At 41.9% G+C, this 72,089-nt stretch overlaps 1 non-coding gene across 1 annotated transcript; it reads left to right on the top strand.

The window, feature by feature from the left end:
- Positions 1 to 51,423: 51,423 nt before the first annotated feature.
- TRNAK-CUU (transfer RNA lysine (anticodon CUU)) lies at positions 51,424 to 51,496 on the top strand. Its single transcript has one exon. It is a non-coding gene; the product is annotated as a tRNA-Lys (tRNA).
- The last annotated feature ends 20,593 nt before the right edge of the window (positions 51,497 to 72,089 follow it).

The raw sequence follows: 72,089 nt of genomic DNA, 5'->3' as shown, positions 1-72,089 counted from the left end.
TGCACTCAGAATAAACACAGATTCACATATATTCATAACATAATAATATGTGCATAGATAAAACAGTTATATTAACCATATAAAAGCCAGATCCGCGATAATTCATATTTAACATAGAATTTTAGAAGCAACTTATCTTTATTCAATTTATTCACAAATACATCTAGATCCGCCCTATGCACTCAGCTACAGGGGTTCGCATACACAGATGTAGAGCCTCTATCTACTGCCCAATCCCTCAACTCAGACTTATAGACACTTCAAGACTTTTCTCCTCAAAATCCCATTACATTTCAGATCCAAGATCATACCAAAAAACTAGTTACCTCTACCCATAGAGCCTCGCTCTATTTATACCTTTCCATGGACCGCGACCCATGGGTGGGCTGACTCAACTTATATTTCTTTACATTATTTTTGGGCAGACTACCCTTTAACTCAACTTATTACAAATTGCACTATGCACATCCCGCAGAGTCTTTACCCTATCTTTACCCAAAATTTCGGGCTTTGTGCCCCATGACCATTGCGCGGGGCTTCTGCTACCCAATAGTCCCCACCACAATCATCGTGACTCATCCTGAGTCACTCGGATGGTGCGGAAATCTTCATGTGGAGGTTGGTCATCAACTTCTGCATATCGCTTGTCCCTGCAACAAATTCGGCTGCAAGCCTATGTACCTTCTCCATGTGAGCCGATGATGCATCCTTATCACTTGTAGTTGCTTGCTCGATATCACACACTGCCTGCATATGCGCTAACTTGCCTTCAATAGTTGTAGAGACGCTAAAAGCTTCATGGAGCCAAGGCTAGATACGTTCTTTAAGTACTGCCTCATGTTGCCGAACCACATCAACTTGCACCTTAAGAGCCTGGGCCTCCTTCGTTTTGGCCAACTACTGCATGATAGTGACTGTCTGTGCAGCCCCATGAGCAGTGTCATAGGCCTGCTGTAACTCACACGCCTCGGTTTCCACTTGCTGTATGGTTGGGTCCTCCTAGAGGGATGTGAGTATACCAAGAGACTTACCTAGTAGTCCTCAGCATTTGCGAACAACGCTCCTCATTGTTTCCAATTCGGCTCGAATTCCGCCGCAGCACCGTTCCCATTCAGCTGGAGGTGTGGGTGGTTGTGCCTTGAGGTGGAGCTCTGCAATTTGTAATGTTAGTTCCTCTTGGTCTCTTGCAGCTTCCTCTTGGGCAGTGCGAAATCCAGCTACCATGTGCTGAATCTTGGTAGCCATTGGGAGGTCTCTGGGGATGGCTAGCTCTAGTACCACACTACATGCCTCCTTCATAGCTTCTTCTACTTCCCGGTATCATGCGGCCAAGTCATCGTGCTGAAGAGTGACTTGTTCTAACCTTGCTTGCTGCACTTTCAAGTTATGGAAGGTGCAACCTTCCCTGTCACAAAGCTCATTAGTTACCATCTCTTGCAGTTGGTATAGTATTTCTTTGGATAGGGTGGCTAGATTTAATCCCCAACTACGTTCTTCACCTGCGGCTTTGGCGAGGATAGCATCTGCCAGCAACGGTGTTATCACTCAGGTTCTCCTTAAGCTCCAGAAAGGATACGGCCGAGGTAACCACAAACCAACTTTGGACTGCAGGTTCTAGCCCACCTGCAGTCAGAGAGGGCTCTCTCTTTCTGATTTAGCTTTGTTGATGATGATTTTAGGCTAGCTATTGAGTTCATGGGTTTTTGTTTGTGTTTTGTTTGTGTTTTGGTGGGAAGATTGATGTTTTTCAGATAAAGAGGCAGGTGTAGTGTGAAAATTTCAAACCATTGGGCGTGGAGTCAAGGAGTAAAACTGCTGGTGCGTTTTCTTGGTCACAAGAGGAATAAGGAGCAAGGTAGCTGCACATGGAACAATGTTTCAGGTTTAAAGGATGGAAAGAATGCTAAGTAAGGAGAGGCAATTAAGAATCTCTCAATCAGCTTAACAGAGAAGGATGAATGAGCTCTATTTAGGGGCAGTAAAGAATCCCTAGATAACTGTCAAACACATGTGAATTAGGGTAAATATGAGCCAGGGGGAATTCATATTCATGTCCAATTCAGTTCAGATGAAAACATAAAGAAATAGCAGAAATTGAGCCTAGAGTGCAGTTAAACAAGTTCTAAGCTAATCTTTCTTTTTGCTATTTAGATGGTGAAAATGAAACAGAGGTAAGAAGCACTTATTGAGTCATGCTGCAGCACAAGAATTCCATCATTCAGTTCCCAGAGACCATTAACAACACATCAGACAGTCATTCCTCCAACCTCTTCAGCAATCTTTGATTAAAGAAAAGTATCAGACATACAGTGCGAGTCTCTAGTGAAAAGTTATCAATCGACCAACCCTTAAAACAGTACAGAGGGTGGTATATATAGGGAAAAATCTCCTAATTTCCTTTATTACAACCTGACCTAAACAGGTCTGAGAAATGATTACTTTTAACCTAATCCTATCCAGAAATAAATGCAAGAAAATATCTTGAGCTGCGCTGAGGGAAGCCGTATCAAATAGAGTAAATGTGTTGTCCTCGGTGGCTTGGTGCAGTGTTTCTGTAATAACTGTGCATGGGCTTCTGCTCCATTGTAATTCAGTGGCTTTAAATGCTTTAACTGTGATTTGAGAGCTAGGATGGGTTTGCACAACTTGATTTGACTTTGTTGGCTGCCATTCAATGTAACCTGCTTTGGGAACTGAAGGTTTCCATTAAACAATTTAACTGGTACACTTTGCTGCTTCATCTCTCCTCTAATACTCTTTGACAAATGAATTGGGTTGCGTCTCTCCTTCGCTGTGGGTCAAATCACAAATTAATGGCCGATGTTCAGCCCTCTATTTCATTTAGAACTGTCTTTTGATCCTTTCTGCATGCTTCGCGAAGAAAACGGGTCATTCGACGCCTTTCGGGCTTGCTGGGGGCTGCGCAATGAGGGGTTTTCCATTTTGGCTCATTTCCCGTAGCCATGCGCGATTAGCGCTAGGCGCTAATCGCGCATGAAAAACTGCATCAAAAACTGAATCCGGGCTTCCTAAGCACGATTTTCGCCTTTCGCTCCAAAAACTGATGATGACGTAAGCGGGCGGGACCTGGTACGGCAGATGATGTCAGAATGATGACATCAGCATGATGAAGTTAGCGAGATGACGTCACCATGTACGGTGGATGACGTCGCAGGGACATGGTGGCAGTGACGTGGCAAGGGTGACTCGGCAGGAGGACGACGTGTGCAGATGATGTGGCGAGGTCCTGGCGCAGTCGTCAGGGGGGCGAACAGGTGGTTTATGGTTTTTGTCAGACCGCCTTTGGTACGAGGGCGGTTTCTGTCATAGCGGCTCCGACGCAATAGAAAGCAGACGTGCGTCCTCCTGTACGGGGAGAAAACCGCTACAATATCGGAGGCTAACGTCCGGACGCAAGGGGCACTCCGAAATCGGCGAGAGCCGTTGGATGGGGAGGGGGCAGATCGGAGGGCTGTCGGGACGGTTATCTGGTGGGTGGTTAAAGGACGGGGCCCGCCCAAATATTTAATGAAGAATGCAATGCGGCGGGGGGTTTGAACTTAGGAAAGTGGGTTTTGGGGTTTTTTATATAAGGCTCAGGCAGGGTAAATGCTTTTTAAATAATGTTTAATAAAACTTTTAAACATTAATTTTTAAGAAATGATTGCGGAGGGGAAAGATAGAAGGTTTTGAGGGGTGAAGGGGTGAATGAGGAAGGTTATTAGCCTAACCAAATGTTAGGCTAATCCCAGGACACGGAAGGCTAATGCTGGGTTCCGGATGAACTCAGCATTTCCAAGACTTTGATAAATATGGCTATAATGCCAAGGGATGGGAATATATACATAGGGGAGTTATATAGTGCTTTTAGTAAGGGAAGGGGAAATGATGTAGGGAGTTAAATAATATAGTTAGTAATTAATATGGAGGTGACCAGAAAGCGCTAAGGTAGGGAACCTTAGGCCATTTTGGGGGATAGAACTTTGTAAAAGAAGAATGAAAATACTTGAGTGAAGCAGATCTTCACCAAGGGCAATGTTATGGAACATGATGAAACTAAGAGGAATCAAGCAGATCTTGACCTCTTTTGGGGAGTTGGTAAGTGATTTGGGGAGAGAAGAAGGGGAGTTAGTAATGTCCGGCTTGAGTTCCTCCAGGTGAAAAACTGCATCATGACTCTGATCTGAAAAGGTATACCACTTTAAAACACATAATTGATCATGAATCATCATTCTGCAACCTCAAAAACTACCTACCCAGTCTACTTTGCCTAACATTTTTTCTTCTTTTTGGTTTGGGTGCACTTAGACTTGCAGACCCAGCTTTACAATTTTTTCTTTTTTCTGTTCTCCTATCTAAGTCTACACTTATTTCTGCCAAGGATCCAGATTAAGCAGTTGGGCTCCTTTGATTCTCTACCTATCTACAACTCTGCCAAGATTAAATTGTTTGGACAGATATCATTCTCTATATTCTACAACAGGAAATTGAAACCTAGGGAGGCCAAGATTAAACTGTTTGGCCTTCCCTTAGCTGAAAGAAATCTTCAAAAATGGAACAACTCATCAAAAATGGAATACAACAGTAGCATTTGGACTAGCACATTTCATGGCATCTTGTGGAAATATGGAACACTGCAACCTGCAAAGTATGAAATATTTGGCATGTAAAAATGTCAATCATGAAAAATGAACACCTGTTGCAACAGGAGGCTAACAGTGGCTCCACTTGGGGATGGCTTTTCCTTGTAAAAAGCCAAGAACAGTAGGTCAGAATGCCTTGATCTTTTGTTGTTGTTGTGGATTGAAGGAATTTCTTTGTGCTGGTTATTAGATAATTGAAACCTTGTAATATGAACAACCTCCTCCTCAACTGAAATATTGTGAAATGCATAGCACTACCTGCTTTCTTCTGCGTGCTTGCTATTTATGTGGAATGTTGCTTGAGCATTGTATCTTTGAAACATTCTCAAAACATGGATCAAAACTGATGTGTTTTGCTTTACTTTTTCTTTGACCAAGGGTGCTGATATGAACTGAAAATACTGCTCTGTTTTGCTACCTTTGACTGAAGACCGCAAACAGCTTCCCTTTTTATCGTGAATTTCTTGAGATATGACAGTGCTACTTTCACTGTTTTGTTGAGACTAGTTTAAAGACAGAGCTCTCAAAACTGGAATACTTGCATTGGTTGTGCCTTCTAAAATTTTACTGCTGATCCTTAAACAATCGGCCTGCTTATACCAAAATAAAAAACGGAGTGCTGATATATACAAATAAGACTGTACAAAGATATATACGAAGCTTTCATTGTGTCCCTTAAAATGGGTCATGGTAAAGTTTCAGCATACGGCCATTGACAGGGCCTTCTTCAATGGAACTATCCTCTACAGATCTGAGGAAATAAGTGTTATTTCCCTGAATAGCATAAATAACGAATGGTCCTTTCCATAAAAAATCAAACTTGGCATGTTTGCCCTTGTCTTCTTTTCTTGAGTCCCACCTTAGAACTTTGTCACCAATGTAGAAATCCTCAACCTTAACTCTCTTATCAAACATCTTTTTGAGTTTTTCTTGCAAAATTTGAGCTCTGTCATAAACTTGTTCTCTGGTTTGTTGGAGATGAATGGTCTGATTAATTCTTTTTTGAATGTCATTTGGTTCAGCCTGAATTTCCTGTAACAGTCTGATAGTAGGGATGCCCAAGGATGAAGGAAATCTAGCCTCCATGCCATATACTAGCTCATAAGGGCTCATCCCAATGGATCTCTTGCTTGAAAGTCTATCTGCCCATAGGGCATTTACCAGCTTTTTGTGCCAGTTCTTCTTGTTCTCTTCCAAAACTTTCTTTATGATGTTGATGAGGCTTTTGTTAGATAATTCAGCCAAGCCATTACCTTGAGGGTAATAGGCTGTAGAGTGGCCCAAGGTAATCTGAAATTGGTGGCAAAAATTGATCATCTTTTTGGACTTAAAGGCAGCGGCATTGTCAGTAATGATTTTCTCAGGGCAGCCAAATCTAGAAAGGATATTGCACTCAAGGAATTGGATAATGATGGTGTCATTGGCTTGCCTACAGGGAATGGATTCAACCCACTTAGTCAAATAGTCGGTGGCTGTTAGGATCCATTTGTGTTGGCCTGAGGAAGAGGGATGGATTTCTCCAATGAAGTCAAGACCCCATTGTTGAAAAGGTTTTTCGGTTGAGATGGGTTTCAGGGGAAAAGGTAACAGCTTTCTCTTGCCCTCAAAGATTTGGCACTTGTGACATGACATGGCAAACTTCTTTACATCTGCAAAAAGAGAGGGCCAATAGAAACCGGCCCTTAAGATTTTATCAGCAGTGGACTTCCAATATAGATTCCCTCCACAGTCACCTGCATGGAATTCTTTCGTGACTTTGTTAGTTTCATTTATGGTTAAACATTTAAGCAATATACCTTCATGATTTCTCCAAAATAATGCACCATCTATTACACAAAACTTTAAAGCTTTCATTTTCAAAAATCTTTTCTTGGTTCTGGACAATCCTGGGGGAGCAAACAGGTTTAATAGTACAAAACATATATCAGCGTACCATGGGGATTGCAAAAAGATTTCACTGATCTGTGGAGTCGCCAGCTCCGGTTCATTGTCCAGCTGGTTAATGTCTAGGGCCTGAAAGTTTGTTTCGGACATCAGTTTGGCTAAACCTTGTCCCTTTATCAGCTTGGTTGGTTTTATTTCTATGTCATACTCAAGGATGTTTGCTATCCACTTGCCTCTTTTTCCTTCTAATCCCTCTTGGGTCAATATGTCTTTTACAGCAGCGTGTGGAACATAGGCAATCACATGTGAATATAAAATGTACACTCTGAAATCCTTGATAGCCTTAACAAGTGCATAGGCCTGCTTTTCCATGATTGGGTACTTCAAAGGGGCATCTCTTAAGGCTCGGCTAAAAAATGCAATTGGCTTTTCAGCTCCCTGTTCATCCTTTTGCAAAAGGACAGCTGCTATAGTATGATCAGATGCAAACAAAAATATGATAAAATCTTTGTCAAATTGTGGGCTGGTGAGGACAGGGGTTTGGGTTAAGGCCATTTTGATACTCTCAAATGCTTGCTTGGTTTCAAGAGACCATTTTACCTTGGCATCCTTCTTTAACATGTTGCTTAACAGTCGTATCAGTTCAGCTAGATTTGGAATAAATCTTCTTAGGAAGTTGATTTTCCCAAGGAATGCTTGTAGCTCTTTTATGTTTCTTGGATATGGGATTTGGAGGATGGCTTGGATTCTTTCAGGATCAATTCTAATCCCATCTTTTGATATGATGTGGCCGAGTAGTTTTCCTTCCTCAAGGCCAAAGAGAGACTTCTTGGGGTTCAATGAAATGCCATATCTCCTACATGTCATGAATATTTGCCTAAGGTGCTTGAGGTTCTCTTCATCAGATTTGGAAAATGGGGTTAGGTCATCAAGATAGACAACTAGGAAATCATGTATTTCTTTGGCAAAAGCATTATCCATTGCTCGTTGAAAGGTTGCACCAGCGTTTTTAAGTCTGAATGGCATCTTAACGTACTTAAATGTTCCCCATGGTGTGGTGAAGGCTGTCTTGTCTTGCTCATCCGGGTGAACAAGTATTTGATTGAAACCTGAAAAACCATCTAGAAAAGAGATTCTAGATGACCCCACTACTCTTTGTAGGATGTGGTCCATTTTGGGCAAAGGATAGTGGTCTTTTAGGGAGACTTGGTTTAAGTTTCTCAGATCTACACAAATTCTAATTTCACCTGTCTTTTTTCTTGTAGGAACGAGATTGGATACCCATTCAGAAAATCTGATGGGTGCTATTATGCCTGCTTCAAACATCCTCTTTACTTCCTTCTCAATCATGGGAAGAAGCATAGGGTTAATTCTTCTAAGTTTCTGTTTGAAGGGTTTCTGGTTTGGTTTTAAGGGAATTGTGTGTTGGATCACCGAGGTGTCATAGGATTTCAAATCCTCATAGCTCCAAGCAAATACATCTTGGAATTCTTTGAACAAATCAATATACTTGGGCTTTTGATCAGGTGGTAAATTTTTGGATAGCTTGATCATTTTTGGCTTATCTGCTGTCCCAATGTTGTGTTCTTCTATAGCAGCATTCAACGGTTGTAATTTTGGCTTTCTGGGAACATCATTAGCGTCAAACATGTATTCTAATGGGGTTAGGCCAGCAGGCAGAAAATTGTCTTTCAAGTCAATGATTTCTGCCTTTGTTTTGGCAATTTCTTCCGAATGCATTCGTTTCAGCTGTTCTATGTTCGTTTTCTCAAAAACAGTCGGGTTTAAGATTTGTTTGGTTGTTGCAGCTGTTACAACCTACTGATTTTCTTGCTGGTTTTCAGTTGTTTGCTGTTGGGAGTCGTTCATAGCATCCATGTCAATGTTGATTTTAGAGAACTCATGCTCAAGAGTAAGGAAATTATTAATCTGGACATCGTTTTCGAACACTTGCCATTTTTTCACGTTATTTGGGACAGTGGGCCTATGTTTTATTTCAGCTGTGAAGTGATGATTTGGGAAAAAAGGAAGCTTGCATGTACTAGCAAAGGTGGCTAGGCTGTGTGCATGAATATTATGCTCTCTTGAAATCTTGTCAAGCTTGGATTCAGCGAATGTATTGAGTATGTTAGTGGCAGCAGTCCTATAGGCCCTCATTCTATTGTCATTGGTTACAAAATTACCTTTCATCTGTTGTATAATTAAATCAGAGTCACCTAAAATAGACACCTTTGCAGCTCCTAAAGCTTTGAGTAGTTTAAGGCCTAAAAGCAGAGCGTCATACTCTACCATGTTGTTGGTGCATTTGAAATTCAGTCTGTAGGCATGACCTTCTGCGTGATTATTATGTGTATTGTGAATCCAGACACCTGCCCCTGCTCCTAACTTGTTGACAGAGCCATCAAACTCTAAATACCAAGTGTTTTCTTGCTTATGGTTAGTACTAGGAGTTTCAGTCAATCTTACAGCGGGTAGATTTAAAATTTTTGTTAGGGGAGGTTCTTCTAGCATGCTAGTTGCATTAATTGTTGTGACAGTCTCAAGAGTATGTGCAACCGATTATTCATTGATGGTTTCTTGTGGTTCTAGAGCCGAAGACTCATCATCAGTTGGAGAATTTGTATCATCATTAAACAAAATAAAAGAATCCATATCAGAATGGATTGAGTAAATGGGAAAATTTTCAGGCTTGCTCTCACTACTTACCACATATTTCATAAGTGTTTCTCTGTACAGTCTCTTTGGTTGCCCAAAGACTGAAATCGTAGCATAGGAGAGGTCTAGTTGAAGGGATCCTTGGAGCTTTTCTCCCCATGATCTTGACATGAGCATACCATATTTTGGTGGGATGTCAGCCACCACCACATCCATAAGGATGGTCTTATTGGGATATTGGACTAGGGAGACACACAAGTCTTTGATGAGGCCTAAACACTTGACTTGACTTGAGTCAAATGAGTACAAATCTTTGTAGGGTCTTGTAATATCAAGGTTCAGCTTTTCCATAACTACTTTGGGCATAAGATTGTGCGATGCTCCTAAATCAAACATAGCGTTGTGCAAAACTTTGTCATGTATATGCAAACTGACATAAAAGGGTGGAATAGGTCCATACGTTGATTTTCCATTAACTTCTGGGCCAAACAATAGTTCAGGGGTATCATCCAGGACATTTACATCGTCCTTATTCTCTGGGATTTGAAGTGATCTTTGAATTTGTTGCCTATATATATCGTGCTTGGCAAGTTCTGAGAGGGGGATGGATATCTTCAACTTAGCTATTTCTGCCTCTAAATTAAATGGCTTTTCCAATGGAGTCTTGGTGTTGATAATGGCAGTTTTTTCTGTTCCTTTGAATTATCTGTTATTTTCTCTTGTTTATCAGCGTTATGGGAATTGATTGCTTGCAGTTTTTTAATTTCAGGAGGGTTTTTCGGAACATTGGTCGAATTTTGCTCTGAGGAAGAAGGTGGCAAAAGCTTATCTACAGGAGGCTACGCTTCTGTAATGTCCTCTACAGTCACATGATGCGGATTTGGGACAGGTATATCAGCTGGTTCTGTCATGACAGCCTTACTCTTAATCTTGTTGGGTGGTTTGCCATCCTTTGTTTTTCTAGGTTCAGGAATGTCAATGATCGTAGTTCTCAACTTATATTGTTTGTGTACTTCATACACAGCAGTATCATAACCTTGTTTAAAATCAAAAGACTCACCAGACTTAGTGTGAAACTGATTATAGTTATGCTCATCTTGGTCTTCTTGGCTCAGAAAAGTTTGTTGTTCACCCTTTAGATCCATCAGGTTCATATGAGTATCTTATAAGGGTTCAATAGAAGTAGATCCTTCAACATAGTTATCTTGAAAAGGAGGTCTTATGTCATGGTCTGGGCTAGACCTGCCAGCATTTGTGTTTTGCGTTTTCCTAAAATTTGGGTTCCTTATGGTATTGGGCTGATGTCCTTCCCATGATGCTTTTCTCTCAACATTTTCTACTCTTTCTCCCAACCTTTGTAGGCCATTGATAATAGCATCAAGCTTTTGATCAAAGGCTGAGGGTTCTTCCTTAAAGGTGGTTCTTCTTTCCATTCTAGCTCTATTTCTCTTGGCAATTAGGTTTTCCTCTACGCTAACAACAACATTTTGCATGTGTGCAAGGGTCTGAGGAGCTCTTTCTTTTAACTGGTATGCCATGTCCGGGTCAAATCCATCAGGAAATTTATACAAGGCAAGGTCAGGCGGAGGTCTTAAGTTTTGTGGTATTGCATTATAAACATTATTGAATCTTGCACAGTACTCCAAAACAGTCTCCTGAGGACCTCTTTTAATTGTATCATATTTAGCTAGTATGTGCAAGGGGTCTTTCTTTTTCTCCCATCTGTTGGTAAAGGATTGGTAAAGCCCATCTGGAGTAGTTATGGAATTTGCAGCAAGTGATCTAAACCAAGTTCTTACATCACCGGTTAAACTTTGAACAAAAATTCTCATTCTCAAGCTATCATCATCTATCTCGTAGTTTTCAAAATAGTCTTGCATCTTTTTGGTATGTTGAAGGGATGTGAAAGGACCGGTACTGTCAAAATAGGTAATTTTAGATTGGTACTCCTAAGGTAAAGCCCCAGGATTAGCAGGTAATTGCAGGGGTGCATATCTATTAGCCATATTCGCGGGGATAAATGGAACAATAGGGATAAGTGGGATAACAGGGATAACAGGAGTAACTGGGACACTGGAAACAACAATAGTGGTAATGGGAGTATGTGCAGTGAATGGGGGTGTGGAAGGAGTGCTTTGAGATGTGGATGATGAACCAGGGGAAGCAGGGGTTGAAACACAGCTTGGATTAGCTGTTTCAGGAGTATTATCCACAAAATCTTCTTGTCTTTCTTACTTCCTGAGGATCTTCGGGATTAAGTTCGGATTTTCCAAAGCAGCTAGTGGGTCTGGATCTGGATTTGACCTTGTATATCGTGGATTCTTCTTGGGATCCAGCTTCTGAATTTGTTTTTTTGGGTATTTTTATGGGAATATTTTTATAATTAGCAAGGGACTGATTAGATTTTGGAATAGATGTGTATGGCTTAAAGCTAGCATGAAGATTGACTGAAGCAGCTTTTATTTACTTCTGTCCATGCAAAGCAGAGACAGTTTCAAAGGCTATCTGGCTGACATTCAGGCTTCATCTATAGTTTTAAGGAATATACAGCAATTAGAAAATTGATTTCTCAGTGGATTCTTCCAACCTGTTTCGTGAATTTAACTGAGGATTCTCCCAGTGGAGCTTTCCAACTTGACTTATGAACTTATCTGAGGATGTTCCCCAGTGGAGTCACCATTATGTTATCACTCAGGTTGTCCTTAAGCTCCAGAAAGGATACGACTGAGGTAACCACAAACCAACTTTGGACTGCAGGTTCTAGCCCACCTGCAGTCATAGAGGGCTCTCTCTTTCTAATTTAGCTTTGTTGATGATGATTTTAGGCTAGCTATTGAGTTCATGGGTTTTTGTTTGTGTTTTGTTTGTGTTTTGGTGGGAAGATTGATGTTTTTAAGATAAAGAGGCAGGTGTAGTGTGAAAATTTCAAACCATTGGGCGTGGAGTCAAGGAGTAAAACTTCTGGTGCGTTTTCTTGGTCACAAGGGGGATGAGGAGCAAGGTAGCTGCACATGAAACAATTTTCCAAGTTTTAAAGGATGGAAAGAATGCTAAGTAAGGAGAGGCAATTAAGAATCTCTCAATCAGCTTAACAGAGAAGGATGAATGAGCTCTATTTAGGGGCAGTAAAGAATCCCTAGATAACTGTCAAACACATGTGAATTTGGGTAAATATGAGCTAGGGGGAATTCATATTCATGTCCAATTCAGTTCAGATGAAAACATAAAGAAATAGCAGAAATTGAGCTTAGAGTGCAGTTAAACAAGTTCTAAGCTAATCTTTCTTTTTGCTATTTAGATGGTGAGAATGAAACAAAGGTAAGAAGCACTTACTGAGTCATGCTGTAGCACAAGAATTCCATCATTCAGTTCCCAAAGACTATTAACAACACATCAGACAGTCATTCCTCCAACCTCTTCAGCAATCTTTGATTAAAGAAAAGTATCAGACATACAGTGCGAGTCTCTAGTGAAAAGTTATCAATCGAACAACCCTTAAAAAAGTACAGAGGGTGGTATATACCCTGGAAAACTCTCCTAATTGCCTTTATTACAACCTGACCTAAACAGGTCTGAGAAATGATTACTTTTAACCTAATCCTATCCAGAAATAAATGCAAGAAAATATCTTGAGCTGCGCTGAGGGCAGCCGTATCAAAACTGAGTAAATGTGTTGTCCTCGGTGGCTTGGTGCAATGTTTCTGTAATAACTGTGCATGGGCTTCTGCTCCATTGTAGTTCGGTGGCTTTAAATTCTTTAACTGTGATTTGAGAGCTGGGATGGGTTTGCACAACTTGATTTGACTTTGTTGGCTGCCATTCAATGTAACCTGCTTTGGGAACTGAAGGTTTCCATTAAACAATTTAACTGGTACACTTTGCTGCTTCATCTCTCCTCTGATACTCTTTGACAAATGAATTGGGTTGCGTCTCTCCTTCGCTGTGGGTCAAATCACAAATTAATGGCCGCTGTTCGGCCCTCTGTTTCTTTTAGAACTGTCTTCTGATCCTTTCTGCATGCTTCGCGAAGAAAACGGGTCATTCGGCGCCTTTTGGGCTTGCTGGGGGCTGCGCAATGAGGGGTTTTCCATTTTGGCTCATTTCCCGTAGCCATGCGCGATTAGCGCTAGGCGCTAATCACGCATGAAAAACTGCCTCATAAACTGAATCCGGACTTCCTAAGCACGATTTTAGCCTTTCGCTACAAAAACTGATGATGACGTCAGCATGATGTAAGCAGACGGGACCTGGTACGGTGGATGATGTCAGCATGATGACGTCAGCATGATGATGTCAGCGAGATGACGTCAACATGTACGGTGGATGATGTGGCAAGGACATGTGGCAGTGATGTGGCAAGGGTGACTCGACAGGAGGACGACGTGTGCAGATGATGTGGCGAGGTCCTGGCGCAGTTGTCAGGGGGGGGGGGGGGGAACAGACAGTTTATGGTTTTCATCGGACCGCCTTTGGTACGGGGGCGGTTTCTGTCAGAGCGGCTCTGACACAATAGAAATCAGATGCGCGTCCTCCTGTACGGGGAGAAAACCACTACAATATCGGAGGCTAACGTCCGGACGCAGGGGGCGCTCTGAAATTGGCGAGAGCCGTCGGATGGGGAGGGGGCAGATCAGAGGGCTGTCAGGACGGTTATCTGGCGGGTGGTTAAAGGACAGGGCCCGCCCAAATATTTAATGAAGAATGCGATGCGGCGGGTGGTTTGAACTTAGGAAAGTGGGTTTTGGGGTTTTTTATATAAGGCTCGGGCGGGGTAAATGCTTTTTAAATAATGTTTAATAAAACTTTTAAACATTAATTTTTAAGAAATGATTGCGGAGAGGAAAGATAGAAGGTTTTGAGGGGTAAATGGGTGAAGGAGGAAGGTTATTAGTCTAACCAAATTTTAGGCTAATCCCAGGACACGGAAGGCTAATGCTGGGTTCCGGATGAACTCAGAATTTCCAAGACTTTGATAAATATGGCTATAATTCCAAGGGATGGGAATATATGCATAGGGGAGTTATTATATAGTGCTTTTAGTAAGGCAAGGGGAAATGATGTAGGGAGTTAAATAATATAGTTAGTAATTAATATGGAGGTGACCAGAAAGCGCTAAGGTAGGGGACCTTAAGCCATTTTGGGGGATAGAACTTTGTAAAAGAAGAATGAAAATACTTGAGTGAAGCAGATCTTCACCAAGGGAAATGTTATGGAACATGATGAAACTAAGAGGAATCAAGCAGATCTTGACCTCTTTAGGGGAGTTAGTAAGTGATTTGGGGAGAGAAGAAGGGGAGTTAGTAATGTTTGGCTTGAGTTCCTCCAGGTGAAAAACTGCATCATGACTGTGATCTGAAAAGGTATACCACTTTAAAACACATAGATGATCATGAATCATCATTCTGCAACCTCAAAAACTACCTACCCAGTCTACTTTTCCTAACATTTTTTCTTCTTTTTGGTTTGGGTGCACTTAGACTTGCAGACCCAGCTTTACAATTTTTTCTTTTTTCTGTTCTCCTATCTAAGTCTACACTTATTTCTGCCAAGGATCCAGATTAAGCAGTTGGGCTCCTTTGATTCTCTACCTATCTACAACTCTGCCAAGATTAAACCATTTGGACAAATATCATTCTCTATATTCTACAACAGGAAATTGAAACCTAGGGAGGCCAAGATTAAACTGTTTGGCCTTCCCTTAACTGAAATAAATCTTAAAAAACGGAACAACTCATCAAAAATGGAATACAGCAGTAGCATTTGGACTAGCACATTTCATGGCATCTTGTGGAAATATGGAACACTGCAGCCTGCAAAGTATGACATATTTGGCATGTAAAAATGTCAATCATGAAAAATGAACACCTGTTGCAACAGGAGGCTAACAAACGGTAGGGTGTTTGGTGTCAGCTCCACGGAAGTTGTATCTTCTGCTGGTTGTAGGATGATCCTACCTGGGGTGCGCACCTGTAGTGCCGGCAACTGCCCTCAGATCTCCCCCAACATAGTTATCTACTCGGTGATGAGTTCAGTCAGCATACTAGTGGGAACATTAATCGTTGGCGGGCTACTATCAATGAATTCTTTTTCCAAAGCCTTCGCAGTTTTGTACTTTTTTCGTGCGGCTGGTGATTCCTTACCACGCGATCACTTGAGGTGGGCTTGCATCTCTGTTTCCTGTTGTGGGTCATGTTCCAAGTCTACTTCCTGATCTGCCTAGTTCTCTTCTGCTATCGGGCTCTTGGTAGCCTCCTGCTACGACGCAGCTTGCTGTTCCTGACGTGTCTTTTCTGCCAGTTGAGTGAGTCACTACTGTCGTTCCTTATTCTGTTGTTGTGTTGTCATCCTATCGAGAACGGCCTTGTCTGAGGCATGCCATTCTAGAGGCCATGCTGCTAATACCATGTAAATGGCATCATTTGTGGCAATGAACAGAAGTGTGACCCATGGTCACTTTAGATCCTTTCACACCCAGATATACAAGTGATGCATGTTTGCTTTGAACTCAGTCGTGCTTCGGAAATTATTGCAAATCATGGGAGACACGTGCAGTCTTCGAGCAATCCTTGTCTAGATATTCCCTTCCATGGAGGTCCAGAAGGCTCGAATTTCATAAACCCTTGTTGTGTCCTTTGTAGCCCCGAGCAAAAGATATCACACTACTACGGGTAGGCTATCTTCAATGCTGGGAAACTGGATCTCCTACGGCAGTTCGCCTGTAACCAGAAGGATTGATAAGAGCAAGCATGCATAATGAAATGTCTTACCTTTGTTTTGTGCTTCTTGACAGTTGGTCAGAAATTCGTCGCAAAAAACTGTGCCCAATTGAACTAAACCCCTTCGGCGCACTGCCCCGCCAACGCAATGACAAGAGCTCACACCTCATCTGCACGACACTTCCTCATGAGTTTACTGACTAGAGCTAAGTGGAAACTTGTACTGCACAGTCACTAATGCTTGCTAGGACATACCCCCACTTTCCTTTTTCCAAATGCTATTTCGCCTTCACTGTTTCGGCGAGGCCTCCCTCGCTACTTGTTCCTGCTATGTCTCTAGGGTTATTCCCTTTAAGTGGCAGGTGCATAATTCAGTGGATTAAGTCGGCGGTGATCAGGATTAGCTCCTCCAACCAAATATATCCATCATGTATGAGACATAGCAGCTGGCGGATCACAAATATGGTGACGGTCATGCAGTGATAGTGAGGTATCCACCTGAGATTCAGTAGTCCCACCTTCTTGTTGTTGGGAAAAGTATCCAATTCGGAATGCCCCTATCCCACTCTAAGAGGTGATAGTGCCTTAGCAACAAACAAGGAAACTTATTCGAGTATTCTTCTTTATGAAATGTAAATGAGGAAGCAGGATCTAACTAACCTGTGTCTTTCGCAAGTTTGTTGATCCAATCGCTCCTCTCTTCAGTAGCTCCCAGCTCCCAGCTCTCTCACCGGCCCAGCTTCACAGAATTCCTGCAAGATCACAAGAGAGAGAAACTACAAGAAGATACAGATATACATTCATAAAAAGCTCAAGATCAGATTAAGCTAAACATGTAAGCATAAAAAAAACATCATTGGTACACAGCATGTAGGAGAAACTCAAATAGTTTATTGATAGAGTAATAAAGTTCAAGAGGAGATACAACCAAGTGAGGCCCGATCCAGCATCTACCTCCCAGCAAAGAAATCCCTTCCTCTCCTCCAACAAAGCATAAATCACCCAATGTACTAATCTCAATCTCAAACCAACAACAATTCTCTGCAAAGTACAAAATTCCAGCCTCCTGAACCTCTGGGTGAGAGATCCATATATAGATGTAAGCAGAGAGGATGAGTCAACTTATGTTTTGACTTGTGGCTTCTCTCTGTCAGTTCTTGCTTCCACTTGGAGGTTGAGAACCTCTTACTCATCACTAGTCGAATTCATTGAGGCAAGTGTCATTGGAGAAGATTCTGGAAGCTTCCAGGGTCTTTCCACCTCGTTGAATGAACTTGCCATTTGTCATTTCCCGCTCAGCGCACCTTGGTAGTGCTTCTACCTGCGTTGCAGTGCACCTAGCTAGTGTAATCTCTGCATTTCAGCACAGACAGCTAGTGGAGCCTCTGAATTGATCTTGAATTGACTGTTTCTGAGTGGTTTTTGGTGGAGAACTTCTGGGAGAAGCTATCATTAAAGGACCTTGTTCCTCTAGGGGTAGGAAAAACTCATTTAGGGACTTTGGATCCCTTGGATTATGGAAATTTCATGCTCAATGCTGTAAGGCACAAAAATGTCTATAACAGTTGCCCCCTAAAGTATGAGGTCGTTTATCGGGTGAAATGCTTTATTAGGAGGATCCGAAGTTCATTCAATGCTGGGAGGAGACCTGTAATAAGATACAATACAATACATTATTTTTCATACTGTTTTCATGATCTAGATGAGGCGGGCATTCCCATGCTCAGCTTTATAAATTCATTTTTCTGTACATAGAACAGACAATTGTCTGATGATAGACTGATGATCCTGCTGAAATCATCATCCTTTGGTAGGATGATTGTCTGTGCTGCAATGTTGTACTTGTCAATGTCTTTATTTTTCCTGAATATATATCGCAGCCCGGATGGATGAAACTAGATCTGGGGTCTTCAAACTCGTTCGATCTTCACTCTAAGTACAAGTCGATCCATGTGAGAGATGTTCTGAATCGAACATGGAAAGATATCGCTTGATTACCGGTCAATGAGGTAAACCGTTAACAAGCGCGAGAGGAATCACCAATAATGATAATGACCCTCAAGGTATTGCAGTACAATTCACGTGGTGTGAATAAAGGACTTGGCGTCGAACACCACGCAAAATCTTTCGGTCGAAGGTCATTGATGTATACCTGTCGCCGGAAGTGAGAAACTTGCCATTGAGGCATGCAAGCTTCAAAGTACTGAAAGGGTTTTTCCTAGATCAACTTCATGGATAATGAGCTGATGTCGACAAGAAGCGATTCGTCAAAGGAGGGCCTTAATGTATCCCACATCAATGACACGGAATGGAGCAAATGATTTTGATGGAGGTGAAAACGATCTGATGATATATGATTCAAGGTGGCAGTCATGAAAGGATGAAGGATAATGTATGGTAGTGGATGGGACACGGTTGACTTCTCTGGATGACTTCTCTTGAACATATCGGTGACACTTGTGTGATGGATTGGTAGCATTTACCCCAAAGGTGGATGGTATGGCGAGACCATGGCGATGTGACCGGTGAATGAAACAACCCAACCCGACTCAAGCACGGAGTGGAAGTGTCATGTTCAAGAGCGACTTGCTACCAATAAAGTTCTTTGAGTTTCTTCCCAATTTTTCCCCAGTCATTGCTGACCAGTACCTCTTTATTTTTGTCAAGCTTGAGGAGGATAACATATGCTTGTTCTATAATTTTCCCTTCGAGCCAACCCATCGCTATGTTTTAACGAGCCTAGCGATAGTGAAACTCGTGCTCATCTAAAGACAAGTTTGTCGCTATTTAATGTTTTTAACGAGTCTAACGACAAAGATAACTCGGTCCTTTTCATTTTTAGAGAGTCTGAAAAGGTACGTAAAGTCAACTTCGAAAGTCCTTTTTCGTCATCTAATCCCTTAAGTCTGAAAAAGTATAAAACAATACAGAAGGGATGAGTTTTCGATAGTTTTAACGAGCCGAACAAAACAAGCGCTCGATCTTTTTGTGCAATAATCCCTCAGGTCCAAAAAGATTAAAATCTAGAGGAGGGATAGCACTTCCGGTCGCTTTAACGAGCTGGAAGGCCAAAACTCGGCAATCTTTTCATATTTTACGAGTCAGATGAAAAGAGATTAAAGTAGACTCGGCTTTTGAGGAACGAGTGATAAAACGGGTTAGCAGCTGATTCCAGGTACGGGTTGGAATTTTCCAATCACGGCAGTGTCACAAGGATGGCTAGTGAAATCACTCTTCGCAGCTGTTCCTCAAAATGGGTAAACAATCATATGGAGGTGAATGATTGGCCAATGGAAAAGTGGAGGTGACGGTGCAAACACAACCAAGGCTTTAATGGCTGATAATGTAACATTCACAGTGGTTATTTACCGTAGGGTAGTTCATTTTTTAACGAGCTTAAACGCGGAAAAACACTGCTCGGTCTTATGTTTATTTTTTAACGAGCATGAACTATGTGCTAAAACTGCTCGATTTTCCAGTCATATGATAAGAATGTCTCATGTAAGATGCCATTTTTTATGGAGCTTGCGCCTTACCGAAGCTATGCCCCGCATCCTTTCGTTATGCAAGTTTGGAAACGACTAATCCTACGAGTTTAAAGGGTTAGAGGTCCTAAAAATTTAAAAAATAAATAGTCGCCCCTTGCTTGCACTCCAAAAGGTTTGCATGCCCCCAGGTATAAAGTACGATTTCAAGGTTACCCCTCAATTTGCAGATAAAACATTTGTTCTACCAAGAAAGGTCTACCTCTTTCAGGTCACCCAAAGATTGTTCCATTAATCTTTCAAACAAAACACTTCTTCGGCCATGTCTACCGAAATAGACAAGGGTGAGAGACTCTGTCTGTCAACTCACATAACTTTGACAAAAGAATCTTATTCTAGAATAACCCTCTTCCAGTGACTGTATCATGGTGTCATCTTTATCCTCTTCAGTGATTGTATCATTCGAAGATAAATCCTCTGAAGGCAAGACCGGGTCAACTGCCGCCTCGACCTTTTGACTTTCGTCGGGTATGGATTCAGTTGGTTCATCTTCAATGACCGGCGCTTCAGCTGACCACTTGAGCGGGCCAGCTGGATTTTCAACTAGCGAAGGACTCGGCAAGAGTTTTTTATATCCAGGAGGAAGTCGTAACGGTGAAACCGGGCGATCATCCAAAACTCTTTTCGCTTCGTCTAAGAAGGGACAACGGTGGATGGCGTGGTCGCCTTCGCACAGTCTACAGGGAGATCTAGTTCTCCCTTTTTGCCCAAGGACTTCACTTTCGCTAGTTGACGGTATGCATTCAACATGATTATCAGAGGTTGATGCCACCAGATTGTGCAAACGGGGAGACCAGTCCCTTAGTATCCGAGGGATGCAGGGACAATCTCTGTGGAAGTGGTCTCCCTTGCATATGACACATGGCGATTTAGGCCTAGTCAGTGCTGTGTGTGGATGTTTGTTAGACGACACTTGTTTGCCCCAAGTCACTTTTGGCTCCTTCTTCTTCTTCTCTTTCTTCTTCTTTTCCTTCTTCTCCTTAGGAACTTGGTTTTTTGTTTTACCAGTTCCGTCAAGCGAAGAGGAAGGAGGAGAGGAAGAATTAGAGGAAGTGGAAGGTTGGTGGGCAACTCTGGACTGGTCTAACTGTTGATTCGACTGTTCAGGAATAGTGGTGTTCTGAACGACATTGGTTGAGAAGAGCCAGACCGGCAAGCCAATTGTCAGTCCTGGAAGCGACAATGTGGCCATATGGGGCGCACCAACATCTCCCCAAGAGGAGAAGGGACTAGGATTTCCACCAAGGGGAACTCCTTGGTTGGTGGGCTCCATTTTCTCAATCCTAAAGATCAACGCGGGAAAAAGGGGTGATTGTTCCGTTTAAAATAAATTTTAACGATGCTTTAGACACAACTTGTTTTTTCAGTTTTAAAGAGTCGAGAAAAAGCTAAAGATGACTCTAGTCCCCTTCGATGTTTTAACGAGCCCGAAGTGACAAATGCTCGGATGGACTTTTTCCGTTATAGAGTCTGAAAAAGGCCAAAAGGAACTGCTCTGGAGTTCTAGGTAGAGGGTGTGCCAAACTTTTCACAAAACCGCATAATACTTTTTAAGGTACGGGCTGTCAATCTTCCCGAATGCTGTGTTCAGTGCATCGCGGTCAGTAGGGTGGCCGACACAGCTTCCTAAGGATAAAGGTTTTATGCCTATAGGGGTCTCCCAATATATACTCGACAGTACGTAGGAGCACAATCCGTACTGGCGCTATCGTCTCTCAGGAGGAATCACCCAAACATCAGCGAGATCGACAGTCACCAGGTTTTACGACGCCGAAACACGTCTCTAGCCTAGACCTCTATGTTGTGCGTTATGTTACAAAGCGTTGTTAAGTTCATTCAATTTATTTTAGGTTGATCTTTCTTAGAAGTTTGCCTTTTTGGATCACCACGAGATGTATGATACAATTCCTAAATGCAGTCTAAAGATGATAAGCAAGCTTTTATATCTTTTCAACAATGAAAATCCTAGCTACAAGGGGAAAAGGAAGATACAAACTTTTCTCAAAGAGCATAGAGCACACTGTAATGCACTTTTCCCTAAATCAACACATGCAAACTATCAAAATGCAAATGCACAAATGCATGTATTTGTTTTCGCTTTCTTAATATTGATGCCTAAAAAGAAAGTTGTTGTACAAATTTGAATTCGATTTCAAGTGAAAACATAAACAAGTTCCTTTTTCAAAATCAAAAAGACGATTACGACACTTTATGATTTACTTGTTTCGACACTAGAAATGCATAAATTCAAACTAAACGACAAAAGTAAAAGCTCAATCAACTGTGAACAGCAAACAAACTCACTCCTAAGATCAAAACGACACTTATGACAGGTCTAGATCTAAGGGCGACAGTATGACTAGTTTACTTTTGTAATGGGAAACTGCAAATGATGTAACAAATACAGTATCTTTATACAACTGAGGCGGAATTGAGGCAAAGAAAAGGGGTTTCAAATAGGTACACTGACTGATAACAGGCTGCAAAAAACAGAGATGAAACTGAGCAAAAGGAATCAGGGAACCACAGCTGCACAAGGCAAAGACTGATCAGCGCACTCCCAACACAGAGGTTTTGACATTCAGCGGAGGTAGCCTTCACGGGACCTGTGTTGAAATGCAGAACCTCTTCACAGAGTCTGCGCTGAAGCATAAACGAGAGTTGTTTCTGGGTTCTGGGTTATGGTTTGCAGTTAAATCAACAGTTTTTGGCCGGATCAAAGCTATCAATTAGGTACAATTAGGAGGATGATTTAAAGGAGGACTAAGATCTATCACAAAGGGCTGTTAGAGCACTTGTGGATCAGTTTGTTCAGATCATAAAAACAGGCCCAGTGAGTGGACTAGAGTGGCAGATCTCTACTTTGCATTTGAAAATGGCAAATGCATTTCGATTCAGCACTCCTGAGTTTATGAGAAGAACAACACCAGAAACACAAATAAACCAACAAGATACGATCCCCAGTGGAGTTGCCAATTTGTTGTTGGGAAAAGTATCCAATTCGGAATGCCCCTATCCCACTCTAAGAGGTGATAGTGCCTTAGCAACAAACAAGGAAACTTATTCGAGTATTCTTCTTTATGAAATGTAAATGAGGAAGCAGGATCTAACTAACCTGTGTCTTTCGCAAGTTTGTTGATCCAATCGCTCCTCTCTTCAGTAGCTCCCCGCTCTCTCACCGGCCCAGCTTCACAGAATTCCTGCAAGATCACAAGAGAGAGAAACTACAAGAAGATACAGATATACATTCATAAAAAGCTCAAGATCATATTAAGCTAAACATGTAAGCATAAAAAAACATCATTGGTACACGGCATGTAGGAGAAACTCAAATAGTTTATTGATAGAGTAATAAAGTTCAAGAGGAGATACAACCAAGTGAGGCCCGATCCAGCATCTACCTCCCAGCAAAGAAATCCCTTCCTCTCCTCCAACAAAGCATAAATCACCCAATGTACTAATCTCAATCTCAAACCAACAGAAATTCTCTGCAAAGTACAAAATTCCAGCCTCCTGAACCTCTGGGTGAGAGATCCATATATAGATGTAAGCAGAGAGGATGAGTCAGCTTATGTTTTGACTTGTGGCTTCTCTCTGTCAGTTCTTGCTTCCACTTGGAGGTTGAGAACCTCTTACTCATCACTAGTCGAATTCATTGAGGCAAGTGTCATTGGAGAAGATTCTGGAAGCTTCCAGGGTCTTTCCACCTCGTTGAATGAACTTGCCATTTGTCATTTCCCACTCAGCGCACCCTGGTAGTGCTTCTACCTACGTTGTAGTGCACCTAGCCAGTGTAATCTCTGCATTTCAGTGCAGACAGCTAGTGGAGCCTCGGAATTGATCCTGAATTGACTGTTTCTGAGTGGTTTTTGGTGGAGAACTTCTGGGAGAAGCTGTCATTAAAGGACCTTGTTCCTCTAGGGGTAGGAACAACTCATTTAGGGACTTTGGATCCCTTGGATTATGGACATTTCATGCTCAATGTTGTAAGGCACAAAAATGTCTATAACGCTTCTCCACACCCAGTAACCACTTCGGCAGCAATAACTTGTCTTCGGCCAATTTAGGGAACTTGTCGCTATCTGCAAGGTCCCAATCCTCAAACTTAATGCTTGGAACGTGCCCCATCGGCAACCCTTCGAACCTTATGTCATCCGGAACAAGCGGGCTCTGGAGCGTAGTCTTTGCAGCGTACACATCCTTCGATATCTTGGTCGTCCCGGTCCACGGAGAAATATATGAAGGTAGCAACAGAAGTTGGAACGTAGCGTCTTCTTCCTCAGCCTGTGTGTCGATTTGATCAATCAGGGCTTGTAGATCGTCATCATCCTCAGCGGGTTCAGTGGTGACTGCTTTTCCTTTGGCAACTGCCGACCGTTTGTTGAATCTCAGTGAGGCCCATAATATTCCTACCATCTGCTTGTTCTTCCTGGGTTGCAAAGTGCATGGAGACTTAGGAACTTCAAAAACCTGAGTCACGTCGTTGGGCTCTTCCTGATTTAGTTGCATTTCCTTTGTGAACCGTGCTCGGGTTCTGGCCATGGTACTCATGGGGTGCCTGGTAGTCGAGTACTCGCTGCTCTTTGCTGGTTCAAAGTGCCAATATTTCAGTGTTGGCCACAGATTATGAGATTTGAAAAAATCCATTCCCTCCTTGTCTAATTGGCAGATCTTGGCATATCTAGTCTGGAAATCTCATCTTAATGTTTCGCCGCCCACTCCTCTCTGACGTAACCTGACTTTCTTGCCAGGACTAATGTTGCCAATGGTCATCTTTTGACTTTTTCCCGCTATAGCACAATCCTTGGGGAACAACGGCAATCTTGTGGACTACCTTACTTGGTAACTAATCCTTTTGTCGTGCTAGCTTTCTGGAGACTTGTTTATAGTCCCATGCCTTCTTTCAACTGCTTGGGGCCTTGAGACTGTAGTTTCTACTACTAGTCAGGTGAAAAGGTGTGATTTCTCAACTTCCCTGCTAGCCCGGACTGCGAGCACCTCTCGAGTGTCTAGATAGCCGGTTTGTTAGTAGGTGTGTTCTTTCGTAAGTGTAGACGCAGCCATGATAGTAGGGTCACAACTCGTTCCTATGCTATGCTGCTGGATTGGTCCCTTCTTAACGCACTTTGCTTCCTTGGCCATATCCCTAGTTTATTGATGTTGTGGGGCCTGCGGCTACTCTGCCTCTTCTGAGCTCCCTTCTATCGTGTATTAGAGGCCCAATGAACCTGTGGTATCTGCAACTTCCCTGATTCCCTTCTAACGGTGGCTACTGGTGAACTGGTTTGTTGGGGTGGCTTTGGGCTACTAATTCTAAGCTGGTTGGGTTTTTGCACCTCATACACCTGTAGCCTATGCTGGCGAGGAATTCTTATCTCATTTCTCTCTCCCATACGTGTGCGTTCTTGCCTCTGACATCCATGCCCTTTCCTTCGCATCTTCAAAGCTACACCATTTCCTGAAGCAACGGTTGCACGTGATGCTTTTGCGGATACTTCTAGCTGCTCCTTTACCCCTATTGTCACCATCCTATTACAATTTAGTGTGGTTACTTCATGCAGTTGGTTCTGCCATCGTTCAATCTCTTCATCTATGTCTGACGTGCAAGAACTATCACGGTCCCATGAGAGCCTACCATCTGGCGTTGGATTTACCCTATCCTGATCTTGTTCTGTAATCTCGTAGATACAGTCCAACTCACCATCACTGTCTTCATCATGCACGGGCTTGGTATAGTGCGCCCCTTCAGCTAGATCCAACGAAACCACTACGCGGAGAGATTTCTTTTCAAATATCATTTTTCGTTTCTTGAGGTTGATGACTCCATTCATATCCGTTGCCCAATATATCCCTAACAATGTAGGATATGGGTTACTATCATCCACAATTTCTATGACCTCAAATTTGGTTTGTGTGTTAGTGCCATCGATGTCTATTGTAACCCCGTGGAGTCTTCCCATGGCCAGAATCTTTTGTTGGTTAGCCATCTGTAACTGAATCGAGGACCATTGTAGTGTGGGCCTACCCATGTGTTATCGGGAAATCTAGTGTCTATGCAGAGCTGCTAGTCCCACTAAGGCTGGTAGCTACCTTAGAAACAAACAAACTAAAACCACTTTCATTTTCCTTTATGAGAAGTAGATAAGAGGGGAAAGAAGGAGACCAACCTCTGTCTTGTGCTTGGTTCCTTGCTTGATTCCTCTCCCTTCTGATAGATCTTTGCCACTCACTTCCTCATCTACCCAGCTTCAAAGAGCGCCTAGAGAACCAAAGCAGCATAACACTATCCAAGAACATAGATCTACTATCATAAACAATATAGGACCAGATATATATTGACCACACAAATGCATATATCATCAATCATACAAGAATGTGGAGGAAAACTTGAATAGCTTTATTAATAATCAAGAATAGAAAAGAGGATTACAACCAATTGTTCTGACCCAGCATCATCCTCTCAGCAAGAAAGCCCTTCTTCACCTCATGAAAAGCTTAGATCACCCAACACTATGATGTTACACCAAGAAACCAGCAGCACTTCCTTACAAGATACAAAATTCCAGCCTCCTAGATCTCTGGGATGAGGGATCCATATATAGATGTTTGCAAGGGGGGTGAGTCATTTTTTGAGATTTGATTAGTGTCCTCTCTCTGATAGTTCTTGATTCCACTTGGAGATTGATGATCTCTTACTCCTCCCTGGGCGAATGCAGAGAGGCAAGTGTCATAGGAGAAGTTTCTGGAATATTCCATGATCCTCCACCTTGCAGATTGACCCTGCCATTTGTCTACTCTCGCCCATCACACCCCATAGAAGGGATTTTCAGTATACATCGCACCTCTTGTGTGTATTTAGGTGGGATGCAGCGCACTTTGGTCGTGGAGCAGGTGAGATGGTCCCGTTTTGACCAGTTCTAAGTAGTTTTTCATGGAGAACTTCTGGGAGAAGATGTAATCAGTTGACCTTGTTCTTTTAGAAGTTGGAACAACACTTTTAGGGACTTAAGAGCCCTTGGTTTATGGACATTTATGATTGGGGTTGCAGTTCCCAAAAATGTCTATAACACCATGCGCTCCCAAGTCTGTTTTGGTAGGACATTCACGTCGGACACCAAATCTAAAACAACTTGGTCCATCTCATAGTCTCCGATCTGTACAGTCAATCGCATTTCCCACCCAGTGCGCAAAGAATGTTTTCCTAACTTCTAGACCATTCGCTGTTTGTCTGCTCCCGTGCATCGAGTTATCAATTCTTACAAGCACTTTACTGCTTTAGCATCCCTAAGTAGGTTCATGTAGGTTTCCAAGAAGGTGGTTAGCATAGAATTATCCTTCTCTGGTCTGAATTGATCTTTATTATCCAAAGTAGAAGCTTCCGTGAAGTTCTTCTTGGCTTCCATAAAGTTTTCCTTCGCATGCTCCAAGTCAAATTCTGGGTGTTTCGGGGGGGCCTTATGGACCCATGTATCTGCCTCTGGCTACTTCCCCTTATCTTCTCCTATAGCAATGCCACTTCTGAGCATCGTATTTACGTTAGGATCTTCTACGCGGGGTTTAGCCTTCACCATTTGGACGTTTTAAGTAGGGTTAGCCGGAAGCACCCCCTTTTCCCACATCTGAGCAATCAGCGTGGGGCAATCGACTAGTTCATGGTCAAATTGGTAATAGTAAGGGCAATAGGCTTTGGGTGGGTTCGTGCAATCACACGCGTAATGCCCCAGTCCTCCACGATTATAGCAAATTAATTGTCCTTGTCCCCGTCCAGGTCCCATTCCCCCACGGCCCCATCCACATCCTTGACATCCTCCTCGCGTGAGTGGTGTGACGGGATCCTACCCGCGTACCTCCATTTGCATCCTATAAGCAGGTGTTCGATCCATCAACATCTTGTAACTACAACAATTTCTTTCATCGTGGCCCACCGTCCTACAAAAGTTACAAAATAATTTCTCGAGGGGGGGGGGGGGTTGTCTTAGGTTCGGAAATAGGTGACAATTGTCCATGGCATGCTTTCCTCCCACCTGACAGATTGCACACCAGAGTGCGGGCGCCATGCTTGGCCCAGCTTGTACCTCTGGTTGCAACGATATTGGTCCCCCTCCTGCCACATAGTTCGCAAAGATCGAACAGTGGTCGTTATCGTGGCCTTGGCCCTTACATTTGATACACCACACCTCTTCCCGTACTTCTATTCAAGGCACCTGCCATTGTTTCAAACTTCACATTTCTAGACATAGGTTTTGTATTTGCACTTAGGTTTGTTGTAGTCCCAACCATGGAACTTGTATTGGGGTTTTGTACAGCAGCATTGCTGCCTCCAGTGCTTCAGCTTGGGTTGAGATATTTTGTTGTGATAGAGCCAACCTCAGATATGGCGTTAAGGATGCGATAAAAATAGCATGGTGTTGCACATCCAATAGTGTCATGTTGGCCTCACGGATGGTGATTTTCAATCTTTGATCCAAATCCCAGAGGGTTTCACCAGGAAACATTGCGATTTCCTTGAACCCAATAAGCGACTATGCTTTAGACTTTAGTCGCCCAAATTCCTTATTTAGCGCCTCTTGAATTACTACTATTCCTTCATTTGGATGATCGATTAATTATTTCATGTACCAGGTCAACGCGCGGTCCTGTAGCACAGTAACTAAGGTATCCTTCTTCATGTTGTCATCTTTGATGCCTTAAGCATCCCATATAGACTTTATCACAAACTAGAACTAGTCAGGTTCCTCATTTCCTACACCCTTAAATATTGGCAGCTAGACTGCACTCGTTATCCTGACTTTTAGTGGTGGAGGAGGTGGAGTTGATGTCGGTGTGGATGGGTTTGATGCAAGTGAAGTGGGTGGTGGCATGGACGGAGATGGTATCAGCGGGAATCACTCCATAATCAACCGAATTTCACTTCTCAGCGAGAACTTTGCAAGCTCCTCCTCACTTTCCCATGAAATAGAAACCAGAGGACTATTCTCTACCTCTTCTATTCCTCGATAACCTCTTCCGCTCCGCGTTACTCTAGACATCAATAGACGCGCATGTTAAACACACATGGGCAACAACAAATATGAAAGATAAAACATGACAGTACATCTTATTACACAACTTTTACTTTTATTATAACATTGATTGTTTGACCGGTTTCACATCCCAAGGCTCTTGGACTTCTTTTTGTCTATTCAGCTTCCACACTAACCCATTGAGGATTAGGTGTCCAACATTCCCCCCCTTAATCCCAAGGGTTATGTATGAGTCCAAGAAGAGAGTTGTAATACAAAATGTGCAAAAATGCAAGGAAACACTAGGCTGAATGTGCTCTCTGAAATGTTGGTATAAAGGGTGGTGGTTTGAAGATGACCACCAACACTGGAACGCTTAGTGCAGTTCCCGGAACTCTTCCAAAACTGGCAAGAAACTGAAGTCTTCTGCTAGAGGAAGTGCTCCTATTGTTTTAAATAGGGAAACCCTCAACCATGAAAGGGAGGTCTCACCCCGCATAAAAGGGAGAACTTCAACCTAAAAAGGGAAGTCTCAACCTGTGATGGTTTAAGGATGACCAACAACTTTGGAATGCTTAATGCAATTCCTAGAACTCTTCCAAAACTAGAAAAATGCTGGAGTCTTCTGCTAGAGGAAGTGTCCTCAATTTTGTTCCTGTAATTCTTCCAAAACTAGCAAGAAGTTGAAGTCTTCTGCTAGAGGAAGTGTCCCAGATTACCAACTGAAGGCATGTTTAGGGGCATCTTTGTTTCTAGCTACAACTCTGAAACTGGTGTGGCAAGTTGTGGCTCAGGCTCACTTGATGTGGCTTTGAAGCTTGTAGATGACCATCATTTCCCCCCCTATCAGATACAAGGTGAGATGATGGAGAAAACTCAACTGCAAGACTGTTTAATACTCTGGAACAAGTTCTGACATGTGATTGGAATATCTTCTTGGCTGTTGATGCCCATTGCCAAGAAGCAATCCATCCAAGATGAATCTTTGTTCTTGCAGGAGGCTTGTTTCTGAAGCATCTGTGTGAAGAATGGGTGGTTTTATGACAGTTCTTACATGGATGAATATCAAAACAGTGATCTTTCAAATGGCCAACTTGGTCACAGTGTTGGCATTCCACAATCTGTTGTTGTTGTTGTTGTTGTGGAAGAGGAGAACAATCTGGAACAGCTGGATGTGAACTGTCATGAATGAATCGAACACTTTGAAACTAAATGGGCTTTGAGTAGTCTGGAATATGAAAGGACAAGTCCTTGTCATATCCAAGACCGGTTTTGTGCTTTTTGTGGACAAGTTGTTCCCAAGGCCGATGATGGGCTTGGGAAGTGCAGACTGAGTTTCTTCATCTGCATGTACAACTACTTCTTTATTGGGTACTAAATCTAAACCAAATATAACATTATTGACTTGCTTATGATGGGTTGCAGTCTCAATGTTCTGAACAGAAACATGTTTAGAATGATGACTCCTATGTTTTAATTCTTCTCGCTGTAGCTGAGTTTCAAGCTGCAAAAAATCAATTTTCTCTTATGCAATTTGTAGACAGACTTGAATGTCTATGAGATAAACTTTGCTGACTTTTAATGTATCATGATTAGTAGACAATATCAGAGTTTTAAGGAACTCTAATACTTCACTAATTCTGGCCATTTTTTTTTCAATGCCTGATTTACACCTTAAAAACTGATCACAACTACTACTCAATGCAGAAAAGTAATGTCACTCATAGTACACAGCAATATCCTTTACAAATGTGCAACAAATGGTCAGTATGGAACCAGCAAGCACCAATTACAATCCATTACATAAAAATGACCAACACTATGTTCTGATAATACAACCGACTAAACTTTTCTCCACAAAAGGGTTACTTTTATTTGTCAAAACAATAACAGCCTTTATGCAGCCCACCAAACTCTTATGCAGTATTCGAATCAAGGAATCAATGCATAAATATGCCATAATTGGGGCAGCAACAACTGCAAACTTGCTTGGATCCTTCAAATACTCCTTCACTTTTTCGGCCAGTGGAAAAGAATAGTCAAGTTGAATAGCGATTGCTAATACATTCTTGTAACCATTGATGATAGCATGTGGAACAGCTGCAATTGTGGGATTACAGATCGCCAGAGAAAGAGTTGTAAATAATCTCATAAACTGCAAATTGCTTGCTGTGGTGTGCCAAAGATGGTCTTCCAGAACTATTCAGACACACGCATATGCCCAGTAGTTAATTCATGCATCATATGATACTCGGTCTTCAAAATACAAATACCAAATAGAGCCCTTGCAAAATTTCAATGCAACATACTAGGAGTTATGTATGGACTTGGCTCCATTCCAACACACTGCCTTCAAAATGTACAGAAGTGCTCGGCATGCACAATGATGTTGTAGATTCTTCAACGCAGAAACACAAATCACGCTCCAGTATTCAATCACAGAGCTAAATATTCATCATGTTCCAACATTCATTATAATGTCTCTTTTATTTAGTACTCAATGCAAATCAATCACGGTATAACCCAACGCGCGTAGAGAATAAATACTGGAGTTCTAGATCATATATAGTCGGTTGTCATAACCTATACATAATTACTATGATTCTTCATAACCAACACACGAACTCCAACATAGGTTCAACATTGTAAGCTATTGTTTCAATGCTTCTAAGTTCATAACCAGTGACATGCATCATTCAAAACTCAATGCCCATGAAATTAATCACTCCAGTGAGTCCAATCCAATGACAATTGTTTTCCCTTCAACCAATGTAGGAACCTAGCATTCGAGTCAATCTATCAGCTTCACCGCAATGTGGTGTATTGCTCGGGCTTGAACTCAGTCATTGAAACAAAACAACTAGCACATTGCAAACTTCAAAGAATTTTAAAACATACCATCTTTGTCCAGTGTTCAGATTAATGTAGTTAGCGTTCACCGTAGTTCTAAGAGCGACCAACACGAGTTGGGCAGTGTATGGTGAGTGTAAATACAATGTAATACACAGCGTTCAATGTAACCATCACTCAAGAAACTATCACCATTCAAGAAACTATTCAAACTTCAATGGAACCGGTGTTCAAAAAATATATATGGATGGGGCACCGTAAACATATGGTGAGTAACTGTGTATATATATGGTAGCATTAAACAACACATTCAATGTAATATGGTTGTGCATATATCACATGGAAGAGCGTATATCACATGTGAGAGCGTACATTCAATGTAATATGGTTAGCATAAATATTTAAATCCTAGCTTGCAAAACCCTGAGGATTTTTTTTTTTAAGTGCAAGAGCAAAATGTATATATATTCATAAAGGCAAGAACATGAGCTTGGAACCAGAAGTAGACACGCTGTCAGACAATGCGAAGATTAGGCAACATAGCGAAAAATACAATAGAAGACCTTTGAATAGTCGGCCATTAAAAACCATTTTAAATTCCCAAAGTCTCAAGGCATGAGCTCAGCAATAAAATACCATGGATCTACTTAAGAAATTGGAGGAAAGACGGTCTTTAAGTGCTAGTGTTGTGTGAAGGTCCTGCACCATTAGAATTTCTGAACCACGTCATAGTGCTCCAAGCCGAGGTATGGAGTAGCGTAAATATCAATACTAGCCATATCAAATTGGACCAGATTCAAGTATGTCATCTGAGCACATAATTTTCCATTCTGTAATGCATAAGTTCAAAATTCCATATGCAACATATTTGCCAATAATTCACCAATCACAAGATTGAACAATTATTGTGAGATTACCTTTTCTTTTTTTTTCTACTTTGGAGGTTGAAGCACCACCCTGATGGCTGAATCAAACACGAATTTGATATTCTGTTGTATTTTTGAACGGCACTCTATGTATGGAGATGCACCAATTTTCTTCTTGAACTCTTCCCCTTGAGCAGTTGTTATAGGAACAACAGTTGTTTCAGTGTTAGAAATTTGTTCTTCCCATTGAATTTGATGGACCAAAATGGTTTTCAATCAGGTGATATGGAATATGGCGTAGACAATGATTATGGCAGAGAGCCCAGAGAGCATAGAAAGGAAAGGAAAATTATGCACAGCCTAGGGAGCGCAGAGGGCACAGATAATGTCAGAGATTTGCAGCATTTAAACAGTGGCAGTGTTTAATGGGCAGCCATTGTGGAGGGGGCAGTAGACAAACTGACCACCGCAGAGGTTTTTGAATCATTTCAGGTTCCATATGAGATACCCATTGTATCTGCCCATCGGACACCTAAAATAATGGTAGAATATGCTCAGCAAACTGATGAAAGAGGTGTTAAGGTCACCCAAGCATTACCCATTATCACTCAAAGAGCAGATTATTAAGACTAAGCAGATTCAGAATGGCAAAGAGATAATTTGATGAAACCGCTTGGTGCATGTAAGTAGTAGACCAGATAGACAGAGGTGGCAGCTAATGGCAAACAACGGTTATGGCAGAGCGCGCACAAAGCGTAGGAAAGAATATGGCACAGAATGAGGAATAAAACGCTCAATAAGGTGGCAATTTTGATCAACTATGATTAGGAGAAAGGCAGAACTGACATGTATATAGAGACCACAAAACAAGTGGCTCAAATTTGAGCAGGACCAGCAATCGCCCGCTCTGATACCATGTTAAACACACATGGACAACAACAAATAGGAAAGATAAAACATGATAGTACATCTTTTATTAACAACTGATATGCATTTATAGTACATCGTTTGACCGTTGGGTTTCACATCCCAAGGTCTCTTGGACTTCTTTTTGTCTATTCAGCTTCCATACTAACCCATTGAGGATTAGGTGTCAAACAGCGCATAATCTGTTTTTCACAAAACAGCATCTTAATCCAATTGTTCAATGATTTGATATACTTACCCCGCGGTCCTTGGAGAAATCACCTTTCCGCTTCACTATAACTCACAGTTGTATCTATCGCGAACTCAGTGATAAATCCTCCTATTACCTAATCCAACCAATGATCTACTACACACGTGATTTTATCTTCGGTAGCTTCTAGCTTGCGCACCAGTTTTGGGGTCCACACAATAGGCTGATCTAATCTGCACCTTCCCACATTGTCAGCTAACCTCGCGATCCACTCGTACAACTCTACCAAAAATGTCGCGAAGAAGACCTCATGAATATCTGTGTATATATAGTGGTCCAACCAATCTTCCTCCGATATCCACAAGTTTTTGTTTTCCTGAACTGCGAACTCGTGGAGCTTCAAATCCCACCACTCTTCAATCTCTTTCTTTGTAGGGTTCTAGTGTTCCAACATCAGACACCCCTTAGGCAGATCTCAGTCCTGGCAATGAAACCATTTTTGGCTTATAGGGGCTTGACCCAGGTTCAGAAGAGTTATTTAGCCAAACAAATCCTGTAACTACTAGCCCTTTCAGCAACAGCCCGCGGAGCACAGACTGAGGTCTCACCCAAGGTAGCAGGGGAGGTTGCTGGATCCAGGTTTCTGCATGCTTGGAATGTCTAGATGTGGTTTGTAGGTTTCGCATACCATTTCGTAGCTTCGCTGCTCTGCTTTGCGCAGATCTAGACCCAGAATAATCCTTAATACTTATTAATGCACTATTTGATAGATTCAATCTACCTATTATGGTCTTTAAGCAAACATTTACCAGAGTTAACCAGTTCGCACACTCAGAATAAACAAAGATTCAAATATGTTCATAACATAAGAATATGCACATAAATAAAACAGTTATATTAACCATACAAAAGCCAGATCCACGATAGTTCATATTTAACACAGAATTTCAGAAGCAAATTATCTTTATTCAATTTCTTCACCAATACATCCAGATCCACCCTACGCACTCAACTACAAAGGTCCACACACACAGCTGTGGACTCTTCTAGGCCTCTGCACACACAGCTGCAGAGCCTCTATCTACTACCCAATCCCTCGACTCGGACTTACATACGCTTCAAGACTTTTCTCCTCAAAAACCCATTACATTTCAGATCTAAGATCATACCAAAAAACTAGCTACCTCTACCCATAGAGCCTCGCTCTATTTATACCTTTCCATGGACCGTGATCCATGGGTGGGCTGACTCAACTTATATTTATTTACATTATTTTTTGGCGGACTACCCTTTGACTCAACTTATTACAAATCTCACTCCACGCATCCCGTGGAGTCTTTACTCTATCTTTACCCAAAAATTTGGGCTTTGTGCCCCATGACCGTTCCGCGGGGCTTCTGCTACCCAACAATAATGGCATAGCCTCACGACTTCTTCACCAAGCCAAAGTTGCTCTTTATCTAATCTACGTGCTTCTTCCCCCGTGACTTACCCACAAATGTGTTTGTGGGGTTCACACCCTGATAAGGTAACAAGGTGATTCTGTGGAGCAACATATCATCAATTGGAATGGGTCGCCCTAGCTAGAGGCACCCATCATGAACCAGCGCCAACAATTGATGCACATAGATAGTATTAATTAGGTTGTGGCTAAAGTGTGGGATCCACAACATATTGAGAAATCTCACACGCTCAATTTTGGCCGCCCACTTCATTGGCTCAAGCCTTGTGACATTCACCTCATTGTACTAGACTAATTTCAAGTATTTGTTGGGTTCTAAATGTGTAAACTTCACATGGTCACCCCAAGCCCAGTCCTCCATCTTTAGAAATGGAACTCAGCCCAACGAATCGCCCTCAACAGGTACTTCCTTCGACAGTGATTCAGGGTCCTTAGTGACCTTCGCAGCAAATTTTCTAGGGGGTACATAAGGTGGTAGCCAAGTAATTGGCATTGCTTCCTCTGCATTGATATCTTTAACCCCCATAGTCAATTCTTATTCATCCAGGTCCAGGGGTTCTGTCAGTTGCTTGCTTTTATCCATTCGACCCTTCTGTGTAACCTCAGGTGGGTTTTTACGTGAAAAATTCCAAACTAGAGCATGTTGTGGCTTCTTCTGCTTCTTCTCTCCTACCGCGGAGGCAGTAGACTTTTGCCTCGACGGCATAGGCACTGTTGTAGGGACTGGTGGTGTTGTAGTCATTTTTTCAATGTTATCCTGGAATAGTTTCTTCTTCCACTCAGACAAACCTTCCTCAAACCGAAGTCCCTTCTACGAAAACTATTCCTCTACCTCTTTCCACTCTTGTCTAGACATGCATCAATCATCTCAGCTTAAACTTACGCACAAAATCTCAAGGCATTCTCTATGGAAGAAAATGTTTTGAATATGGAGCGGGATGCAGTATTTATAACCCTTTTTGAACTCAAATCCATCAATTTCCTTAAAATCTCCCTCATAAATTCTCTTTTGGTGGTAGATTTCCAAATATATGCTCCTTAAATTCTTTCCCACCACTCATTTTAACAGTAAAATAGTCATCCAATCACCTACAGTGTTTTCAACAGTCACTTTCTGGCTAGGCTACATAAGACCCAACATGCTAACGCAACTCCACCATTACAGCTCCCATCTGTACCTTTGGCCTAACTGTCATGCAGCGCAATGTCTTCACAAAATTGTTCCCTTGGAGAGTAGTTTATAGTCTCGTACTTCCTTGCAAACGCTTGAATTACTAAGACTGTCGTACATCCATATAGTCATTGCACAGGATCGCCCCTATACAACTTCAACCGACTCCCATTGATTCTTCCTAGAAATAGCTCCCCATTTAGCTTCACAAGCTGAACTGCACCAAAATCTGTAATGTCCTTGACGATGTATGGTCTCAGCCAATGCATCTGAAATCTTCCTAGAAATTTAGTAAACTTGCTATCATACATCAACACTAAATCTCCATTTTTAAAGGTGCGCTGCTTAATGTAGCGATCATGCCACACCTTCTCTCTAGCCTTCTCCACCTACTGATGAAAACCTTCCAAGAACTGATCTTCTTCTAACTGAAGTATCTGTGTAAGGCATTCTTCCATTATGTCTCGATCTACCACCTTCGTAACTGCAACAATCCTCAAACTAGTCATGATGTACTCCATTGGAATTACCACTTCTTGTCCATAAACTAGTCAGAACAGTATCTGTCCAGTCAACTTCTTACACTTAGTTCTATGTGCCCAAAGAACAGTTGATATGCGCACATCCCAATCATTCCAATTACGTTACATATCTTTGTCAAAGCATTCTCCAAGATCGTATTGAAAGATTCAACTATTCCATTTGCTTGAGGATGGTATGGCGTAATCTTTTGATGATACATCTGGAATTCCTCTAGAAAATCAGAAATCGTTTCATTCAAAAAATGCAAACCCTTATCACTCATCAAAATCTTAGGACATCTAAACCTAGAAAAAATGTATTCAAATATAAACTTCACAGTTGTAGCTACACTCCAATCCTTCATGGGTTGCGCCTCAGCCCACATAGTCAAGTATTTTGTTGTCGTGATGATGTAGCATGCTCCTATCTTCTTTCCTGGTGGCTAAATATGTCCCATATAATCTATTTCTTATTTATCAAAAGCCTATAATGAGACCTGCGAGTTCATAGGCAATTCATCCCTTCACGACGACTTCACGGTCCTTTAACAAACATAGCATGCCCTACAATACTCCTTGGAAAATTTGTGCATAGTTGGCCACCATAGCCCAGCTCGTAGGATCCTCTGCACAGTCACTCGTGCAACATAATGTCCTCCAACAACTCCTCCATGTGCTTCCGTGAGGATACTTTTTTTCTTGTAATCTGGTACATACTTGCGAAGAACTTCATCCAACCCCATTTTATACAAAATCCCTACAATTATGAAAAAATCGGTAGCCCTGACCACCAATTCCTTCTTCTCTTGCATCGTATATCCTTCAAGAGCAGTACCTATAGACATGAATTTGATTATATCTGCAAAATTTTCGTCTGCAACACGCACAATAAAGAGTTGTACATTAGGAAATCCTTCGTCCAGACTTGTAGGTTCTTCACCATTCTCAATCCTTGAAAGGTGATCTAGTCCAACATTTAATCTTCTTGTCTTCAAAATTATTCGAAGTCACACTCCTCAAATAGCAATAGTGATTTACAAATCCCTCCCCCCCAACATAGGCTTGTTGACCAGTTACTTCAAAGCTTTATTGTCCGTATACATTTTGAAGTGTGCACCCAACAGATAATGTTTGAACTTCTGGAGCACATATACCATCGCCAATCCTTTGCGCTCCATGGTTGAGTAGTTATTTTCCACCTTAGACAATTTTATTCTCACAAATGCAATCGGATGGTCGATATCTCCTCTGCCTGGTTGGGTTAAAACTGCTCCTAGCACTATTCAAGACGCATCCACATGGACATGGAATTATTTCTTCCAATCGGGGAACACTAGAAAAGGTGTTATAACCATACTTTCCTTCAAAACATCTAACCTTTTCTGGAAATCATCATCCCAACAAAATGTCACATCTTTGTTCAATAACATCTCCATGGGCGTAGTGATCTACGTGTATGCCTTAATAAACATCCCATAGTACCTTGTATGGCCCAATGTTGTACGCAACTATTTTACATTCCTTGTGGCCTCTAATTTGATAATCACTGCAATTTTAACAGGGTCCACCATCAACCCTTGGTTACAAACAATTTGGCCAAAAAGTATCCCATATCATATAAAAAATATAAACTTCTTCAAATTTAGGGAGATATGATACTTCCTACAAGTATCCAACATCAGGCGAAGACTTGAAACATGCTTTTTAACTAATCTGAACACTGTCCAACATCAAACTAGACCTCTAAAAACTTATGAATAAATTCCTTAAAGGAAATGACTACCACCCTAGAAAATATCCCAGGGGAATTCTTAAGTCCAAAGGGCATAACTATATACTCAAAGGAGCCCCATTCTGTGGTGAAGGTGGTTTGACTTCAATATTTTGGCATGATCTTGATGTGGTGATATCCTAAGAATCCATCTGTAAAAGAGTAGGCTTCTTGACCACCAATGTTCTCCAAGACTTCATCTGTGAATGGTGTAGGGAAGGGATCATGTACACAAGCATCGTTCAACTTCCTTAGATCTAGGCAAATCTTGGTTTCACCCTTTGTCTTCTTCTCTTGAACTACCATAGGACTAACCCAATCTAATTCTTATACATGCTCAATAATCCCTGCTGCGATCATCTTATCTAGATCTTCATGCACCTTTTATTTGTACTTAGGATTCAATCAATATGGTCCCTGCTTTACTGGCTTCGCATCTAGCTTCAGATTGATCTTCACAACACTCAGATCACCTACTATCCCTTTTAAATTAGAGAACTTTCTTGGAAACAAGTCTTGATATTCACATAACAACTCTGCGACCTTTTCAACTGTGTCCTCATCACAGTGATCACCTATATTCGCGAACTTCAGCTACGCTTCTGACCCAATATTCACTTGCTTGGTCTTCAATGGTTTTGAAATGTCAGGAACCACTACCTTACGCCTAGTGACTTCGTGTTGTCCCTTTGACTCAGGGATATTGATATTCTTGGGGTCTTCCTCACATTATTTGGTGGTAACGTTGTAGCATTACAAAGCATGGTGCAACTGCGTACTCCATTTAGGTTGTACCCATGAGATAAGCTCTATAGGCGTTCTGAATATCAAAACCTTGATTTCCTACAATGCTTCATCAATACACTTGAATCCATCCTCAAAACTGAATTTTAGCAGAAAATGTTCCTCCAGAACATCACACTTCACGATTCCATGTCTCAACTTTGTTTCTAGATACTAGTTCATCGAAATAATATCCAAAGTGTGGCAAAATATATGTACCCATTCAGGTTATGGTTCCTCTCCCCATGCTTTCGTCCAACAAGCTAGATGCTCACGTGAATCATCCTTCCCTGTATAATTTTCACTAATGTGGGTATTAGCATAGCCAAACTGCAGCTTCATCATCCTTCAGTACTCCTTCTAGTCTACAAAACTATTCTTATGTGTACCCCACCATCTAGCAGGTGTAGCTCTCAGCATGATGTCCAATGCTTGGAACTGATTCTCCTCCAGTACATCCCTTTCAAAATTATCAAGAAACAAATTGACATCTTCTAAGCCATCATAATATGGTAAATTTCATACCTCACTAGATATACATTGGAGTGATCTAGTAATTTTGTTACATCGCAAAGTTGATACTTCATGCAATCTATTATGCTAGTTCTCAAGATTCTCATCTAAATCCAAGTTTCAAGAGTTGTTCTTTTCCCACATAATTCTTCCATCTGCCATAGGGTTGATCCAATCCTCATTCTGCTAGTAATATTATAGATCTTGTCAATATCATCCTCCTCATAGTAATCCCAGACTGGTTCAGTATACCATGCACCCTCAGCTGGGTCCAAAGTAACAATGACTCTTAGTTCCTTCTTCTCAAACGTCATGTTTCACTTCTTCAGGTTGATGACCGCATTCATATCAAACACCCAGTTGATTCCAAGTAGCACTGAGTAGGGATTACTATCATCCACTATTTCAATTACCTCAAAATCAGCAATAGCATGCACCCCTTCAATGTCTATAGTTACTCCATGTAAGCATCCCACAAGAATAATTTTCTATTGGTTCGCCATGCATAGTTGAATTGGGGACCATTGTAGCATTAACTTTCTCATTCTTTCCCAGGTTTGCTTAAGAAAAATATTCACATCAGATACCAAATCTAGGATCATTTGGTCCATTTCAAATTCTCTTATTTGTGCAGTCAGTCTCATCTCCTGACCAGTCCTTTTCTTACTTTTATCTACTTTATGCACTGCGCACTGTTCAGGCAACGACTTACCCTTGCCATTGCAAGTGTATATTAAATCTCGTGGTCCATGCACTGCTTTCTGGCCCCTTAGGAGCTTCATGCAAGTCAGCAAGAAGGATATCAATACTGAGGGATCTGTTTCTTGCACAGCAATGACTTCTTCAGGTTTCTTTGTTCGTGCATTCTGATTCTTTGATGTGGAAGCTCCTGAATCCACAAAGCTCTTTTTCACCTCCATAAATGTTTACTTCACCTTATGAAAATAAATTTCAGCATCCTTGTTAGCAACCTTGCACACCCATGTATTCCCTTTTGGTTGTTTCCCTACGGCTTTATCTTCCCTGTAGCTATACTGCTTCGCGTAACTATATTAACACTAGGGCCATCTTCACATGGTTCTGACCTCATTATTTGATTTTTCTAAGTGGACTACTGGTTCTTCTTCTCTTGCATCTTTGCGATGAGTATAGGACAATCCTCTATAACATGGTCAATCTATCGGCAATATTGGCAAGATGGGTTTGTCTGGTTTTGACAATCTCATGCAAAGTTACCTGGTTCCCCACAATTGTAACAAATAATATGTCTATGATCTCTTCCAACTCCTCCCCCTCATCCCCATCCTCTTCCTTGGAATCCTCTACACGTTGCAGGTGTGCCTTGATCCTGATAAGGACGTGTCTCAGATTGTACTCTATATGTCAGAGTTCTGTCCATAATTAACTCATAGCTTTGGAAATTGCACTCATCATGGCCTACATGTTTAGAAATCTAGGGCTTTGATATGTTAATGATTTCTTGATCTAGGTAACTAATTGTGAAGTCCTTTTTAACTTTTTGTTTATACAAACAATTTATTTCTTATGTGTGTGTTCATTAACATCATCAACCAACTACCATGAAAAATAAACAAAATAACAATAACACAAGATATAGGAAGAAGCCAGGGAAAAACCTCTAAAAGACCTTGAGAGGAAAAACCCACGGAAAATATTCTTATAGAATCTTCACTTGACAAAATTTCCAAGACCTAGACAAAGACCCTTTGACTGATGTGTCTCCAAGATCAAGGCAAGTACCTTTGACTATTGTTGTCCTCTTACTACTACTGTCCTCTAACTATTGTATAGTGAACTAGATCAACTTCTATATGAGCTAGGAGTAGCTTCTACCTTCCTTATACCTTTCCTCAAATTGTACTTTTTTAAAGGGTGATTACAAATCAAGTTTTTACCCAACAACTTGATCTTCCTCTTGTTATTTTAGTCAGCCCTGTAAGTCTACAATTTCACTGTGAATGATTTCACTAGATGTCAAGGAGTGGCTCTTGTAGCCCTCCTATATATTGAATTTTCTTAAGGATTAGCCTTCTGTATCAAGATCCTTACCCTTGACCTTAGAATGAACCTTTTGGAGACCTTGTCGATGATTGTCCTAGCAGCCCTAGTTCAAAGAAGAATATGCTGCAATTCAATTTCACATGTGGGAGAGGTTTAGGGCTCTTCTATCCCTCCTAAACCTTCACTATTCTAGTGGGCTACTTCCACTTATTTCTTCCCTTCAAAATATCCCAAAAATGAACCCTTTCCTTTCCAAAACAAGCATACAAGATGATGCCCTAGTCTCAATCTGTTTCTGCGCATGTGGATAGACTTCTTGCTATTCTCGATGCCAAAATAGACTCATTTTTCTTGTTGACCTATGGCTCCTTGTCTTGACCTTTTCCTCACACCATTATCTCTGATTTTGAACAAGTTCTTGAGTATCATAGAGTGACCGAATTGATGTCCTTGAATGAGGTGAGAGCGGTGCTTTTATAGTCTTCTTATGATGCCTCATTAGGCCAACATGACTATCCTTAAGCCAACTTGAAATCTGCCTTAAAGCCGTCTTCTATCAATACACGCGTAAGCCTTCTTTGTGCCAAATTAATGGCTCTTTTTCCTTGATTTTGGAGGAGGAATTTTACATGGTTATTTCCCTTGATCTTGGAGACACAACTTCTCATTTTGACATATTATTTACAAGTGTAACAATTATAATCATGACACAATCCTATCACCTAGACTAGAGCTCACAATGGGAGCTACTAAAACAATGTTGAGCATGAAACCCATGACTCAAATTTTACAAAATAATTTTCTAGATACAAATTTACATCATGTGTCACTATAAATACCAGAACTAGTTACACTTTCTTCAACACTCCCTCTTAACTAGGGAGGTATTTATACATACATGGTACTTGGACAATTTTTCAAGCTCTCGGAATAATTTTCATAAGAAGATCGGATTTTCAATCCATCTATTATAGCATCATTTCAACCAAAAAATTTTTTCATTTAGAAAGGCCTCAACTAACAACTCTATCTCTCACTTAGATTAGAGCACAAAATGTTGGCAATACCAATGACTCATAGACACTCATCATCATTGTCTCTCTTAGGGTCATACCCACCCGAGTTTTCTCCTAGTATGCCCTACTAGGAATATTATCATCTTTGGTTCCCAGCCCTAAAGAATATCGGTTCTCTTGCCCACTCTTGTCTTGGATGCCCTACCACATCCTCAAATAGTGTCGGATGCCAGATGACTACACAATCCTCCATTCTTTCTTCCAAACCAAAGACAAGAATGTCGTGCCTAACTCTCCCTCTTAACCAAGGAGTTCCAAGTTTTACCTTACTCAAAAACTTGTTCAAGTTCCTTTCCTCATAGAAACTTTACAGAGCTCCCTCTCAAATAGGGACTCTTTCATCAGCACTTTATAGGGTCTTCTAGTTTCTTGATGTCATCACTTTCTTCATATGTAGGGTCCAACCATCCATCACTTTCCTTCATCATATCACTCCTTCCTTCCCGGAAAGTATCCTTCTTGGCTTTATATCTGGATCTATCTTCATAGGGTTGTTAGCTTTGTGGGGCCTGACCCAGGTTAAACGTTAGTTAGCCAAAAAAATACCTACACTACTGGCCCTTTCGACATTAGCCTATGGAGCGCAGGCCGAAGTCTCACCCAAAGCAGTATGCGGGGATGCTGGAACCACACACTGAGATGGTTGTGATGTCGATTTATACCCTCTGTTCCTACTTCTGCACAAGTCACTAAGCTTTAGGGCTCTGTCAATATACCCTTTATTCCAGCCTTTAGTACCTCTGCAAAGGTGTATGATTGACCTTCGCGCAGCCTTAACCCGTAGTCCAGGTACTTTCAAGCAGCTATGATAGAATATTGTATAGGTTCCCAAGTTATCTTAAGTGTTTTACTTATCTTACTAAACAATCCAAGTTATTGCCAAATAATAATAGAGTTTTGGTAAGTGTCTGGACCATCCCAAATGGAAAATTTCAACGACAAGATCTCTGCTCGTATAGATATAGATCCCACATTGTCTTCTTCTTCTTTAATTTCACCACTTACGACAAGACAAGTTAAACTTCTATATGCGTGCATAATATATATCTATATATTATGTACTTTTGTTTCTTATATAAGTTTAAGACTCTATCGCCAGGACGTATAGATGCCATGCTCATATATGAACCAACCTGCATAATAAGATCTGATCCTATGAGATCTGTGGTTCATGACAACAACTAGGGAGAGTTTCTGACACAACAACTACTTGGATGTCATTTTAGTTTTGTTCTATGAATTGTTCAACTTAGATATGCAATATCTTATATATACAAGTTTTTTGTATACTTTCATTGATATGGCATCCTGCCTGTCATATCAAAACTGACTGAAATGGATTTCACCTAGCCAGAGAAACAATTCAATTTAGATATGTAGAGAGTTCTTCTTTTTCACATGGATGGGTCACTTACATATGGATTGGTTTAGCCTCAATCGACTACATGCCACTAGGTCAACGTCAGACAAGGGTATGGTTCATATTTAGACAAATCCACTTTGATTACCCAAATGGAAGCATCTAACTCCATCAAAACTTGTTTTATTAGACCTGCTATGTTTCCATAAGCTCTATGTATTGTGTTGCTTTAGTCCAACTACCAGCCTTACTTTTTTAGTGTCATTCCCATAGCAATAAGCCTGACATGATGCCTTAAGCCCCCTAGTCAATGGCAGCCTTAATAGACTGCTGCAGTAATAAGCTCCATTGTTCAAACATATGCAAGTAGAACTTATCTATGCCAGTATAATATGTTAATATATTTTATGTAAGATTGATTCTTGGATTTTCCATATAAATTCATATTACTAGCCTTAGTCCAAGCACTTATAGGTCTTGCCTTGGTCCTGGGAAACAAGCCTGTTGGAGACAAGCTTATTAGTCCTGTTAGTCTCGCTTGGGGAGCCCTCCCCCTATGGACACTTGCTTTTAGTATTAGCAGCAGCCTTGGTCCAGATAAAAAAAAGCCACCTTAAGTTACTAGCTTATTATTCCAAGCAGTTAGTCCCATGGATGGACTGCCTGGAGCCAGACTAGCAGAAAGAGTCCAAGCCTGCCAACAAGATGCCACCTTTAATTACCAAATTTACCACACCTGTTTCCATGTTTGCATTCTCTTACCAGTTGTCGAAGCTTTCACTAACAACTTATCCATTTCTAACTAACAAATATTTTCTGAGCTTCTTCATCACATGGTCTCATGGATGGCTTTCACTCATGATGCATAGAGGTGAACTGACCAGTCTTATTTGGTGAACTGACCCAGTCTGTTGGAGCTTCGGAGAGGAATATCTAATTGGAGAGTAATATTCAAATCATATCTCATCAGAGTTAGATTCAATCTAGAAATAATCTCTATTAGAAAGGAAGAGTCAAATTGACTCTTATTTGTACCTAACGTGCTCTCAAAAAGATGTGTCATTAAGCAAATTTACCATCTTAATAGGCTACCTTTCTGTACTTTATTCCCCATCTCGATAGGCCAAGTGAGCACTCTCTATAATCTATTAGGCCGACTTTCTGTACTTCATTTACCATTCGGATAGGTGGTCCTTTTGGTCTTGCCTTGGTCCATCGGGATAGGGTTGTTCATACTCTATATCATCTTTATACGCCACCTTTATGTACTAAATTGACCATATTGATAGGGGTTGTTAACTCTTAGACTCTATTACGAGGCCACCTTTTCATTCATTAATTCATTAATTGACTATCCCACATATCTTTATTAATGGTCTTGCCCCAGTGCCATATAAACTAGCCTTAATAGACTCTTTTTTTCCATGCACTTTGCTTTAGTCTTAAGCTGTATATACAAAACTAATACAAGTCAATACTACTAGCCATAAAGTCTCACTATTAGCTAAGAGTTTCTTGCCTGGTTCCATGGACACAACAAAAGTCGATAGCCTTTATTTCGTGGATCCCATAAGCACACTTGATGACCTCCAATTACACCCTTCAATTCCCAATTCGACAAAATCTTTTATACCTAGACTAGCCTTAGCAAAAGAGACCTTATAACTAATCAAATCTTTTGGAGACAGGACCACGAGGCACCCTAATGGTCTAAGCCATACTTTAATGGTCTAGCTTTCACTCAATATGCATAGATGAGGTGAACTAACTAGTCTTATTAGATGAACTAACTCTGTTGGTTGTAGCTTTAGAGAAAGAGCTCTTCAGAAACTAGCCTTAAAGACAAGCCTTAGTCTGTAGTACAGTAAGCCCTATGAACATGAGCTTTATTTTCTTATTTGGTCCAGCAGCAGAGAAACAAGCCTTAAGATACTAGCTTATTTGTCCATCTTAGTCCTTAGGTCCAACACTTAGATCCAGATCGTCTTAAGCTTTAGAGATAGAAAAACTACCACTAGACAAGTCAGTTTACACAAGTCAGTTCGAAGAGGAAGATCTAATAGGAGAGTAATATTACGCTGGACGTACCAAACACCCCAATAACCCTTTTTAGTTTGTCTAGGTTTTGAGCATAACCCTGGAATTAGACGTGACCTATCACAAAACAGCTCTCATCGGAGTTCGAGTCAATCTATAAAGATATCTCATCGGAGTGAAAGGACTATAACAAATCAGTTCTCATTGGAGTTAGAGTAAGATTCAAATCAGCTCTCATCGGCGGAGTAAAAGTAAATATTAAGATATGCCAGTGTCACATATATAATATATATAGATTCCTTTAATATATGTAAAGATATTATATGTTTAGATTTATTATTCTCAAATAGATTCATCATCTCAATTCATCTTACTAGCTTAGTCCAAGCAGGTTAGTCTTAGCCCTACGAACTTACTGCTACAAGGTCTTAGCTTAGTCTGTAGTGTAAGCCCTATGACACTTTCTTTAGTCTTAAGCCGTAGAGAAAGAACTACTAGACAAGTAAGTGACTGGATCTGTTGTTGGATATACTACCCAGGCCACCTTCTCTATATCAATTGACATCTTGTTGGGCCACTACCTTTCAGTACAGAATTGACCTTATTATTGTGATAGGCCTTAATACTCTCTATCATCTTTACGCACCCTTGCATACTTAATTTACCAGATTGAAGCGTGAGCATTTTATATCATAATGGTGGTAGTTATATATGAGCATGTGGTAGTTGCGGCTTCATAAAATAGAGATAGAGATGTGCACCTCGATGAGATGGCGTAATGACATACATAATTATATTGATTTCTTTGGGGGGGTTTATATATTGGTCAAGGTTGCGAGCATCCATATCTAAGATTGGCATTGATAGACCAGTTGATCGAGTGCCAAGCAAGCAAGCAGACATCTCAGTCCCGAACCGGTCTTTAGGGCGGGAAGTCGTTATGTTGTGGAGTGCGTCAATGCATAGTCGAGCATGCTTACGCATCCTACCGGTCCTCTCCTTATCATTCGAGCTTGATTAAGCATCCTCTCCTTATCAGTCGAGCTCCTACCGATCCTTGCTTCGGACATACAAGACTCGATAGCAGGCTCATAAGCCAGCCTATGCCAGCTAGCCTATGTTGTGGTAGTTTTCTAGAGGCATGCATCGAGAGCCCCGTGGAATTTAGTTTTCAAGGATGCAACAGCAGGCTCGACCAAAAGGGAGAGGACATGTGCGTGCGTTTTATGGCTACTTGACACGCCCAAGCTGGGAAGCCTGCATAGACCTAAGAAATAGCCTAATTTGGCCCTTTGGGGATGCGTAAGCAAGCTCGACCACTATTTACCCACCCAATCCCTTGAGGCGAAGGTTTTCACATCTTTCTCTCCTATTATTGCCATTTGAGGATGCTTAAGTAGGCTCGACTGATAAGGAGAGGAGGCAGAGGCTTTTCAAGGTCTGGTGGGGCCAGTCAAGGTCCGGAGGGCTTGCGCTTCTGAGGGCAAGGAATGTATATCACTTGTCTGTAATCAGACAAGGTGGTTCCGTCAAGCCAGTAGAGCCATGCCGGTAGAGCCATGTCGATACTCAATTCAGGTGTTAATCACTCGATACAGGAGTTGATATTGGTACTCATCCAGGTGTTTATTTCATCCATGCCCAGTGGAAATGACAGGTTTCAATGCACTCAATTCAAGAGTCGATACAATTGATGAAATAGACCCTAGAATCGACCTCTACCTAGAGACCCTCTATCTCGAACTCACTTGCCGATACGGAACACAGTTCCTACATCTTGCCTGCGCTACCGCGTGGCCTCCTGGTTGGGGAATTCTCGCTACCACTTGCATGTTGAGTTGAAGGATCAACATAGCTTGCCCCTGATTGCTAACGCTTACATTCTACCCTTGACTCAGGTCAACCTGATACAAATAATTGAAGCTACTTTACAGGGAGGGAAGAGAGTAAGGAAACAACGGCTCACCCAAAGGAACAGACAGCGCCACTTGCTCGCGGACACTCAGAACATATCCTGCAACAAGTAAGTCTCAGGATGCTCAACAGGAGAGAAGCAGCTTTTAGCTTCGTTACACAATTTGATTACGAACACCAGATTAGGTTACCGATAAGAGAGAGGTTACACTTCAGGTTTGCTTACACTAGGAGTGAGGTAATGAACAAGGTCTGAGTCGTTAAAACAAATGGAGCCTAGTGGCCCATTGAGGCACCCAAAATATGACATCGCTGAAGAGCGAATAATGAGTTTTTCTTATTGAACTAAGACCATATCGCCGAAGCTCAAAACTCTCAAAAAGGCGAGATTAGTTGTTGTCGGTTACAAACACATGCGACGGATGCCCTGTGAATTATAGACGTGTGCCCAAGAGGAGCCTTTGAATCAGCCAAAAGGAGATCAGTAGTACCAGGAGGGCCCAATTCCCCATAGCTGATACCTGGGAGCCCATACCCACATACCAGGAGGTCGTCAATAGCCAGTCTCATTGCCAGTTGTCATTGCGAGTTGGTCAGCCGAGAGCCAATCATTGAAAGAAAGTCGACAATCAGTTGATTGTCGAGAGCCACTAGTACTTATCTTAATAAAGTTTATCTGGCAAGTACGTTACTCTATGGCCTTAAGGCTAAGACCTTCAGATTATTCGCTTACTGCAGAGGTCTTCCGCGTGCGTGCATCGAGGAGAGGTCTTACGGGATTGGCATTGATGAATTGAATTGATTACATCTCTTCCGATATAGGCGCCCCCCAACTGCCCCATCTTACCAGATACAAGCTCCCACCGGACACAGGCAACTTCCCCACCAATAGGCAGGTCCCACAGACGGAACAATGAAAAATAGCCAGTAGACCTAGATGGGAGGCCTTACTGAGAAAACTTGACATAGCAGCCAGACAACTCCATCACACCAACGCCCTACAACTCCTAGTACAAGAGATAACCAGTCGAGGCCATTTTTTATAGTGCATGTTTCCTAAGAAACTAGTCCCCTTCCTTTCCCTCCTTATGTCAGGCAAACCATCCTTGAGCAGCAAGAGTAGGGTTAATGGCATTGGGAAAGGGTTGTAGCAAGGGTTATCGGTCCAAGGGTAGGGTTACTGTCACAGCACAAAGGCAAGGGTAAGGCACTGGGGGTGAAAACAACTATAGTTGGAGATGGGCTAGCTTCTGTCCTAGAATTCTAGATAGTGTAGGGTAGGAGGCTTAAGCGTTGATTCCCGAGAAGAGTTAAGCCCCTAACTACCCTGATATTTTCACCGAACAATCCTTCCAGCCTAATCCAACTAGTTGAATTCCGAGAGGAGGTGTGGTAGGATAAGCTATTATTTCCTCTTCTCAGTGGGGTCCAACCCAGGGTAGTTTCATCCAATTATTGACCGGTGGATAGGATATCACAGAACATCATAGCTCGCTCGGTCAAAAGACCGTAGAATGCACACAAATGGGCTTTTAGGAGGCTTTAGCACATGATTGGAAGCCTCATTTCATTGGAACCTTATGGGCTAACGATGTTCTGCGAATCCGGGGCCCGGGTGGGAATTATATAAAAATATGGGCTCGATAGAAGCATTTGTCTTCTACCTAATATGGAGGAATATCTTTGATGGGGGAACTCAACCTAAAAGAATGGTATGGTATGGGTCTCTTAGGGGGCTCGCTTCACTCAACAGCAATCCCCCCACCTCCACCCATGAGAATCGCATCGAGGACTAGCAGGGTGAGCCTGTCAAACTCTCCACAATAGAAGAGGGAAAGGGGAGAAAATGATATTTCTTAGATTTCTATGGAGTGACGTAGATGGAAACTTCTGCTTCATCTGTCTCTTAAGGCCCCCAGGAGGTATATATGGATAGGGCCCGCCTATACCCTTGGGGGGGAAGGGAGTGGCGGCGGCCCTTCCCACTTTGATGTTCTGGGCAGTCGAATAGATAGGAAATGCTTGTTAGGAATAGATAGGAAATGCTTGTTAGGAAGGATCTTTGAGGTTCTGGGCTGGCTTACTCAATATTATGGAAGAGCCAGACTGGTTCTTTGAATTCTTTGGTGAGATCAAGCCTTTACCTGGGCATGTCGCACGTAAATTCTTGATCAGAGAGGCGGTAATTTACTCTCTCTTAAGTCCTATACTTAATTTGCCTATAAGGACCCCCCTGAGGGTCTACCGATTAAGGCATCGTCTCAATGAAAAGACACCCCCCTCATTGGGGTAGGAAATCCTGGTTCAAATCTAGGTGCTTTATGTGCCCTTTTTACCTTGGCAGAGGTTTTCACATCTTTCTCTCCTATTCTTGCCATTTGAGGATGCTTAAGCAGGCTCGACTTATAAGGACCAGCAACGGGGCTCGACTGATAAGGAGAGGTCTAACAGGGCTCGACCAATGCCCCCATCCAATAAGTAAATTGAAACTTTAGTTGCTCGACCATAAGGGAGAGGGAGAGGGAGAGGAGAGGAGGTGGAGGTTTGAGCACTCCCTATGGCTGCCTTATATTATATTGGGCCCCCTCTCCTTATAAGTGAATTTGGGGCGGCCTTTTAGTCGAGAGTTCGGCAAGCTCACCCTCACCCATATGATGGATGAGCGATAAATCGATGGCGGGGGTCGAGAGTTCTGCAAGCTCACCCTCACCCATATGATGGATGAGCGATAAATCGATGGCGGGGGGTCGAGAGTTCGACAGGCTCACCCTCACCCATATGATGGATGAGTGATAAATCCCTCTCCCTTATGGTTGAGCCCCTACTGGTCCTTACTGACTTCGATCTCTAAGAAGATGAGCTATCAATTAGGTACATTAGTGACTCGACCAATGGGAGAGGAGGGAATGAGTCAAATGAGTCAAAGCAGAGTGTTTTATATATGTAATTACACCATCTCGCTGAGGTGCACATCTCTATTTTATGAAGTCCCCAGAGAAGAAATAGGAGGGGCATGGTTGTAGTTAGTTATATATGAGCATATGGTAGTTATTTCCTATTCATTATCAAGAGGTACTTTAAGTGACTAACAGGAGAGGATGCCCCCCGCAGGGTGAGGTAACGAACGCTCGACTGTTAAGGAGAGGGCTCGACCGTAAGGGAGAGGTACGTTAGTGACTCGACTAACAGGAGAGGAACGAATGCTCGACCAATAAGGCCTCCATCGCTCTTAATATAAGGAGAGTTAAAATCTAAAGGCCCTCTAACCTCATCCCTTTCCCAGATGCATGAATCATTGGTATAGCCCCGTGGAATATCGTCTGAAAGGCCATTTGCGTGCATTTTATGACTACTTGACACACCCAAGCTAGGGTACCAGCATAGACCTAAGAAATAGTCTAAAAGGCCATTTGCATGTGTTTTATGGCTACTTGAAACAAGCCTTGTCCCCTGCGTAGACTGAATATAACCCTAATAATTTGGCCATATCAAAAAAAGAATCGAGCCTTTGGCGAGGGCATATAGCTTAGATGGTAGAGCATTGGGCTCTTAACCTAATGGTCGCAGGTTCGAGTCCTGCTATGCCCATGGCTGTCGCAGCATAGTTGGGCTTCAAATTATAGTGAAAACAAAAATGACAAGAATTTGCATTATACAAAAGCCCACAAAGGCTATAAACTTGTCGCCACCAGTGGCGTTAAAATTCTGGTTCATTGTCTGCAATTTTGGTGTTTTTAACATTTATTCGAGTAGTCTTAGTGGTGTTTTTAACATTTATTCGAGGTGTTATAGTGGTTCCAGGGGTTTTCGTTCAAATAAGGCTCTTGAGATTGAGTCGTTGTTCTGGAAGAATTTTTACAAAAAGCTTGAGAATTTGAGCTCTAGTGCTCAAGCTTCTAAGGTGAATCTCTATCACGCTAAGGTTATAAAGTTGTTGATGAGATCAAAATCAATCCTTTTTAAAGAGGGAGTGTTGAAGAAACAAGACTCTTTGGTTTATTTATAGAGACAGAGAGGATCTAATTGTTCATTATGATGAGGAAAGCTTGTTCCGAAGTGTTCCGTTGTTGATCAAACAGTTAATAGGTCCTAATATGATTACTGCTAAGGTACATCTGATGAAGAAGTGTTGCCTTCCCGAAAAGGATATCACTTATATTAATAAGTTTGGGACTTATACACTGGAGGCTATCATGATTCATGTACTGGGTTCAGTGTTCAACTGTGTACAGGATTTACCTGTTGTTAGGGTATCTACTTTGATCCAACAGCTGGAGTCTGTAGTACAAATTCAAGCATATCATCTCGGAATGCTGAAAGCTGCGGATCATGCCCCTAAAGGGGCAAAAAGCAAAGTCATTAGGAGTTATTATGCTCTCGGGGTAGGCTTGGTAGAGCTCTTGGTTGATCACAAATTAATAACTCTGAACACAGCAAAAAGCAATATGAATATGGAGGAATTCCCTGTTACCCTTAAGAAGGGTAAGGGGTTTATACCCTCACATTGCTTTGCTATTTGAAATTTTGATCCCACTATTCTTCCGATCAAATTCAATCTGCCCATGGTTTGTGAGCCGTTACGTTGGACCTCTAAGGTAGCTCACCCTTCAACTTTAGAAGATATTGAAGGTGGGTACTTAAGCGGATTCACAGGAAACATGTATAATAGGTTTCATATCTTCAATTCTAAGAGCCATAGCCTTCTATATCAAGTTACGTTCTGCAGAGCTGATGTGCAAGGCATTGAATAGAATGCAATTGGAATGCTTTGAGATCAATTGTCATGTATTGGAGTTTATTTAGGACAATTGTGATACCTTAGAAGAGGTTGGGCTTCTTGTTCATAGAGGTCTAGCGAGGCTGAATCTACAAGAGGCATCTAACCTATTGAGGGTAAGTTACTTTAATAACGATGATGGGATTCAGGGTGTGATAAGCTTTGAGAATATTATGAAGGATTTCATGACGCGGGTGCAGCGAGCTCTCTATGAAGACTTTGTATTAACTCTTGCTCATGCATACCTAAGGTATCGATTTTATCTGCCAGCGTTCATGGACATCCGTGGTAGAATCTACCGTGCATGTGTATTGCATTTTCAGGAGAGAGATTTGGCTTGAAGTTTGGTAGTATTTGCATCTGATGCTTCAGCTGATGCTTCAGCACCAGAAGGGGTGGAGGAGTTAATCAGAGGGCGAGTAGCAAGTGCTGCTGCATTCAAGTATCAAAAATTTTGATCTATAGATCAGCCTATTGACTGGTATATCAATAACAAGAAAGAACTGTTTGAATCATCGAACAAAAATTTGATTGACTTCGCACAGTCCGCGAGTGACCCATTTTAGTTCATGGTGCTGATTCTTTGTAATAGAAGAGTTGGTGCTATCGATAGCCTTCGTGAGTTGAATGGGGTTCCAGTGACTCAAGATGCTTCTGCATCTGCTTATCAGATCATGAGTTACCTGTTTCTTAACCAAAAAATAGGCAGGCTCACGAATCTTCTTCCGTCTCCTTCAAAGAAAATACAGGATTTGTATGTCTATTTAAGAGAGGAGCTTCGGTTTTTCTTTCGGAAACATTTGGATATTTATATTTATAAGTATTCTATCGTAGAATTTAATTTCACAAGAAAGCTTGTGAAACAACTCTTTATGCCATTGATTTATGGTAAGAGTATTATAACCATGGCTAGGGATATTCGTGAGTTTTTTGGGTCTGGGGCATTGCTCAGTATGAAGGAATCCTACCACATTTCTCACCTTTGCCGTGAATTTTGGATAGATAAATATCCTGATATAGCCAATTTAATGAGGTTAATTAACCTAATTGGGTGGTTCTGCACATTCTCGGAGAAACCAGTGAAATATAGTATACCGTTATTTACAACCGTTCAGGATTATATGCATAGCAAAGCAGTGAACATATTGGTGTATGATAGGGAAACCAAGAGGAAGAGACGTTGGGTGACCCTCAGAGTTCCTACGCATGATAAGGATAAGCGAAAGACTCTACTAGCTACCTGTGTCAACTTTATTCATCAGAAGGATGCCTTTATTGCGATGAAAGTGGTGGAGCATTTGACTATCATGAATGCTCGTGTATATACGGTACATGATAATTTCATCATCACAACTAATTCCGCAGCAGTGTTTCCCCCTATTTATACCAAAGTTTTTATGGAAATGGATCATCCACTTCGGATCATCAATTCATTTATACTTCTGAATCTAAAACTAGAAAGAAAAGACTCTCAGGACTGGCTAAATGAGCCTATTCTTGAGAAGGTTCTTAGAGAGCTATTAATAGCTATGGTGCCTGAGGATAAAAAAATAGATATGGAGAAATGGGAGAAAAAATTAGTTGAGACTGAGGCCTGTTACGATGTATATTTCAATACAGTGTGCGATAAAAAAATGGTGAGGGGTTATGTTAATAAGTTGAATCAATTTTGTTCAGCTCTCAAGAGCTGGGAATATCTCGATTATAACTACATCCTCCACTATTGATGATGTATAGAAATACAAATCCAATGAATACAATTACTGATTTCTTATTCCAGGAGTATATTATCCGTTTGAATAGTAGCATAGAGAGTGAACACTGCCAAGATCCATATAATGGGTTGAGGATAGCCGAACTCAAATTTAGACCATACATCAAATGTGCAGACTTTGAAGTGATTTCATTGGCTGTCATGCAACTTTTAATTAAGTACGCTTACCATCCTGGGTTATCCTATGGGAAATTTACGATAGGTTATGTCATGAAAATCCCAAAAGGAGATGATGTTTCCTATAGCGTTGGTTCTGCTATTTCATTAAATGATTCTAATGGTAAAGCTATTCCTAATATGGGCGTCTATGAGCAGATTTTGAAATTAGCAAAGCAAAAAGCAGAGGATTATGACAAAGAGGTTCTATCAGGGTTATTCCTTCGAGTGTATTATGTTGGTAGGCTTGAAAAAGAGTCCCCTCTGAGCAATGAGGAAATTGATACCAAACTGATGGAATTAATTCATTCCAGCATAGGTGGTGGTTCACCACAAGCAGTGAAAGATATGAGTGTTAAGGAGCATCGTTATCCCGGGCACATACCAGCCCTCAAACCTATGAGTAAGGAAAGGCATCCTTTCATTGTAGTCGATACAGAGACTGTTCTCGTCCAGAATGTTCATGTCCCTTACACTGCGGGTTTCTTGGTTGTTAAGCCAGGTGAACCAGATTCTTCAATTTCAACAAACTTCAGTGAGGATTATGCCCTTTTCTTACTAGAATTTGAAGAAAGAAGTCATTACATGTTGACACAATTTATAGATCATTTAACTTTGGCTGCTGAGAAAAGGAATATTCGCACTGTTTACCTCCATAACTTCTCACGATTCGATGGTATTTTGTTAATGAAATATTATGCTTCTCGTGGGGATAGGTACACCATCAAACCACTTCTGAGAAACCTTAGGGTTTACGAGTTAGTGGTTTATCGGGATACTAAGGTTCTGTTACATTTCAAAGATTCATTAACTCTTCTCCCAGGTAGTCTAGATACATTGGCTAAAACTTTTTGTCCTCAATTAGGTCCTAAAGGCTCCATCTCACATGACGAGGTGCAAGTGTCGAATCTTAAGAATCTTAGACCACAATTGGTATCTTATCTTGAACAGGATATTCGTCTGTTAGGTGGGGTTATGCGCAAAGATCAAGAGATTTATTGGACTCAATTCAAAATAGATATCACCACTTGTTTGACATTGTCAAGGCTAGCTCTTAGCATTTTTCGTATGAGGTATTACGATCCAAAGAGTTGGCCTATCCATATACCAAGTCGGAATGAAGACACATTTATTCAGCGTGGGTACTATGGTGGCCATGCTAATGTGTATATTCCATATGGGAAGAATTTGTACTACTATGATGTGAACTCCTTATATCCATATATCATGAAAACATGTCATATGCCGGGTGGAGTACCCATCTGGCATGGTGATTTGGAAGGCCAAGAATTGTCCAACTTGTATGGCTTTATTGAGGCTTATGTAGTGTGTCCTCGTACCATTACTCAACCTTTCTTATCCTATAGGGATCATCATGATACTTTACTCTTTCCAACAGGTAAATTCGTAGGTGTCTATTATATCGAAGAGTTGAAATTTGCACGAGACTTGGGTTACACGATTATACCCCTAACGGGATACTTGTTCAAGGAACGGGCTAGTCCTTTCGATAGCTTCGTATCTACCCTCTTCTCCAAGAGACAAGAGGCTAAGAGAAATGGTGATGATGAAATGGCATATGTCTACAAGATCCTAATGAACTCACTGTATGGTCGATTTGGCATAAACCCAGAAAGTACTGTCACAGAGGTCTGTAGTAGGGTCAGATATGATGAATTGATTCAGAGGAAAAAATTGATATATGGTGGCAAGCTTAGCGATCATTACTATATTTTAAATAACCTTATCAATACAGCAAATGTCTCCAACTCCGACTGGAATCCACCTAAGATCTCGGTTGTCCAGTTGTTCGCAGCTATTTCAGTTTGTGCTCGTATTCATATGTAAAAATACATATCCAGAGAGGACTGTTACTATACTGATACTGACTCAGCCATTCTAGGAAGCCCTCTTCCAGAAGAAAAAATCTCATCCATGGAATTGGGTAAGCTAAAGTTGGAGGACTTTGTCGAGGATGGTGGGATCTTCTTAGCTCCTAAGACTTATCTCTTAAAAAGAGATGAAGAAGCTGGTGATATAATTAAGCACAAGGGTCCTGCTAAAAATGTAGTAACTGCTGGATGGTTTGAGTCACAATTGGCTGATGTGTCTCAAACTCAGGAGTTCATCGTGGAATCTCCCTTCCGAATAGATTGGAAGACCCTAAACATAATAAAAAGGAGAGCCTAGTCAAGCTTGGAATCAAAGTGGATACCAAAAGGGACCCAATCTTTAATAAGGACAAGGTATGGGTTGCAACACAACCTAAGGATATCATAGACTTCGGAGGTCAGGAAAGCACTATTCTCAAAACTGAAAATTAGATTCTTCAGGAGCTGTTAGATAAGAAAGAGAAAGAATCAGCTCAGAAGGATGCTCAATTGGATGTTTTGGCTCACCAGATTGCTGGTATGTATGACCCGAATGAGAAGATTAATCAATCTTATGCTAGTATGGTTGAAGAGAATGCTCTTCTGCGTGAAGAGATTACTAGTCATATTGATGGTATGGCTGGTTTGTATGAAAAGAATGCTAGTCTGAAGGAGCAGATTGAGAGTATCATTAAGAGTAATCATGAAAAGGATGATATTATTGATAATATAATGAAGAGTAATCAGATGAAACAGGAGCATATTGATAGTCTAGCTAAGCTGACTGAGGAGTAGCATTATCAGATTAATAGGTTGATTGAGATGAATCAGGATAAGCAGGAGCAGAATGATATCTTGATTAAGATGAATCAGGAGCTGCAGGATCAAGATTAGATGAAATAGGAGCGGATTGATGGTCTATCTAAGATGATAGATGATCAGGCTAAGGCTATGATTGATTTTAATGCTCGTATTTTTGAAGAGATTTAGAAGCTGAATAATCTTATTCAGAATAAGGATGCTCAACTTGATGATCTGCGTGAGATGAATGCTAGTCTTATTAAGCAGAAGAATGAAGAGATCGCTAGACTAGAGGCTAAACTAGGTAAAACTACTAAGCTACCTACTCAGGACACCCATAAGCCAAAAGAGCCATCCTGGTGGAAGGATAAGGAAAGGATGGATAATAGGAATAAGCTGAAGAAGCCTCATGGGTCGAAGGGTTACCGTAATGGGGCTTATAAGCCTCTTGGGTTGAAGGGTTACCATAATGGGGCAGTTTATAAGCCTCCTCTGTAAGTAGCTTGGTGGCTAGATACGGCTAACGCACATAGAATCACCCACCTCCTCTTTCCTGGGCATGGTGGTAGTTAGTTATATATGAGCATGTGGTTTCACAAGATTGCTGCTCGGCGAAGGCAGAATGACATATCTCGAATGATGTAATTACGTATATAATGAATGCCGACCAAGACAATGAGTAAGTGACTGCCCCTCCTAATTGATAGCCCGATGAAATGGTGGTAGTTATATATGAGCATATGGTAGTTTAGGTAGAGATAGAGATGTGCACCTCGGCGAGATGGCGTAATGACATATATAATGAGAGTGATTTCCTAGCTAGAGAGAGAAGAAAGACCAGTCATTGTTATGGTGGTAGTTATATATGAGTATGTGGTAGTTGCGGCGTCATAAAATAGAGATTCAGATGCTACCATAATGACATATATAATTCAATGTAGACCGACTCACTTACTCTATCTATCTCTCTTTAGCCAGCTTATGTTGTGGTAGTTTTCCAGAGACATGCATCGAGAGCCCCGTGGAATCTCGTCTGAAAGGATGCGTAAGCAGGCTTGACTGATAAGGAGAGGGAATTTGCGTGCGTTTTACAGCTACTTGACATGCCCAAGCTGGGGAACCTGCATAGACCTCAGAAATCGTCTGAAAGGCCATTTGTGTGTGTTTTACAGCTACTTGACATGCCCAAGTTGGGGAACCTGCGTAGATCTCAGAAATATCCTAATTTGGCCCCACGAGGATGCTTAAGCAGGCTCGACTGATAAGGACCGGCAACGGGGCTCAACTGAAATCAAAGTCATATAATAGAACAACCTGCCTTTCTTCTTATTTCTCTTCTCGCTTATTCGGCCTTCCTATTCCTTAGCTTGTCCATGATTGATCGATTGATGGGACCACACCAGCAGTGTGAAGCAGGTGAAATGCTGTATCGAACAAAATTTCTTTTCTCAAAAGGGTGTGGCGCATCTGCGCATCTGTTGTGGGTACAGAGAGTCATAGGTTCAAATCTTGTCACCTTTATGTGGTACCGACCGAGAACCATCATGTTACACCCCACTTTCTTCATAAGATCCTCCTCTTTTATGGCATTAAGCGGTCAATATGCGGGGAAGTATTTCGTGACAGGAAAGCTTTTTCAGGCCCCATTCTCTTTCTCATTTTGTCAAAAAGTAGATTTCTCCCTATCCATTCGTTCCTAAAGTATGAAATTAGATCCTAGAGCTGCGGAACTCACTACTCTATTAGAAAAGAGAATTACCAACTATTGCACCAATCTACAAGTTGATGAGATCGGTCGAGTGGTATCAGTTGGAGATGGTATTGCACGTGTCTATGGATTGAACGAGATTCAAGCTGGGGAAATGGTCAAATTTTCCAGCGATGTGAAAGGAATAGCGTTGAATCTTGAGAATCAAAATGTAGGTATCTTGGTATTTGGTAGTGATACCACCATCAAAGAAGGATTTCCCGTCAAGCGCATTGGATCTATTGTGTCTGTTCCAGTGGGAAAGGCCATGTTAGGTCGTGTGGTCGATGCGTTGGGAGTACCTATTGATGGTAAAGAAGCTTTAAGCGAGCACTTACTCAGACGTGTCGAAGCGAAAGCCCCAGGTATTATTGAACATAAATCTGTGCACGAACCTATGCAAACAAGGTTAAAAGAGGTGGATAGACTGGTCCCTATAGGTCGTGGTCAACGAGAACTGATAATCGGGGACCGACAAACTGGAAAAACCGCTATAGCTATTGATATCATATTGAACCAGAAGTGAATGAACTCAAAGTCAAAGGCTGATAGTGACAAATTGTATTGCATCTATGTAGTGATTAGACAAAAACGCTCAACCGTGGCACAATTGGTTCAAATTATCTCGGAAGCAGATGCTTTGGAATATTCCATTGTCGTAGCCGCCACCGCTTCGGATCCTGCTCCTCTGCAATTTCTGGCCCCATATTCCGGGTGTGCTATGGGAGAATATTTCCGCGATAATGGAATGCACGCATTGATAATCTATGATGATCTTAGTAAACAGGCGGTGGCATATCGACAAATGTCATTATTGCTACGCCGACCACCAGGCCGTGAGGCTTTCCCAGGGGATGTTTTCTATTTACATTCCCGTCTATTAGAAAGAGCCGCTAAACGATCGGACCAGACAGGTGCGGGTAGCTTGACCGCGTTACCCGTCATTGAAACACAAGCTGGAGACGTGTCGGCCTATATCCCTACCAATGTGATCTCCATTACAGATGGACAGATCTGTCTGGAAACAGAGCTATTCTATCGCGGAATTAGACCTGCTATTAACGTCGGCTTATCTGTCAGTCGCGTCGGGTCTGCCGCTCAGTTGAAAGCTATGAAACAAGTATGTGGTAGTTTAAAACTAGAATTGGTACAATACTGTGAAGTGGGCGCCTTTGCTCAATTTGGGTCAGACCTTGATGCTGCTACTCAGGCACTATTAAATACAGGTGCTAGGCTTACTGAAGTTACCAAACAACCGCAATATTCACCACTTCCTATTGAGAAACAAATTATAGCTATTCATGCAGCTTTAAAAGGGTTTTGTGATCGAATGTCCCAATATGAGAGAGCCATTTTAAGTAGTATAGATCATGAATTACTATAATCCATTCTAGAAAAAGGTGAGTTAACCCACGAAATAGAGATGGAACTGAATGCTTTTTTAAAAAGCGCAACCCTCTGCTGAGCCGGAGTGGTCAGACGAGCGAAGGAGCACATTTCATATTCTTTTAGCCACATCTGCCTATAGAAGGGAAAAACATTAGTGACCTGACTGAGTGAAGGGTTATACCCTATATTTCTTCCCCTCAAAGAGCATAGTGAAGGGTCCTCTCCCTCTCCTTAACAGTCGAGCCGATGGCGGCCTTATTAGTCAAGAATGCTTACGCACCCTGCTGGTGATGGCAGCCTTAACAGTCGAGCCTGCCTCCGCATCCTCTCCCTTATGGTCGAGCCCCTGCCGGACCTTATGGTCGAGCCTGTTTCTGCATCCTGAAAGTTTGAGGGGAATAAATAGTAGGTCCTGGTAAACCCTTCTTTATAAGGTAAGGGTACTTTTCTTTCTTCCCCTCAAGGAGCTCAGGCTTTGAGGGGAAAAATAGAGGACCTTACCTGCCCAGATTGGTTGGTTGGATTGAAGGATCTGGTCAAATGCTGGCTATTAGCCCGGGTGAGGGTGATTATTTCCGGAGTTTCTCTCCCCCTCTAAGAACCACCCTCACCCGCTTAAGAGAAAGAGACACTGACTAGTGGGGGGGCCCAATAAGTCGCCGCCCTGCTCCTCAGGTCCGGCCCCTCTCTGATAAGGAATGAAACGAAATAATCAGAATTCTACGACAAATTTGGTTCGATGGCCATTCCCCACTAACCACAAGGATATAGGGACTCCACATTCAATCTTCGGTGCCATTACTGGAGTAATGGGCACATGCTTCTCAGTACCAATTCATATGGAATTAGCACAACCTGGCAATCAAATTCTTGGTGGGAATCATCAACCTCATAATGTTTCAATAACGGCTCACACTTCTCCAATGATCCCTTTTATGGTTATGCCGGCGGTGATAGGTGGATCTGGTAATTGGTCCGTTCTGATTCCTATAGGTGCACCTAACATGGCATTTCCACGATTGAATAATATTCCATCCTGGTTGTTGCCACCTTTTTTGTTGCTCCTATTAAGCCTAGCCTCGGTAGAAGTGGGTAGCGGCACTGGGTGGACGGTCTATCCGCCCCTAAGTGGTATTACCAGTCATTCCGGAGGAGCTGCTGATCCAGCGATTTCTAGTCCTCATCTATCAGGTGTTTCATCCATTTCATGTTCTATCAATCTCATAACTACTATCCCCAACATGCGCGGGCCTGGAATGACTATGCATAGATCACCCCTATTTGTTCGGTCCGTTCCAGTGACAACATTCCTACTCTTATCATCACTTCCGGTACCGACAGGGGCAATTACCATGTTATCAACTAATCGAAGCTTTAATACAACCTTTTTCGATCCTGCTAGAGGGGGAGACCCGATATTATACCAGCATCTCTTTCAGTTCTCCGGCCATCCAGAGGTGTATATTCCCATTCTACCCGGATTCGGTATCATTAGTCATATCGTATCGACTTTTTCGGGAAAACCGGTATTTGGATATCCAAGCATGGTTTATGCCATGATCAGTATTGGTGTTCCTAGATTTCCTGTTCGGGCTCATCATATGTTTACTATGGGCTCAGACGTTGATATGCGTGCTCACTCTACCACAGCTGCTATGATCATAGCTGTCCCCACTGGAATCAAAATCTTTAGTAGGATTGCTACCATGTGGGGAGGTTCGATACGATACAAAACACCCATGTTACTTGCTACAGGGTCCATCTTTTCGTCCACCATAGGAGGACTCACTGGAATAGTCCTGGCAAATCCTGGGCTAGACATTGCTCTGCATGATACTCATTATGTGGTTGCACATTCCCATTATGTACTTTCTATGGGAGCCGTTTCTACTTCATCTACAGGATTTCACTTCCGGGTGGGTAAAATCCCTGGTCGAACATACCCTGAAACTTTAGGTCAAATCCATCTTCGGATCACTCTTTTCGGGGTGAATTCGACCTTCTTTCCCATGCATTTCTTGGGGCTTTCGGGTATGCCACGTCACATTCCAGATTATCCAGATGCTTATGCTGGATGGAATGCCCTTAGCAGTTTCGGCCCTTATGTATCCGTAGTTGGGATTTTTCATTTCTTCATGGTCGTAACAATCACTTTAGGCGGTGGAAACAACAAAATATGTGCTCCAAGTCCCCAGGTTGTTGAGCATACTCCAACCACACTGGAATGGATGGTACAAAGTCCTCCAGCTCTTCATACTCCTGAATAACTTCCAGCTATCAAGGAGACCTTGTGATAAGCGAAGAAACGGTCGTCGGTTGCTACTAATAAGCTAACAAAACTTTCTGCGGGGAATCAAACAAAAAAAAAAATCACTCTATTTGTTTGTTAACTTTGATTGGCTGGGAATGCCTTTCATACAGGCTTCAACCTGACCCTGGTTTCATTCTTAAACCCGTAGTGCCGGTAAGGTGTGCATTAACCCACCCATAGGGATTTATCGCTCACCTTCCCTAAAAAGGTGAGGGCCGCCAGAAAGGAGCTGCTTGTCGACCAAAGGGAGAGGAAAAATCTCCCTGACCTCCCTCTTAAGCGCTTGCTTCATTCATCCAATGGGTTAGGACATGATTTCCTCCACATCCTAGGTAACTGTAAGGTTGATCCATCCAGCCCAAGGTCTAAGCAGTGCCTTCTAAGCGGTGCTTCATGAATCCAAGCTAGGGCATATAGGCCTGAAGGTGGATAGGTTGGACTCAAGAATAAGGCAAGGGTGAGAGGAGAGGGTGCATGACTAGATGCCTCCTTTCCTCCCCATGAAGCATTCCTAGCGGATGCATGAAAAGTAACTATAGTAAAGTCTGATCCCGTCCTGAGAATAAATAGAAGGGTTAATAGCAGTAGTGACTAAGCAATTAATAACAAGTTAATAACGAGTGAGGGATAAAGGTCTATCTAGTTATTGTAGAGCCCTTGAAATGGTAAACCAAGGGAGTGAGGGTTGTCAGGGGGGCAAGGTCGATATAAGGCATGCAGCAAGGGTTGAAGCGGTCAGTAGGGTCTTGATCATCATCTAGGGTCTCCAGTTCGTTCGTTGGTTGGGTTATTCGAGCAAAGCCAAATTGTTGGGTTGGTCTAGCCACACATAGGTTCTAGCATCAGGGTCTAGCGTCACATTCTAGCCAGCCGACAAGCAAGCCGTCAAGTTCATCGTTTTCAGGTGGCAAGAAGATCGATACGAGTCAGGTAGCAAGGGAGGTCGATATCAGGTAGGTATCAATAGATAAGATCTCAGATAGAGAGATCCGGGCAGCAAGATCTCGCTCGATCAGCAGGTAGGATAACTACTATGGGATTTTGGTGAACGTCCTTCTTGGTGGTCTGATTCATGTAGGTCTCCAGGTAAAGGAGGTCAAGAATCAATCGAGTCTATATCTCAGCGCTATAATTAAGTTCTCTCTCAATCAATAAAATCGAAAGTGAACACGAAGGTGAATAAACATATATACACGTCTGCCCCAATGGCGTATATTTGGTGTAAGTAAGATCTAAAATAACCGTTAACAATCCTGGTGTAGCGTAGTGAAGCCGGGCAATATTAGTAAGTAAAGAAAGGTAAGGTAGTGTATGATAGCATGTGCTCCTGTAAACTGGGTTCTTTTTTGGCTAACCTGGGTAATAGGTGCTTCTTCCTTCCATGCTCCTAGGATTCCGGTATAAAGGCCAAGTGAAGGTTGTGGTTTCTTCGTGCCATCCAATGAAAATTCCCCCCATTCCGATCCAACGATTCAACGATCCAAGGTGTTAATCCCCTTGTAAGACCTCATGGTATAGGGCCGGTAAATAAAGTCTATCTTCTGGCAAGTGTATTGTATAAAAGGTCTTGTAGAATTCCCTCCAAAGCGCTCATGGTCTAGGGCTGTACAGAGAATACCTTGAGGCAGGTGTATTGTATGACCAAGGGTAAGGGCTTCATGAATCTTCCCTATTTCCTATTATCTATTCTCTATCCCCCATCTGATCAGGGACTGTTACTGGTTTTCTAGCATTCCCTGTGTAGCACGTGTCTAGGGCTAATAGAAAGTGTTTCTGGCAGGTGAAAGAGAAACCCAAAAGATGCTTGAAACCCAAGAAGAAGAATAACAAAGATAGAAAGCACAATGGCCAAGATACCCTGTTAGTGCTCTAAACCTTTACGATGCGAGAAGAGATTAAGGAAGTTAAGTTCAAAGACCAACCCTTGAGTGCTGGGGGCCAAACAATGACCAGTGTCATAGCCTCATCAGATAGCCTTGTTTTCATTACCGACCCTTGCCCATTGTGGACAAGCAATAAATTACCTTGCCTTCTTTTTGGGTGTCGATCGCTAGCGCTTGCCAGGGAGCTTCTATGTTTCGTTTATCGCTTTGCTTGCCTCAGCCATATAGAGCAGCAACCTTCCAAAGCAGCCACTACTGAAGAGCCTCTTGGAACTTATGAATAGGACCTGGCATTAGAGTCATCGTCAGAGTCTTATCTCGTCAATTAATGGTATGAATCCTTGTTTATCCTCCCCCTACCTTCTCTTCTACCACTCCTTCGACCTTCGTGTTGTTGTGGTGGCTTTGTGTTGTATCACTTAATCAATAGTCTCCTGGGCGAAGCCCGGAACAACTCTATATTAAATACTCAACTAACCATAAGTAGTACCCCTGCTAGTGGTTTCCAAGCCCATAAGTTCTCTGTGTTCTCCAAGCCCGTACATATATATGTGGAGTCTGTCTGCCTGTATTCCAACAGGGCTGGCTGTTCGACTGGTTGTTCCTGTCCAACTGACTGTCTTCCTGTGGGATCAACCTTGTCCTCCAATCAGGGTATGTGATGAAGTTCGTTGAGGATGGAAGCAAAGAAATTTGTTGTCCGAAGACGCTAAGGAAGGAGTGATGGCGTGCAGAGGGTCGAAGAGAAAGCCAATAAAAAACCCAGGGGAATCATTCAGAAGAGAAATAGCAAAAAGGTCAAAGTGCCTACAAAGGTAAGATTAATAAAGCAAGTGTGATTCCAGTGAATGCTGTCTGGAAGGCGGTGGAAAAGCTAGCTCTCTGAGAAGTTGTTGAACATGGGAGTTTGGGGCATTAATTCCAAAGATAAGTATTAAGGCACGGTGCAGTGGGAGTTGGTAACAGTTCAGTAAAGGCAAATAGACAGCAGTGGTGCCCAAAGCAAAGGTGAAAGTGGATACCCCTGCCATAATAAGATCTCTATCTCTGAAGTTCAGGCATGCAGTGAATCAATCCAAGAAGGCAGTTTGGTTCATCTCGTCCTGATAAGATAAGGTAAATAGCAGTACCAACTAAAAGCGCTTCATGAAGTTCGTGGTCTAGTTCGAACATGTCTAGGTCTTAAGGTGGGTAGTTTGTGTGGAACCAAGGTAGGGGGTTTCTTATAGTGCTTACCCCACAAGGTATTCCTAACTGAATGAATTGGTTTATAAGGCAGCATTTTCCCTCCCTCCCCCATTCATATCATAAGTAAGGTTGAGCAGTAAAGTCTAGTAAACAAGGTGTATAGCATGCAAGTAAGGTACAGGGTAAATAGATGGCTCCCGATTCCTGGCGTAATTGGTGATGTAAGTAGGGTAAGTATAATGTATGAACCCGTCCTGATACAACCAGCTTATACGAGGTGAATAGTAGTACCCAACCCGGGACTAATTAATTAAGTGATTAATTAATCCAATATAAGGCGGCTAACATGTCTAGTTCTTAAGGTAGGCAGTAAGTAAACACAGAAGTAAGGGGTAAGGGATCTATGCATCCATCCCATCCAGTGCTTCTAAAAGTAAGTAGCAATCCCGACTCACCAAGCGCTTCTTCATTCATCCCAGTGGTCTAGAAAGACCTAGCTAGGGTAAATAGGTTGGCTGTGTGGAACCAAAGGGAAGGTAAGGGGTAAAGAGTATAGATGTTGTAAAATACTATTTCTATTCCTGGCTTGGGCATAACTCGATCTCCTAGGGTGAAGGCAGTAATAAAGGGAAAGAGTAAGGTTGATCCATCTGGTGCTGATAAGAGAAGTTCTCTAGCAGTACATACCTCCCTCCCAAATGCTTCATTCAGTAAGTGGTAAAGGGCTAACATGATGTCTAGCTCTGAAGGTGGGCAGGTAATAAGTCAACACATAAGTAAGATAGAAGGGTAAGAAGGTTGTTTCATGCCATCCCATATCGGGTCTATGGTGGTACTTCTTAAGTGCTTCATTCATCCAAGTAGTATAGGGAAAGTCTAGGTCTTAAGGTGGATACGTAGTGTGCAGCGCTGTATGTGATACTGTCTGTAAGCTGGCTGCTGGGTTTTTCATCCTATCCTGACCCGATGAAGAAAAGATTTGTAGCAGTAAGTACCAAATAAGGAAGAAATTCATTCAGTGGTATAGGGAGAAAGGCCAAGAATTTCTTCAGGTGAGTGAGGTAGTGCATAAAGAGGTCATAAGAGAGGGTAAGGGACGAAGTCAAAGTGATCCGGTCCTCCTAATATAAGTTCTAGTCCCTCCAAAGCATTCATTAAGTAAATGGATCTGGGCTAAAATATTGATTCAGGTGGGGTAGGTGGTTAGGAAACACTTAAGTGAAAGGGGTTGTTTCATGCGATGCAATCCCATCACGAAGAAGTTAATGGCAGTAGCTTCTAAGCGATTAATTCAGTAAGTGTGGTAGGGTGAGCTTGCCGAACTCTTGACTAAAGGCCACCATCTCTAAAATATCTATGAATTCAGGTGGGTAACTATAAGGTGTAGGCATGAAAAGAAAGGTAGGTGGTGTCTATTCCTTCCTATAAATAAATTAGTGGTTTCTAATCCCAGAATCATATTGTATCGGCTCCTCGGCGAGCTAATATAATGATTCAATAAGGTTGGTACAAAAAATAATTCCTAAGGTGTATTAGTCCCCTACGCGCGTGAGACAAAGAGATGAACGCCTAGAATGAGTGATCTTCAAGGCTACTTCTGGCACGAGTGGTTGGTCACCACTCGGTAGTATTGTCTTATTCAACATAAAGAAATCAAGTAGGAAAGGTAATTTATTGCTTGTCCACACCGGGCAAGGAGCGTAGCATCAAGTTCAAAGTGCCTAAGTAAAGCCCGTCCAATCAATAACTAAGTTTAGTAAGCCAGTATGTAAGCTCAAAGTGATTACCCAAGCACGCATGTCCAATAATCTTGGTGGGCTTGAGTGGTGACTTCAGGATGAGGCCCGGAGGGGCTTGACTAGAAGGAGAGGTGTTGCATTTCATTATTTGTTCACATTGAGTTTGACTTTGGGCTATCTACGGGGGTGCAGCCTTGGCTTCAACTTTTTTCCCTTCCTCCTTTCCAGCTGGCTCCAACTTCACACCGCTTTGGCACTCACTTGCTTATGTTGTCTCTTTCTCTTTCCCTCCCCCACATTTGGGATACTCAAAATGATTTTTTATTACTTCAAATTCATTTCCATTTCATAAAGTGTCTCTATAATAGCTAGGGGAATCATTTTCTTTTAGGTTGAGCGCCTTGATGCTTTCCCGAATTGATTCTAGTTTCTTTTGTTCTTGATCGCTAGATTGATTGGTCACACAAACTATACCACCCAGCACACCCATTCGTACACCGGAGAGGAGAGATTATTTTCACCAAGGAGACACCCCATACGAAGAGAGAGAGAGGATGCTACAGTTATTACCTTACGAGCATATAGATTTAGTTCCACGGATTGAGAAATGAATCTTCTGCTGATGCTGGTTGGCCAAAAGGTGCGAAAAGAGGGGATGGATGATGTAGACCCCTGCGGGAGGGAGGTGCACAAACTCCACCATTCCAAGTTCCCACCAGACACGAGAAAAGATAAGGACCCATTAAAGAAGACTTACCCCGTTCAAACATGCCCGACAGAGGAAATGTCCCCTTTCAAGCCAACATACCCGAGAGAAGTTACCCATAGACCTCATGAAACAAATTACATCTTTGGAACACAGACAGGGAAGGAGGGTTACTACTACCTATACTAGTGCATGCAATGACAATGTGTTACATACGTTGATATACATTTTTTAGGATCATACAAAAAGGAAGGGTCCTCGGAAAGGGGATAGGTTGAGCCATTCATGTTGGTCAGGTAGTGTCGTGCCAGTCAGGGAAGTGTGTAATGTAGTCCCTATTTTAAGTGCACCCATTACCCTAATTCCTTCTCCACCCAGTCCATGTTTCCGAGAAAATTCCCCTTTCAATACAGACCCAACAGAGGAAGGAAAAAGTTGTTATCACCAGAAAACCCAAAGACAGGTTCACCAGAAAGAAGTTGAGCCCAGTTATTGAAAGATTCATTGTATACCTGCTTGGGGGCAGGCAAGAAGTTTTCTTAGATAGGAGGATTCTATGGAAAAAACTTATCATTTGAAGTTTCGCCTTTATCAAAACCTCATTTTAGGGGGATGAAGAATCATTCTCATTCAAGCACTCAAATTATTTGTTTTTTTCTTCTTTAAGTTTGGTACGAAGTCGCTTGTCTGTATCGGGCAAGGCATTCCATGAAGTTTCTCTATGATTCATGGGATGAGAAGCATTTGCTTTTAGGTTAAGCGCCTTCCTCACTGGCTAAAGGTCTGCTGTTTAGGAGCGGGACAGGACGGAATTAGTGATTTCTTTGACTCTGATTCGGTTCGGAGCAGACACTAAGTTTTGTTGGCCCAGATCTTCGAAACACTTTTCTCATTTGACATTCTTATTTAGATAAACATCGTTTTTAAGAGGGATGGATTATTGGTCACTTCAAGTACTTAAATCATATTCTATTTTCGGAATATTTCTTTTTTACACACTTTATCAAGAATTGGCTGGATGAAATTTATTGCTTCACGGTTGAGCGCCTTGATGCTTGCTGCCTTTTCGATTCACCCAACAAGCGAGAGATAAGATATGTACCCCATGTGCCTACGAGAGAATGGAGAGACAAACGTGTTGTTAGAACAAGTTGCCTAGCTCGTGGGTGGGAAAGAAAATGGAAGTGAATTGCTTGCTTTTTCATATTTGCACCCCGGCGGGACTAAGGAAGTCGCGGTTGGGTGGAAAGTGGGCTGGGATCAGGGGTTGGGCTGGAAACTGATAGAGTCGTAGATCATAGTAAATCATAGCTGGGATTCCTTGCCAGTTGTCATTGATGAGAGACAGGAGTTCCTACCTTAAGGGTAGTGCCAATAGACGGTTCTCACTGTCAATAGACAGTTAGTTGATGTAAGTTTTCGATGCACTCAATTCCAATCATTGCTTGGCTTGGTTACGCAGACTTAGATACATACACACTCAGACTGTACTAGACTTGGATACTAGGACTGAGCTACTAGACTGCACTACTCAACTGTAGCTGCTGCGCTTACTTGACTTGGCTAATCCACCGTGACTGCTACGCTATTCAACTGGACTAATCGGCTTGGCTAATTGACTTGGATAATCGACTGCTTCGCTTAGGTACTCGCTTGGATACTTTTGGCTTGGCTCCCGGGATCAGTTGGGCTGCTCGGCTTGGATACTCAGCTGCTGGGCAAGGATAAGAGGCTTGGCTGCTAGGACGGGAGAAGGGGCTGGGTTGGAGAGATAGAGATTGATTTATTTCATTTCTTTATTATATTTATTGTGCCCACATATACTGGTCAGTCTATCTATCTATTGGCTTTCAATCGTCAAAGCATTATCGGTCACTCACCAACTTGCTTCTAGGAGGACCTCATACATATCACAATGCTCCATCCAGGACTTCAAGGAGAACCTCTTATCACAATGGAATAGGTAGCGGGACCGGCAAGCGGGGCTAACCATCCTTCCTATTCATACCGCGATGACCCATATTCCTCGGTGGTGAATAACCCTAACTTTACGTTCGTGAAAGACTTCGTTTCAAGTAATAATAAATAAGGCAAGCATAATGACATATTATTCCCTTAAAAGAGCCCTGATCGAGCAGTTTTCTTGCCAGAATATGTGGTTTGGGGGGTCTTCCCTACGATGAGGCTTCTTTCTTCTTAGTGAGACTGAGTAGGTGAGCAGGGGCTTTCTTTTCATATCTTTGTTTCTTCCCCTTCCTGTGTGTGAAGTAGCTTTTTCGGTGTTGTATGCGAGGGATGCGGGTTCAATTTTGTGGTCATATTTGTCTTCAGCTGCTTGGTCTTTCTTTCTGGCTTGAGGAGATGCACTAATCAAGCGCCTATAGAGCATTAGTCTATTCTTTCATACTTCATTCTAATACTAGGAGATACCCTTAGCCACTTTCGAAGTTTCAAAGGATTTCCCCTATGTAAATGAAAGACGACTTTGTTTTTATATATTATGGGATTTTCCGAGCAAATCCATAGAGGGAAAAAACTCAGTTTTTCCAAACTTAACAACCAATCCCAGCTTCAAGAGTCATTGCCTTCCATCAATATCATCTAGCTGGCATTCTCATCAATCCTCAGCATGCTGAAACACACATGTTCACATTCCCCAAGAAAAGCGGAGTTGTAGAGTGTTTTCTTTATACATCTCCGTACTTTTCAGCCCTAATGAAAAAACATATGAATAGGAAAACTCTGATAAAGAGATAAGGTTCTATACTAGTTGAATAGTCAATGATGAAGGAAATGAGGACGGAGTTATCGAGTCATCTCCTTCTCCTCTTTGTGACGGAGACTACTCAAGCTCACCTCCTTCTGCAATATTGTTAGGAAGAGTTTTTCCGTCCACATTTGAGGTACTTTCTCTCTCCTTCCCCATGTCCACACTTATAAGATTCCTATTCTTGGAATCCTACTTGCAGTTCTAGGGATTTAGCTCTAGATGCATATTCCAAAAATTTTCTTGATAGACACTATCAATGTTGCAATGGTGACAGTGGTTGTTAGGATTCTTGCACACATATGCAGTGGTGGCAAGTCTTCTTACCAAAACTATCAATCGTCCTTAAAGCAGGTGATCACTATAAATGCTCGGCTCTATATGACTCGTAAGACTCTACCTATTTTGAATTAACGTATGTAACTCATCTTCATTCCATCCCTCTATTCCAAGTAATACCACCATTCCTCTGTTCTCGGTAAGTGAGACCGTGTGTTTTAGTTCGAGGGCTATGGTTCTGTCGAGGTCTAGATTCAAGGTAGAGTTCTATGGTTCCGTAGCAATATAGTTGGTGGGGTCCATTTCCTCTCGTCCACCCCTGGCTGCTTTACACCCGAAAAGCCAAAAAAGCAAGGCATCCATCCATTTTCTTGCCCACATGCTAGGTCACTTTCCCTATAACTACCACGTGCTAGGCAACTCACTCAATCCCTCCCGTATGGCACCTCACTTGGTGTTTTTTGGCTTGGTGGACATGTTTCGGCAGGTTCATTACGCGGACTGGGCTTACAGTTAGCTATAGGCTCAAGCGGGCAGCAATAAGGCAGGTAGGTGTGACAGTGGACTATCATTTCGCAATCCTTAGGTTAGTGTCCCGTAAGTAAGAAGCAAGAGACTTCCCTTTGGTAAGGCAGCAATTTGGATTAGCAATTAGTGTGCCTTATAGTGTAGACTCCGTACTGTACACGTATGGGTACGACCTATCAGTCGGGTAAGTATTAAAATCAGGGGTACATCTCGGGTATGGAGGGTTGAACGGGGCCTGCCTTATCCTCTTTCTCTCAGACATGGG

This window comes from Pinus tabuliformis, chromosome 5_1 (assembly GCF_031772625.1).
Source record: "Pinus tabuliformis cultivar Carrire ecotype Pingquan chromosome 5_1, CPIR1, whole genome shotgun sequence".
NCBI classification, from domain to species: domain Eukaryota; kingdom Viridiplantae; phylum Streptophyta; class Pinopsida; order Pinales; family Pinaceae; genus Pinus; species Pinus tabuliformis.
Note: the sequence above shows the minus strand (reverse complement) of the source record. Positions and strands in the feature narration are given on the sequence as shown.